The 64,477-nt window shown below is 43.7% G+C and overlaps 1 protein-coding gene across 1 annotated transcript; it reads left to right on the plus strand.

The window, feature by feature from the left end:
• The first annotated feature begins 1,963 nt into the window (after positions 1-1,963).
• Positions 1,964-46,946, plus strand: LOC117044188 (calpain-8-like). Its single transcript, XM_033144698.1, has 21 exons — positions 1,964-2,263; positions 7,873-7,942; positions 9,242-9,360; positions 9,739-9,872; positions 11,456-11,624; positions 12,472-12,555; positions 15,239-15,324; positions 18,165-18,239; positions 19,186-19,346; positions 22,448-22,623; positions 23,401-23,412; positions 26,603-26,814; positions 28,669-28,705; positions 29,112-29,177; positions 30,929-30,986; positions 31,664-31,728; positions 36,064-36,132; positions 38,142-38,220; positions 40,709-40,825; positions 43,225-43,283; positions 46,756-46,946. The coding sequence occupies exons 1-21, from the start codon at positions 2,027-2,029 to the stop codon at positions 46,777-46,779; spliced, it is 2,109 nt and encodes a 702-aa protein (XP_033000589.1). The 5' UTR covers positions 1,964-2,026; the 3' UTR covers positions 46,780-46,946.
• Positions 46,947-64,477: the final 17,531 nt, after the last annotated feature.

The raw sequence follows: 64,477 nt of genomic DNA on the forward strand, positions 1-64,477 counted from the left end.
GCACCACCACATCTTCTTGCAACTGCCATTTTCACCAGTCTCTGGGCTACTCAAAGGGAGAGCAGACTTTTCCCAGAAGGCTTCTCTGTCTACTGAATGCATGCTTTTAAAGAAATCTGAACTTCTTTTTTTTAAAAAAAGGTGAAAGTCCATTTGCAATTGAGCTCCCGTACCAAAGACCTTGTTTTGAGAGCACCTTCTTCGAAAACTGAGGTTTGGGGCTTTGATAGTTCCATTGTACTGCATGTTGTATAACTGGCAACGGTAGCAATTCAACAAATTGCAGGGGAAAGCTAATTGTGTGAATCATTTCTCAAAAGCATTATAGGATCATAATGCCAAGGTTGACCGTCTGAGAATTCAATTTCACATACTTATTTCCTGCTTTTAACTTCAATCGTTAAGCGTGTTTTCCTCACAGCACAGGATATAGTTGAAGGTGAGTCTGAACAAGGTACATTTGGGTGTTTCAACAAGAGACTCAATTTTTGCAGGTTATTTGCTTGTCTCTGAGATGCAGTCCTGGAGATAAATATCCCAAGTCTTTAGGAGTGGGAGAGCTAAACTGGTGCGAAACATATTGCTCTGCTTTCTTTTGGACCACATCAGCAAGGCAGATGGGGGGGGGGGACGGGTCTTGTCATTTGGGCAGCCCATACACACTGCCCAGGCTTGCACCTTATTCTCCATGAATTGGTCTGATCTTCTTCTAAAGCCATCCAGCGGGTTTGCTGCCATAATTACTTCTTTGAGTGAGAACATCCCACAGTTTAACTATGTGCTTTGTGAAGGAGCACTTTCCATGGGCTGTCCTGAATCGTCCAGCAAGCTTTACTCCCCTTCCCTGGTTTGGTTTGTTCCCCTACCTGCAAAAGTCTCAGTTCTCCTATACACATCTTAAAATTCAACAGCTGACTAGAAGGCTAGTATCTGCTCATCATACAAATGGAGGAAACTGAATAAATGCTACAACCACTGGAAGTACCGGTAAGTAAGTTTTATTTACCCCCTTTGGCCCAACACATAAAAATACAATTCCAAGCAACCTATAATATTTAAAACCTTCGCCAGAGGCTGGAACCCTCTGCTCGCTACTAAATAAAAGCACAGACTGTCCGACTATCTATTTTCGCATTTTGGCTCCTGGATTAGCGGGGTTCTCCTGACCATATCAGAGCCCTTTTTTCTTCTTTAGAGCTAAGACTCTGTTCAAGTATTTGGCAACAGTGCGTGATCTGGATGGATCTTCGTCGTTCAATAGAAATCTCAGTTTGGTTTCTTTGGCATCACCCGTGCATCCCATTAAATATGGAGAAAGAAACTTACTCCTGAGCGAGGAATAATGAGGACAGCTAAGGAGTATGTGGTGCAGCGATTCAGGTGATCCACAGTTACAGTCACATAAAAGAGATATCTGTCCATTAGAGATTCTATTTTCCATTACATTGGAAGGGAAGACGTTGAATCTTGCCTTTATAAAGGCATATCTGTGGGCTGGTACCGAAAGAGAATCCAAGTATTTGAGGAGTTTTTGCAAGGGTAATAAGCCAAGGTTTAAGGGGGAGCAAGTGCCATTACCCAGTGCCATCTTCTGCTGCAAATCTATCTCATCTAGTTTATAAATTACTGTTCTTTTGGCTGAAGCTAGATCCTGCTCTAGTAGATTTGATGGGGAAAGTCCCATAGCCATAATTCTCAGTTGCAGTGTCTTAACCCATGGGCTTTGAAAATCATCCCTCCACATACACTGTATCAAATACAGTTTTGAGAGATTATGCCAGAGCGATATCCAGTGGCAGAGAACAACCACTGGAATATTCTCTTTCTCTACCTTTCACTTCCATCATCCTGACCCTTTCCCTCTTAGGTTGTGTACATATTTACCTTTGAATGTTTCCTCCTTCTTCGAGGGTGTTGCATCGTGAAATGTGCTTGCTGATTCCACCCTCACCTGGCCACACTTTCCACCTTGCATTTAGGCTTTAAGACCTGCTGTGTCCTTTTGCCTTGCCCAGAGGCCAGAGCTATGGCAAACGTGGCAATTAAATTGGCCAGGGAGAAGGAAGCCCTGAAAGGTCTGGGCTCCAACCAGAATGCCGTGAAATACTTAAAACAGGATTTTGAAGCTCTGAAGAGGCAGTGCTTACAGTCTGGCACTCTCTTCAAAGACGAAGAATTTCCCGCCTGCCCTTCTGTTCTTGGCTACAGGGATCTGGGGCCTTATTCACCCAAAACTCAGGGCATTATCTGGAAAAGACCTCCGGTAAGATTTCTACATTGTGTTCATAATCGGTCAGGTTCAGATAACATTTCATTCATCCAAGTGTCATCTTCAGACTCACAAGGATTGTGATAGTATGCAAAAAAGCAAAGTTACTGTCCTGTAAGAAGAAATCCAAATTATTATATAGTAATTTTACTGTGAACCCTAGATAAAGTTTGTTTTAATGTTTCTCTAGTGGCCATCACCTTGATCTTGCAGATTTAAACAAGAATAGAAATGCTGAAGCTTCTTCTCTGATGGTTTGTCCTTTTGGGACTGATAAGGTTGTCAACCAGAGCATCTAAAATCAGGGATGCTTTTGGAGTGGCAATGTCTGGATTAAGGGACATTTAATATATTGCATGGAAATATAGTGTGTGAAAATTTATTATGCCATTTAGAGCCATTTATTATGTTCTTGAGGTTGTGGTGGTCTTGGAATTAGGGACATCTGGCAACATTCAGTGTTGAGAATGCCTGGAAATATATTCTTTGGGGATTTCCTTCTGCCAGTTTCTGAGGTTTTAATAAGCTTTAACTTCGCTGTGCAATTAGAGATACTGTTTCAAAGGCAGTACGGGGAGGGAAAACCTTTCTGCGTCTGTATCATTTTTGCAGGTTTTCAGATGTAATTCCATTCTGCTTGGTTTCCGCATTAGTCTTCAAATCCTCTGAAAATACTGTTTAAATATGTATTTAATGCATTTCCCCCCTCTTAAATTAGTATTTTCTCTCAAAATATTTATCCCCATTTTCTTTCAAAACATGTATTTAGACTGCAATCCTTTAGGCCTACCTATTTTAATGAGAGTAAGTCCCATTGAACTCAGTGAGACTTCTTTCTGAGTGGGCTTATCATCTTGTCCGGCTGATTTCTCCCACCCCCAGGGAAAGCCATACACTCAGAGCAAATGACAGTCGGTTTTTTTGTGTGGATTGCCATTTGTTAAAGAGCTGGTTTTCCCTGGGAAAGGAGTGGTGCGAGGGGGAAACAGATCAGACTCAAACTTTCTAGGCATGGGAGAAGCATAAGCCATGTATCAAAACTGCTGAGAACTGCACCTCAACATTGGGAGGAATGCAAAATCTGGTGGACAGCAAAGTTCTGATCCCATTAGTCCACGAGCTGCAGATCAGGCCATTTTGTTTGCGCATTTGCAAGACTGCATACTATTCATATTTCAAAGCCAAATTGCAAAATAGATGAAAGTAGCTTAAAAACCAAACTCTCTTTAACAAGTTACCTTTTTTTTTTTTTGCCAAGCACATTTTTAAAAAATGGTCTTTTCAATCGCTTTCCTTTGACTTCAATTTCATTGTCTTTTCCTTCTCCTGACTCTCTCGCGCAGTTTCATAGATCACATAAAGATAGGAAGCTGCCTTTTACTGAGTCAGACCATTGGTTCACTTGGCTCAGTACATACTGTACTAACTGGCAGCACTACGTTTCAGATGGAGAGTCACTGTTCTTCCTGGACATGCTGAGAATTGGGCCTGGGAACTTCTGCATGCAAAGCCACTGAGCCCTTCCTTCGAAGTTTCTTTATGTGTGCATGGCAATGTGAAATGTGATGAGGTCTGGCTGAAAGCCATTCCTAAACTTCTCTTTAGTTTTGGAAGCATTTTCAGATAGTGCTGAGGTCTTTTGTCAACAGCAGGGTGGATGGAACGGGGTGTGTGTCTTCAGTTGCCTTCATAAAGTTTACTGTTCAGTGAAATTGCATATGCACTTTTTACTACATTTTTTAATGAAACAATCAAGGAACAAACACCTCCTTAGAAAGGCTTTTACTCTCCAGGCACTTAAGAAAGATTCGAATGCAATGTGAAGAACAGAACAATAAAAAAACATTATAAAAAATAAATAAAAATCCTTCCAGTAGCACCTTAGAGACCAACATGCGACTGTTTCTCAGGAGAGCAGTTGCAGTTTATTTTCAATATCGTTGTGTGCCACCCCAATCTCTGAGTGGGATGGGGTTCCAAGCATTTATCCAGGCTTCGTAATTCCTGAGGCACAGTGGAAATAGGGGTGTCTTTGTGATATATAGGTTATTTACACATATATTCAACCTGAGCCTACGATGGAGGGGTTCGTGGCATTAACACCCCAAGACGGTCTTGTTTCTCTCATAGCTGCAGCCTTGCAGATGATGCCACTGGGCTGTTATCAGCGTAAAATCAGTATTCTAATGCTGGTTCTTACTGTGTTATGTTGTATTTTAACTACTATTGTTCTTAACTGCTTTGTTCTTACTACTTTGTATTTTATAACAATGTTGTTGTTTTTTATTAAATTGCAAGCCGCCTAAACTGATTTGCAAAAATGTTACATGGGGAAAAATATATATACTTTTGTACATGGGAAAAAAATATACTTTTTCACATACTTTTGTAAATCAAGAAAATCTTTAATAAAAATACATTTAAAAAGTATGCTTGTGATCAAGCACATCACCTTCAAGTATTGAGACTTATATTCTAATTGGGAATGAAGCCTTATTTGCCCCTACGGGTTCCTACGGTTGCGCCCGGTGAGAAAACATGGAAGCAGAAAAGACACCTGAGGCTGCTGGCTTCAGAGAGAGAAAGATTTATTTTCTGCATGCAGAGGCACTTGCGGTGTTCAGACATCCAAGCAAGTACAAAAGCTAGTCAATTTTCAGACAGTTCTTATAGACAGTTCCCTGGCTCATCTTCCCACCCCAGGAATCTTGTCCTTGTCCATCCTTGCCCATATAAGGAACATTTCCTGTTGTACATTTCCTGTTGTACATATAAGGCAAAAGGACATTTAGCCCTGAGTTGGTTCATGTGCACTTCAGCAAGGCCATCCTATCTCTGACCTAGACAGTTCCTCTCTGTGCAAGGTTGATCTTCTACAGTTATCTCCAGACTCTTAGTCATAGCTTACACAGTAAGGAGTGCAATGCAGATCAAAGTTCACAGCAAAATGAGGGATTTCATACAGAAAAGCCTCCACTCAAAGAGCCTCCATAAGAAAGAGTTCTTTTATACTTCTGGACTAACAGTACATTCAGGTAAATATATACAGGTTAGCTAATTAACCCCTTCAGGAACACTTCTTGTGAACTTTTTGCATTCTTTTTATGTTTGTCTGAATTCATGCATCTTCTGTATCGTATGTGATTCAGCTTCATCACAAACTGATACTGAACATATATATAAATAAATAAATTTGCAAGCCGCCTTGAATCCTAACTTGGGATATAAATACATTAAAATAAACAATTTTTGGGGGTAAAAACAATAAAAGATATCTCAAAGCAGCTATAGATTTTCTGAAAAAACAACATTCTTTCACCGAGCAATCTTGGATACCATATGAATAGTATGAAGTAATGCTGATATTTTGACATTTCTGGGTGGTATTATGATTATTATCACCATATTGGCCCGAATATAAGCCGCACCCGCAAATAAGCCACACCTTTAAAATTTGGTGGCTTGGGGGAAGCTTGGGAGCCGCAGACGGGATGGGTGCCATTGCCCTGCAATCCCGGGCTGCTCTTTGGGGGGGAGTCGCACCACTTTGTCAGTGGGCTCCCCCCCTTTACCCCTTCATTCCGGTGGCTTGGGGGAGGTTTGGGAGCGGCGGGCGGGCTGGGCACCGTTGCCCCATGCTCCTGGGCTGCTTTCTGGGGGGAGGGAGCTGCACCGCTTTGCCAGCGGCATAAGCTGGCGAATATGAGCCACACTTTAACTTTTCACAATCGGAATTTGGAAAAAAAGAAGTGCAGCTTATATTCGGGCCAATACAGTACAGTATTATTAAAATTTATGTACCACCCTTCACCCGAAGATTACAGCATAAAGATACAAAATGAAAACACAGAATACCTCTCATAATAATAACAACAACAGCAACTCATCTCAAGATCTGACAGTGTGACTAAGAGAGTCTTCCAGTTACGGCTACGTGGGAAATGAAAACTTCTCTCTCAAAAGCTGTGACACCTTGGCTTCTCCCCATTCCCAGAACAATCTACCCCCTGCAGTCTTTCACCTACATTTAGAACAGCATGCCATATGCCTGGTTCAAGAGCAGGTTTCTTTCTTTTCTTTTCTTTTAACAAACTCCTTTGGAGTGTCTGTGTGGATTTGACAAAAATTTCAACAGGCTGTTCGTGTTTTCTTTATATCTGCTCCTAAACATTTAGGTTTTTATGCAGCTTTTAGTGGTGCTGTTGGTAGTTTGTTCAATGAGCTGCACTTTTATCAATTGTTTTGTGTTTTTAATTTTGTATATTGCTTCAAACTTTTCCAGGAAAGAGAATAGTGTTGGTGACAGTCCTGGGAGTGAGGACCTTCGCAATTGTAGTGCAGAGAAATAGTCATTATTTTGCAACACTGCTGAGGATTCCAAATTTCAGTTTGGATATCATTTTTAGAATAAGACAGAATGGCACATGTTCATGAGCCCTTTTGTTTCTTAGAAAGTAAAATAATGAGAACTTACGCACCTGCCTACAATTATGTGAACCATTATGCTGAATAGTCAAAGAATGCAAGCTTATGCATGTTTCCTCAAATGTAATACCCACTGTGTACAGTGGAGCTGACTCCTAGGTAAGTATGCATAGAATTGCAATTTTAAGAATGTGTGCTGACTATTTTTTTTTAACATCAACAAATCAACCAGAGCTTAATTTTTCAGTTATCTCGATGTTTTAAGTGGTGTCATCAATGATGCTCTGGTCTCTGTGTTAGAGTGGCTCAGCAGAAATCCTGATCTGGAACTTACGTAGAAATAAATGAGCTTTCCACCCCAATAATGAATCTGAAAGCATTACTGCAGAACAGTCTTAAAACTAGTTAAAAGGTAAAGGGCCCCTGACAGTTAAGTCCAGTTGCGAACGGCTCTGGGGTTGCGGTGCTCATCTCGTTTTAGTGGCCGAGGGAGCTGACGTTTGTCCACAGACAGTTTTTCTGGGTCATGTGGCCAGCATGACTAAGCTGCTTCTGGCGAAACCAGAGCAGCACATGGAAACACTGTTTACAATTAAACATTACAAAGTAACAAAGTAACACATTGCACTCAAGTAGCAAGCAATGCAGTTCAGTCCTATAACACAGTCCAAGAACTTCTGTCTTTGAATCCAGAGAGAGACTCCATTAGGTTGGAAGCTCCTTCTCCCAATATGCTATAGAAACCAACTCCTAGGGGCTGTGGCGACTTCAGCCCCCACAATAAAATATTTGAGTGTGCTGGGCCCCCACAAAGTTGATGTGCATTCCCATTCAAATAGTGTGTGTGTGTGTGTGATGTGATCACATATGCAGGGCAGGGCTTACCTGGGCCCCCACAATATTTTATTTAAGTTGGTACCCCTGCAACACGCTGATTAGGTAGGTTCACATTTAAATGCAAACAGAATGGAATTTCCCTCCCAATCTTAGCAGAGGTAATTGAGATAATAATTTACTGCATTTGAGCAGCACTGAATTTGCAGGAAGAGCTCAGTTTCAGTGGAAATCTGCAGGTGAACAAGATGCTAAAACACCACAATTTAGGAATAATCTTTGGTGCAGGGTTTTGAGAAATGGTGTGCATGCAAATGTAATATTTAATTCATTTTTGTTTTCAGGAGCTACTTCCCAACCCTCAGTTCATTGTGGGAGGAGCCACTCGTACAGATATTTGTCAAGGGGAACTGGGTAAGTAACTGAATGGCACCCCCCCTCGCTGTCTTCTGGGGTGGGGGTGGGGAAGGAAGGAACCATCACAAACACCAAGCCGTACATGTTTTAATTAGATGTACAAAGGTGAGTGCTAAGAAGAAGCTCCAGATAAGTCAACTAAATAAATATCCAAGAAGCAATATGAATCCAGGATGTAAAACATGTCGCTTGAACCCGAACTTTATTGCTTGCTTCGCACATGCCCCCCAATGACTAGTCTAGGAAGCTGAGGCAGTTTTCACCCTCCTTTTCATCTTCTGTGTTAGGTTTTTTCTTTTTTCATTCATTCAGAACTAGCACACCCTGTCTAATTTAGAGGAATAATAGAAAGGCTGTCTCTAAGGGTTTCTTTCATTAAACTTTGTCTCTTTGTCAATAACAAAAATTAGAGGAAATATCAGCCTGGCAACTCTCAAGAGAACTTGAAATTCTCAGGATGCTTTCCATATATTGTACAAACAACCTGCTTTTTATTATTATTATAATAATAATTTAAAAAAAAAAACAGAACGCACCAGGAAAAGAAGAGCTTAGCTTTAAAATCTTTGCCTTAAATGCAGAATCACATCCATAATCTTTCAGAATAACATGGTTTAAAGTGGATCTTCGAAGGCTGTTTGCATCTGTACACATAGGTTAATACTCCTGCTAAAGCTTTCAAATGACAAGGGCCCTTTTTAAAATCATTATTTTACAGCGCATGGCATTTAAAATAAGTTTAAATTTCTATATCCTTGCCACATGTACTTGTTGAATGCCTTAAAGCATAACAAATCAGCAAACCCATTTGAAACGCAGGGCAAGTTCCTTATGGCGGTGACAGAAATGAGGCGTTTCCAAAATTTAACAGCAATGTGGCGCTGTGGGTTAAACCACAGAGTCTAGGGCTTGCTGATCAGAAGGTCGGCGGTTTGAATCCCTGCCACGGGGTGAGCTCCCGTTGCTCGGTCCCAGCTCCTGCCCATCTAGCAGTTCGAAAGCACGTCAAAGTGCAAGTAGATAAATAGGGACTGCTCCAGCGGGAAGGTAAACGGCGTTTCCGTGCGCTGCTCTGGTTCACCAGAAGCGGCTTTGTCATGCTGGCCACATGACCCGGAAGCTGTCTGCGGACAAACGCTGGCTCCCTCGGCCTATAGAGCGAGATGAGCGCCGCAACCCCAGAGTCGGACACGACTGGACCTGATGGTCAGGGGCCCCTTTACCTTTACCTTTTTAAACATTAATAGGTTCATATACTACAATGTCCAATTCTCCCATTGAATCTGATTCTTCCAGGAGACTGCTGGCTTTTGGCAGCTATTGCATCTCTCACGTTGGATCAAGAAATTTTAAGCCGAGTTGTTCCCAAAGACCAGAGCTTCCAAAAGAACTACGCTGGGATTTTTCACTTCCAGGTATCTCTTCCATATTATATACAGAGTAGGAGACACTTCAGCAGAAGTAGTCAACAATGTAAAACCAGGATCATGTCCTGGAAAAGGAAAAGGACTTTGCCCATCATGTGTTTGCATACTTTTCTGTGTGTATAGTATAGGCAAGATATAAACTAAGAAGAAACTGTTTCTTCTCTCCAGCCTCAGCCAGATATTCCAGCTCTCTGTATGACTTCACCCAGCAAACTTAAAAGTTATTTTCACAAGAAAAGATAAAGCATTGTGTAAAAAGTGGTTAGCTATGCCTCATGATTTTATATGTTGAATCCAGCTTGAAGTGCCTTTGATGGCCTGATATTCAATACATGAGCTTTCCCTCCCCCCCTTTTTTTTGGTCAGATCTGGCAGTACGGTGAGTGGGTAGACGTTGTTGTGGATGACCGGCTCCCCACCAAAAATGGGCAGCTCGTTTTCCTGCACTCTGAAGAAGGCAATGAGTTCTGGAGTGCCCTGTTGGAGAAGGCCTATGCCAAGTAAGCAAATGATTCTTAGATTTTGCTCAATGGAGGCAGCTGTCATGAGGCCTATCAGTCTAATGCTACCAGTGAATATACAGGGCTGTAGCCAACAGGTGTTGCTCAGCTGATGGTAAGGTTTTCATCACTTGAATGTCAATTTTCATTTCTTAGTGCAGAAAGTATTGATTTGATGTGTAGAGAACTTTCCTATTCTAATTAATTCAAGAGGGTTCTGGAAGCTTCTCTGTGTGAAAGAAACAAGCAGATGGTTCGTGATGTTTGGATTATACCTTCAGAGAAGCTGAGTACAGCTGGCTTAAACTGGTTCTGTTATCTCTTCTGTCAAGGTCATGCCGACTATAATAATAATATGGCCAGGAGGAGCCTGGGTTTCACTTTCTCTTTCTATCTCTCTTCCTTCTGGTGTGGTGTTCTGTACAGTGGTGCCCCGCTAGACGAAAAAAATTCGTTCTGCAAAAATTTTCGTCAAGCGGGTTTTTCGTCTTGCGGAGCGGCAATGACAGCCGCGCTCCGCAAAACGAAAAAAAAAAAACGAACATTTTTCGTCTTGCGAGGCAGCCCCATAGACTTTTTCGTCTAGCGGGGCAGCCTTCCGCTAGACGAATGCCTTCGTCTAGCGAGTTTTTCGTCTAGTGAGGCATTCGTCTAGCGGGGCACCACTGTATATAGTATGCTTAGTGTTAAGATTTAGTCTTATTACAGTATAAGTTATTGTAAGTTTAAGTTAAGTCTGCTGCAACTGGATTTCTTATGGACAGTGCTAATCCTGAATGTATTGGATTTGTGACCATTATGCTCATTTGCCTTCAGTAGCTCTGCTGAATGAAATACAATTGCCTCTGGTCTATTTTTTGGGAATCCTGCGTGTTTAAGTTTTTACTCTCCTAACTATACATTGGAATCTGCTCTGGATCAATATTGAGTAGAATTCCATGACCTTGAATAGGTAGGGAAGCTATTTCTATCCCCCACCCCTCTGCAACCCTTGTGTCCCCTCCAAATCTGCCCTGAGGGGTCCCTTCACCCCCTGTGGCAGATTTAGGGAGTGTGGTGGGAGGCAGAGAAATTGTCTTATTTAATCTGTATGATGTGTGCATGTGTGGAGACTGCCCTTACACTTTTCTTTTATTTCTGCTCTGCTCTTCTTATTGTTTCTTCACTGTAGGTTAGTAATTGGCAAGGCTGTTAGTTTTGGTTTCTTTTAATTCCTAACTTTTTCCAGTCTTAAGTGCCGTTTGCTCCATTTCCACATACATTGCAAGCTTGTTGGGGTTTTTTTTGACCCAGTTTGCATGAAAATTTCCAAGCACATTTCTCCTAATATACACAAAATTTGCCTAGGATATGGATTTTTGCAATGAATGTGCATCTAATAGAATTCATTTTTGCATGTTATCTCCTTTCGTATATACATTTTTTTTGCACATTTCCCCCCCCCCCCCCACTACACTAATGTGCACATTCTTGTACACATATTTTGATTGGAGAGCTGCATTTCAAAATTTAGAGAAGTGCAAAGTTTCAAAAACACTTAGAGAAGTGTGGATAGACAAATTTCTTCACTATCCATACTGCAGGCTGAATGGCTCATATGAGGCTCTCACTGGAGGATCTACTGTAGAAGGTTTTGAAGATTTCACTGGTGGCATCTCCGAAGCATATGATTTGAGAAAAGCTCCATCCAACCTGTATCAAATCATTCAGAAGGCCCTGAGAGCCGGTTCACTGCTGGGTTGCTCCATTGATGTGAGTTACTGGCATCATCATCATTGGTTTTCCCCAACCTACGTTGTAGTGAAACGATAGAACGCTAGCAGCAGATATTTGTGTTAGGAAGATCTGCATGAACTTGAAAAGCAATTGTCCCACTTTAGGGAAGCAGCATCGAGTCCTTCAGCTAGAAAAATGCACTTGGTGTCTTGACAAAGGTTGCATCCACACTTGGTCTGTAGTCAGGGGTTTGGAAGACAAGTCCCATGAGGAGAGAATGTTTAGCATGCAGATGACTGGTGGGTTCACAAAGAAGAGGAGAAAGACTTGTTCTCTCTGTTCCTGGGGCTGGTGAGGGGGCAGAAGTCAGGACTAGATCTAAAGTGTTTAAGTTATAGGATGGTGGAGCTTGGCTGAATATGAGAATAAATCTATCGATGGAAATGGAAGTTTGATAATGGAACCAATTATCTAAAGGGGCAGTGGGCTTTCCCTCGCTGGAGGCCTTCAAGCAAAGGCCAGACAGACATCTGTTGTAGATGTTCCAGCATGTACTGTACATTTGATTTCCTGCACTGAGCAGGAAGTGGGACTAGACATGGCCCCCTCTAACTCTATGATTCAGAAGGCGCTCACTGGGTGGAGCTAATGTGCTAGCTTCCTGGCTGTTGAGCTGGCGTTGCTTACTGCGAAAGGCAAATGCACTAGTGGGGCCGGTGTGTTTGCACTGTGCCAACCTCCACAGCTCCTTGCCCCTCCTGGTAAGCAGCAGAGACCCACCTCCTGGGAAGATAGCAAAGTAGCTCTGCCCCACCCCAGAGAATCACTTCTAGGATTTTAAAGCACCGTGTTGTGTGTTTTTACAATAATTTTATTGCCTTAGATAACCAGTGCAGCTGAAACAGAAGCAATCACAAGTCTGAAGCTGGTCAAAGGTCATGCTTACTCTGTTACTGGAGCAGAAGAGGTAAAAATATAGTGTGTGTGCATGTCTGGCTCTGTATGCGAGCTTTAACAAACTGAACTGTCATTAAATTAATACTGTTGCACAGCACCCCAAGTGTCTGAGCAGTGCAAGGTTCCAGGGTATTTGTTTGCTTTTGGAAAACGAGGCACAGTGGAGACTGAGGTATCTTTATGATATATGGTTTATTTACACATATATACAACCTGAGCCTATGATGGAGGAGTTCACAGGGTTATCACCCAAGAGGTCTTGCTCCTTCCATAGATCCAAACAGACACCAGCCATGGTTTGTTTGCAGCTTTTATTCAGTTCTGGCTCATATAAGTCCTCACTCTAACCTCTCTAAGCTCTGGGCTTATCTTCTAACTAACTCTGAGTGTAGTCTTAATTGCTCATCCCCCAAGCTATAACCCCTGTGAGGAATTTAGCTGTGCTTAATTAGCTATCAACACTTGTTGATTCCAGGGGATTAGCATTGTCTAGCACACAGCTGAAGCCACACACAGATCCGGCTTAATACAAATGAATCTGGCACCCAAATCTTAACATTCCAATAACTGATTAATTCTAACCTTTGGTTGATCTAGAGCGGGGGTCAGCAACCTGCGGCTCCGGAGCCGCATGCGGCTCTCTGACAGGTCTCCCGCGGCTCCGGCATGCCCCCTTTCAATGCCCTTTCAATAATAATTAAATGGTTATCGGCAAAAAAGGGCCAAAAAAAACCATGAATAATCCGCATCAACGTTGAACAGCTGGGCGGTCTTTCTCAGCCCTCTCGGGGTTCCCGAGGACAGACCCAAGATTGATGTCCACCTTGACCACTCCCAGAGAGAGGAAGCGACTTCTTCACGCCAATAGCGTGTGGGGAGGGCTGAGCTTTTACCACCTCGGCATGCCGATTGGCAGGACAGATCGCCCGCCTTGGCGCATAGGCTCGGAGCCGGGGCCTTACCGCCGAGGTAGCCACTGAGGATGAAGGCGGGAGGCGGGCACGGGAGAGCGATGCTTCGTCCGGCCAATGAGCCGCCGGGATGCCTGCTCCTGTTTGAGGGGAACATGCCAATGAGGGTGGCGTTAGGGTGGGGAGAAGAAGGAGCTGGGCTTTGTGAGTTATCGAGAGAGAGAGAGAGAAAAGAGTCGGGATAATAAAGGCGGCGGGAGGTGGCGGCGGCGATTGGAGCGGCCCCTGTTCTGAGCGGCCCCTGTCGGGCGGAATCCTTTTCAAAGCGGCCGCACGGAGGGCGGAGCAGGCGGGCCAGGCGTCGCCGTGACGGGAGGGCGGTGATGGTCGCCGACAGGATGAAGTAGAGCTGCTTTGGGGCGGCGGCGGCGAAAACGTCCGGGCTGCTTCTGAAACCTCCGCCAACCGGTGCTTCGCCAGCGTTCGCTGCGGGCGGTGTACATGCTCAAGACGGCCCCAAGGGCGGCTCGGGGGCCCGGAGCCCTGAGGCCGGCGCGCTGCAGTGCCTGGCGTGATTTCCCCCCCCCCAAAACCTGTTTTTTGCTTTTTGGCTTTTTGCCTTGCTCTCCCACCCCCCTCTCTTTTTCTTCCTCCCCTCCTTTTTTAATCCAAGGGGAGAAATCCCATTTTTAAAACAAACAAACAAACGAAAAACAAACAAACACCCCCCACAGCTGCTGCCACTCTATTTGAATTTTTATTATTACCCTTTTCTCCCTCTATCCCCCCTTTTTCTTTTCTCTTCCCCTTTTGTTTTTGTTTTCAAAAAAAGGAAAAAGAAGAAAAAGATTTTCCCCCTTTATTTTTATTTTTTAAACTACTACATATTTTTCATAGATATTCTCCCCACCCCACCCCACCCCACCCCACCCCACCCCCAATTTATATTTTTCCACCCCACTTTTCCATTCCCACCCCCCCTTTTTCTTTCTTTATTAGTTCGCTTGCCAACCTATCTTAGAGGGGGAAGCCCTCTCTCCCAAAAAAACAACTTTGAGCTTACAGCACACTTTAAGACTGAAGTTTGCAAAGCGGTTTCAAACACATAACATAACAATATGTAAAATCCATAACTTATCAGTAGAAATGCAGTGAAGGAGAAAAACCAGCATTTTAGGGCTAATGTTTAGGACAAAAGTTCCATCCACCCAGTGGATGAGCTGACTACATTTAAGAACAGCCAGTTAATGGAACAGGTTTCTGGGGACTGTGTGGAAGTCCCTGGAGGTTTTTCAGAAAATTTGTGTCTGGGGAAAACTTGCTGTTTCTGGGATTGTACAGCATGTCCCATAAAATCCAACTCATGAGTCCTTGAGTTTTGTGGTAGCTCTAACAAACTTGCCATAGGCTGCAGCTTTTGCTCGCATTGCTTTTGTTCTTAATGAATTTATTTATTTATTTATTTATTTATTATATTTATATACCACCTTTCCCTCCAAGTCACTTAAGCTGGTGCACATGGTTCTCCTCCCTCTCCCCATTTTATCCTCACAACAACCCTGTGAGGTAGGTGAGGCTGAGAGGTGGTGACTGGCCCAAGGTCCCCTTTGAGCTTCAGGGGCTGAGGGGGGATTTTAACCTTTGTCTCTAAGTATCCACACTCTAACCGTTACACCACACTGGCTCTCACAGGATGTTTTCTAAGCAGGACTGTCATCTAACAGGATGGCAACACTGAGGGGGATTATTAAGTCCTGATGTTCTGTTTGTCCTGATGTTCAGGTTAACTACCGCAGCCGTCCGGAGAAATTAGTCAGGTTGAGAAATCCATGGGGCGAAGTGGAGTGGACTGGGGCCTGGAGTGATAAGTATATTATTATCAGTATATATCAGTATTCACTGTTGCTATCACTACGCAAATGATGTGTAGTTGATTCTGTTCCCCCCATTTGCATTATGCATCCTTTGCACTGAAACGAATGGGGTAGAATAATGTAAATACAATGTAACTTGTCTAATTTTGCCACAGCAGAATAATGTATATTGGGGCAGAAGATGAACTGCAGCAGAATGGAAACAGTGCCGGTTGAGACAAACACAGGACGGAATGGAAAGCAATGCTTTCTTAAATCCTTAGTCCCGGTTCATCTTCAGATTGTCACACTCCCACCCCACCCCCAATGCTTGTATAGTAACTCCTGAAATGCCATTTATTCATCTACATCAGTGATGGGGAATCTGTGGCTGTCTAGATCTTGTTGGATTCAAACCCCCATCAGTCCCAGTCATCACGGCTAGTTCTCCTAGATGATAGGAGAGGGCCATAAGTTCCCTATCATTGATTTATTTATTTTTTGAATATGTATCCCACCTTTCTCCAAGGAGTTCAGGAGATTATCCCATGTTAGTTCCATAGCAGGTAAGTTAGAATGAGATATGGTGGTTGAGCCAAAGTCACTCAGAGGGCTTCAAGGCAGGGATTTGAACTCAAGTCTCCTTAGCACAATTACCACACACTAGCTGAATACTGTCCTCCACCTGTAAGATTAACAAATTCTATAAGCATTTGTAGTGGGGGCATCTGACTGGGAAGATGTTCGTGTTGATTTTTTGAACGTTGCCCTGGAAATGAGATGGGAAAAAAGGAGCCATCAATCTCTTTTACATTGTCACTGGCTCTGCCGTATAACATATGAAGTTCCTCTAAAATTACATCTGGCAAAGTTAATATATCAAATGACAGCCAAAAGGAAGAAAGTAATATTAATAAGTTAGGAGGGTTATCTATTAACTCACACCCATGGCTTTTCATGGCTGGATAGTAGAGCAGAAACATACAGGAAAGAAAGTATTTCTAAGTGGATTCTTCTCAAGCCCAGCTGAACATGGGGCCGAGCTAGACTGATAATTATCAGGATTATTGGAAGAGTTTAACCCTTGCAGCGATCCCAGTGAAAATTGCTCCCCTGGAGCCACTTGTGTTGAGAGGTCACCCTATTTTGAATTCTAAAAAATCTGCACATTAAATGGAGTTCTATACATTTGCAATTCTATATACTGTATGTATACTCAGAAGTTAGTCCCATTGAATTCAATAGGGCTTTCTTCCTGGTAGGCATATACAGTATAGGATTGCACTCTTAACACCATATGCTTATTTATTTGAATGACTGATTGATTGATTTGTATACTGCTCTTGCTCCCATCATCCATCGTTACAAAGTATTTCATACCACCATTAAAAATCTAAACACAAACTTCTAGAGCTACAGTCTTAACATTTCCATCTGTTGGGTCCCTGGGCACTTAACTCCCAAAGGCCTGGGCAGATCAATAGGTCATTAACTGGCATCTAAAGGCCAGCAGTGAGCAGGGGAAGCCTTATTGCCCCAGGGAGAGAGTTCCAGGGGTCAGCTCACCTTGCAAAGAAAGTTCCTACTCTGAAACAGAATTAACTGTACGTTAAACCATCTCTGGAAGTTTATTTTTATTTTTTTTACAGAAATTTAAAACGTTTTCATTTGAGAGGCATGTGATCAGGATCTCCCTAAAGCAGTGGAGGTTCCAAGAATATTTCTTTTCTTTTCAGCAGAGTGTTCTTTGTATCCCCAGAGTGAATAAGGAATTGTTTCTGCTTTATCCCCAACTCCAGATCTAATTTACTACTGTATCTCATGAATAATGCCATATCAGTAGATAAACAATCATATAAAAAACAGCCAAACAGCAGGCACATAAACAAGGATTAGATTTCAGGTATTAAACTCACATCAAAAAGGGCTCGGTTTAAAAAACAAATTGTACAATAAAAATGATTTAAGTCAGAAATTATAAAACGTTTAACACTTCTTTTTTGTCACTTTATATGACTTTTAATCCAGCAGCATGGAACCTGTGGTTCTCTAGATGTTGTGAGATTCTAACTCCCATCAGCTCCAGCCAGCATGGTTGATGGCGAGGACTGATGGGAGTTGTAGCCAGTGCTTTTTCCTGGCAGTCTTCTTTCTTCTTTGGCGATCACTCGTAGCCGAGTCAGATTGTCTTCCATAAACACGGTTTTAACAGTGAGTCTGTAAGTGACTGTGAAGGCTATTCTGGATGCATACGTGCTTCCACGGTGGGGACATAGGTTTCCGGGCAGGAGTTAATCACGGTGAGGGTTTGCCAAGCGCACCTTCCTGTTAGCGTGTTTCTTCCTTTTGTCCTGAGTTCGAGTGTCTTCAAAGCCCATGATACCTTTGGTAAAGGCTGTTCTCCAGTTGGAGCGCTCTCAGGCCAGCGTTTCCCAGTTGTCAGTATTTATACTACATTTTATTTAGATTTGCCTTGAGAGAGTCTTTAAACCTCTTTTGTTGACTACCAGCATTACGCTTTCCATTTTCTGGCAGTACTCCCTGGTACGCAGTACCGGCACCCTTCCCCTCCCCCACAGCTGTGAAGGGCCCTGTCCAGCCTTCCCATGGCTACACCGGGCCCTGTCTGGCCTTCTCGCAGCCGTGGCAGCCCTCCCAGCCTCCTGTGGTTGCGTGATGTCATGTGTGCACACCCCCGCCTCTGAGTTGGGCAGAACCCAGCGCCTGTAGTGGTGACACCCTTGAGGTCCCCCAGGGCTCAGAGACAGGACTGCGTTCGTACACATATGCAACTATTACCTGCTTAATTTGTACTGGCAAAATGTTTGGTTTGTAATGCTCTCCTATCCCCGCAGTGCTCCACAGTGGAATTATATTGACCCCAAGCAGAAAGCAGCTCTGGATAAGCAGGCAAATGATGGCGAATTTTGGTAAGAGCCTTTCAATCAATAGCAGAATGTAGATAAACATGCTGCAGTGTGAGGGTGACCCTAGATGTGATGTTAAATGCATCACTTGTGCTGTATCATTTGCCTTCCAATTGCTAGCAGCAGATGAAGGGAGGCCAGATTTTTGTCAGGACTATGGCACATAAGGAGAGACGTTTTCATGTTCTCCCTCCTCGCATAGTCCTGATGAAAATCCCCCCCCCTCGCAATGATGCCTTGTGGTTACAATTGGCTAATAGCAGTTGTGGTGGTGGTGATTTTTGTTGGACTTGCATTGGGGGGTGGGGAAGGGATGAACACCCACACCACACTCCTGGCAAAAAACCTCATAGGAACATAAGAAGCTGCCTTATTCTGAGTCAGACAACTGCTGCTTAGTGGTAAGATAAAAAAAAAACACCTCTGCGTGTGTTCAGAGACTGCTATGCAGCATCTTCCTTCTCAGGCGGCAGAAATATATGTGTGGAGTAGACCAGGCTGTTCTTTACAGTCATTTGGCAGTGTTCATTTGGTTGCTGTTCTTTACGGTCATTTGGCAGTGCTGTTGGCTCTTCTCTGTCATGACAACTGTCGGTAAGAGAGGGACTTTTATCATTTATTGCCCTGGGATCCCCAGCAACTTAGACCTGGCCCTTGAAATGTAATGTGGGAAGCAGTTCCCAGTGTGGGAATGGCAAATCCTAGACTCTAATTTGGTATGAGCTAAGGATAGCACGACTGACTGGACACAAGAAGACTAATCACTGAGAATTTGTAGGCCTTCCATTATTGATGGGGATTCCTAGAAGTTTCAGAGCTTTGTAACGCCAAATAATTCCCTCGTGCTATCGCTGCCTGCTGCCTCGGTAGAAGATAAATCAATGGCAAGTGGATAATGGCTTTGTTCCAGACTCACTAAGCACTCTTGTATGCTCTACTCGTATGGCAGGATGTCCTTCTCAGATTTTCAAAGGAACTTCACAAGGCTTGAGATCTGCAACTTGACTCCTGATACCCTGACAGGCGACCATGTCCACAAATGGGGTATGACTTTGTTCAACGGAAACTGGAGACGGGGCTCCACAGCCGGTGGGTGCCAAAATTACCCAGGTAATGTCCCCGTGGAGAAGCCAATCAATAGCTATAGCTATTGTTGACAGGGGAAGCTATCGTACTGTAGGACTGCCTGCAGATTATTTCAGCGGTCTCACTATTTGAGCCAATGGGGGCAATTGTAGATCAGGTTCTTTCCCAAGTGCTTGTTGGATGTGCAACGGCAGGGATCGTTCAGTTTGCAACTTAAGAGTTATTTCTGTTGTCAGTGAGTCAGCTAACTGAGGTGATGGTGGTGGAAGAGAAGAGTTTGGATTTGATATCCCGCTTTTCACTACCCGAAGGAGTCTCAAAGCGGCTGACATTCTCCTTTCCCTTCCTCCCCCACAACAAACACTCTGTGAGGTGAGTGAGGCTGAGAGACTTCAAATAAGTGTGACTAGCCCAAGGTCACCCAGCAGCTGCATGTGGAGGAGCGGAGACGCGAACCCGGTTCCCCAGATTACGAGTCTACTGCTCTTAAGCACTACACCACACTGGCTCTCAAGGAGGTGTTGCTTAGCAACCAGGCAGAGTGGCATGATCTCTAGTGAGGTAGCACCTGCTGTGTAGTTCTGAGGGAGTTTTCCTCTGTACAGTGGTACCCCGCAAGACGAATGCCTCGCTAGACGAAAAACTCGCTAGACGAAAGCCATTCGCTAACGAAAGGGTGACTCGCAAGACGAATTTCCCTATGGGCGTGACTCGCAAGACGAAAAATTTTCACGTTTTTTCCCCGTCAAACCGCGCTTCCCCCATTGGTGCTTCGCAAAACGAAATTTTTGCTAGACGACAGAACTCGCAGAACAAATTAATTTTGTCTTGCGAGGCACCACTGTATGTTTAGTTGTATGTCTTCCCTGCTATGTACAAGGCCCGGCATGAGAAAGACAAAAGCTCTCTGATCTTGTATTCTCAAATTATACACTGTTTTTGTTCAGTTTCCCTCAGCCAATGCTATCAGGATTTCTTGTGTTGTGGCGGATATAGGTTACCGGTAGATTCAAACCGAGCTGTGATGCATGATGTGCACATTTCCATCTAGTCTAAGTACAAGAGGTGGGACATTGCTGCTGTGCTGTCCTACATCCTGTGGCAGTGCTGCTGTTTGCGAAGATTGGGATGGAACATGGCAGAGCACCTGCAAGGCTGGGCTGCACCCAGGTGGCGGCAGGCACACCTGTACCTGCCACTGCTAACTTGCTGCTCCCCACTGCTCACTGCTGCTCTGCTCCACTCCATCTTAGTCCTGCTGAGAACCAACATTGCTGCCGCTGGGAAAACAGCACGGCAGGAACATGAAAATTCAAGTGTTAAACTCTGCTTTGCAGTGTTCATGTTAGTATTTTCATTGCTTTTCATTTTTGTTTTCATATATTACTGTTGTGTGTGTGTGTGTGTTCTAGTTATACATCTCATTCATTTTTCAGTATGGCACAACTGTGATAAAAAGGACCAAACTGCAATGTTTACCATAAAATTGCATATATTAATAGTCTAGAAATAACTGTTTTGTTTTTATGTGTTGAATGCTAAATTAATTCCTAAACCCATTGCTGTTTGGGGCTCCAGCCTGAATATGTAATTAAAACGAATAGCAGTATGGCGTACGTTAATTAAGCATTTAAAAAAATGTCTTCAAGTGGGAAAACATTTTTTTCCTGCAGAATAATCAAAAAACAACATGATTTTACTTGTAAGAGCCATTCCTTGGTAAGTTCAGTGCTGTAATCTGGGTATAATAATGAAAGCATTCAAACTCAAACATTACAGATCACGAACAGTTGTTTGAATAGAAGCGACGCCACATTTCACTGTGGGCTGGTGTAAGTGGAATGCCGCTTTGAAATTGCTTGGGAAAGAGATGAAGAGAGGAGAAAAATATCAGCATGTTATGAAATCTCTCTTGACTGGGAAATTAATGGCTTCAGACATATTCAGACACCAACCATAACACAAACATGCCATAGTGGGCCTTAGGATCACCACTCCCCCTCTTCACATGTGTGGGGAGGATTATTTTGAAACTGCTTTTTCTCCTTTCATTTTTGGTAACAAAACACCTTTTTCTGTTTTGTCTAAATGCAGGAAATGATTTGTGCAGACCACAGTTAAGAAACTGGGTTACCCTGGTTTGATACCCTGTTTTTTTTTATATATCTAACAACGGTTTGCACAAACCATAATCTTATCCATGTGGACAAGACAGGAAACAGGTTTGTTTTAAACTGTGAGTGAAGGTTTCACCTTTCTTGCCCTCATATGTGAAGAAGGGAAGGCTGCACAATCCCAAGCCCCACCATGGTGTGCTTTCTTATCACAACAAGCCTATGGTCTGCTGTTATGTCTGAATGCAGCCTGTTCTCATTATATCCCTGGGTATGTGTCATTCCGAGTTTTGGGGTCACCAATCAAACCCAGTCATTTCTCAATCTCAATTATTTCAAGAGACGCTGAGGTTTTAGAGAAGAAAGTGAGAAAGAAAAGTGGCCACCTTAAAAAAGTGGGAGTGAAAGAGACCCAGGATGCAATTTTGGGATGGTTTTATTGATAGGATACATCTTCCTTAACATTTTGGTCTAAGATACGGGGAAGGGCCATAACTCACTAGAGTTAAGCTTAGTACCTTTTAAGTCACTGTGTACTTAAAAGTAGTGTGGGACCATGAAGAAGCGGCAATGTAAGGGCCTGAAAATACTTGCAATTGAATAACTCATAACTGGTTTTTTTATTATTTTTAAAAATTCATTTTCAAGCCAAACATGAGAGTTGTATCTTATATGAAATGGCCCAGTAACAGTCTCCTGAGGATAAATGAAGGGTTTGTGTTAATGACTGCAGTCTCTTTGAGCTGGTCACCGCTCCCCCGAGGGAATGTCTCTTAGTAGCTTGATTCATTATAACTGCAATAAATATATAGCATACTTGGGCAGGGGTGGTGAAGGAAGCGTAGAATATATAAATATAATGGGAAATCCAGGCTGGAATCCAAAGTACAGTTCATTCTTAAGGACAATTCCCTGCAGCTCAACCTGGTTGCATTAGCAGCAAAGAAACCCCTCTCTCGTTTCTCTGGTGATTTTTTACATATACAGGTATTTCTACCTTTGCCTTTACAGCAACATACTGGACCAATCCCCAGTTTAAAATTAGGCTGGATGAGCCAGATGATGACCACACAGGAAGTGGGAGTGAACCATGTTGTAGCATCCTGGTGGGCTTGATGCAGAAGAACCGTAGGAGGCAGAAGAAGATGGGGGAAGGGATGCTCAGTATTGGCTACTCCCTTTATCAGGTATATTACTCATTGCTCTTTGATACTTTCTGCCCCGCTCCACTTTCCATCAACCTCAAGCAGCATGGCCTGTGACTAGGTGAATGGGAGATGGAGTCCATCAACATTTGGTGTGCCATCAGTTCTCCACACCTGCCTGAGTGCCTGTCAATAACAGCATTGCTTCTCTCTGTGCATTTATTCTGTGGAGCCATAAAATAGCGGTGGAACACATGCCGTGCTCAAACAAGGTTCCAGATTCAACCCACAGTAGCTGGTTGGAAATACTGCTCTTGGTCTGAATAAATAGCATTCAGCTAGCTGGATAGGTGCCTTGCCTTGCCATAAAGCAGCTTTCTGCATTCAGCAAGATTCTTCAGAGTTCCATCCTGAAAGCTCAGCTGTGAAATACCTTGAAAAGGCTCAAATCTCGTGAATGCAAAGCCAAGGCAGGCTGGTGTACACGAATCCATTCCTGGTGGGGGAGACTAGTGCAGTGCACAACCAGATTGTATAACAAAAATCCTCTTAAAATACTCTTAAATTGGCATTGGCCTCAGATTACCAAACCAGGCAAAAATGACTGAATGTTCAAGTTGGAGCAGAGGATATTGCTGAGAAAAGTTCATCTTTGGCTGAGTGTGCAGGAAAGGGTGGTGACCAGGCATAACAGACCAGCTGTTCAAATCCATTAAATATTCTTTTGGTTGACTTTTCATCCAGCTGCTTGTGAAAAATATAGAGCCACCATCTTTCATCAGGCCTTTATGTCTCTTCCCCTTTATATGTCTCTTGCAGGTGCCAAAAGAGGTACATAAACTGTGCATCCTCCAAAATAAAAAGATCATCTACTGTTCCTTCAAGGCTGATGTGTCCAAAACTGACAATTGCCCTGCTGACATATGAGGGACATTTGGTTTCTAAGGGTGTATGCTGACTATTTTTGGAAGGAAGGAAGGAAGGAAAGAAAACTTTTAACTTAAGGGCTTATTTGCGGGGAAAGTGGTCCCAAGATGGCAGTTCAGAGGTGTTTAATGTGCTTTTCATTTCCCATTACATTGCTTCTTTGAAAGGAGGCTTTCCTGAATGTCAGATTTGTTGGTTCAGCACAGCACACCTCAACCATGTGTGGACTGACCACGGGTGAGGGTTATATGTAACCCAAATAATTGATCATAAATGATTTATTTATTTAGGTTTGCTGGGGGCGGGGCAGGAGGAGAAAAGAACACAGAATTTAAAAAAACAAATAAATCATGTGGTACAGAAATAGGAACTGGGAGAGAATTTTCACATTTTATCATAATATTAGAAGCCAAGGTCGCCCAATTAAATTGACTTGTCCTAGATTCAGGATGGATAAAAGAATTATTTCCCACAACACACTTATGGTGCTTAACTGCTACAAGTGATGGCTATGAGTTTACACCAGGCATAGGCAAACTCGACCCTCCAGATGTTTTGGGACTACAACTCCCATCATCCCTGACCACTGGTCCTGTTAGCTAGGGATAATGGGAGTTGCAGTCCCAAAACATCTGGAGGGTCGAGTTTGCCTACGCCTGGTTTAGACAAAGAAAAGAAAAAAGGAGGAGGCCACTCAGTGGCTATTAGCCATAGTGGTTGAATAGAGCCCCCCCCCCTTTCCTTAAGTTAGTATACCTCCAGATATCAGTTGCTGGAGGCAACACACATCCCCCCATCCTGCAGAGGGCTATTGCTTTTATTTTCTGTGCTTGTGGGCTTCTTGAAGGCACCTGGTTGGCCATTGTCAGAAACAGGATGGTAGGCTAGGCATGTTTTCTTACAAAGGAATAATAACAAGTAATAATAATAATAAAACTTTTATTTATATCCCGCCCTCCCTGGCTGAAGTCAGGCTCAGGGTGGCTAACATCAGATACATAACATTGGTATAAAATCAAACAATAATTAAATTACCTCCTAAAAACATCTCAAAATCAAATTAAAGTCTAATTAGATGGCTTTCCACAGGGTTAGGGTTGGGAACAGTAAGTGCTCCACTGAAGTGAAATTTCAGCCTTCACGACATAGGAAAACAGCCAAGTAAACACCTATTTTGGTGGAGGAGGGTCAAGATATTAACCGATATGCATGAAATTTCATATATAGCTATATAATCCCTAGTATAGTAAGACAAGACCTTTGGAGCAGGCTTTTTTTTTTTTTTTTTTAAAAAGTTTTTTTTATGAACCGCCCTAGTAGGGCAGTAATTGTTCCTTGATAATTTGTCACCCCCTCCATCATGGAACATGGGGCGGACCACCCCCTATGCCCCCCTTGCTACGCCCCTGAGGCTAGGTAGACATTTGGTCTGGTCCAGCAAGGAACTTCTTTCAGAGTGGTGGTTGTATAAAACCATGCATGCCACGCTGCTGCTGCTGCTGCTGCTGTGTGTGTGTGTGTGTGTGTTTAGAAGTAGTAGTGCTTCCCCACACTTCCAGTTTGCTACTGCATTGCACAAACCACACTGCAGGAAGAGAAGCTTAGAGTTAAGTGAGCAAGTTAAGGGAAAGGTGACAGCATCCTGCTGGAACGCAGATGCTCTAAACCAATTAAGCTGTTGCTTTCTACAACAGTGCCTAAGAATCACAGCAATGCATATTCTAGGCTATAATTCTGCATCAGACCAGCATGGGAAGTTGCACCTGATTCCAGCTGCTAATGTATGAGTGTGTTTTCTGTTTGACATTTCTAGTTAAGAGATATATGCTATCAGTAGACAATGGGGTACACCCTGTTTCAAACAAACTCCACCTTGCCTTAATGAGTCACATTTTGAAAGGCAAGCTCATGCTGCAAAGGCACTGTTTAAACATTTATTGTTTTGCTTTTGTTCAATTTAAGGCACCCGATTTCCTCTTATAACTCATGCAGAGCTTCGGAACATATTTGTATTATCAGTTATAATATAAAGATGCTTGTGTGTTGCAAGCTCAGATAGTAGATTAGCATTTGGTGGAAGGTGCAGAAGAAAATGAGCTGTTGAAAAGCTGCTTCCTTGAGATTTATACAGGCTGAAGGCATGTCTACACTCTGTGGAAAGCACCTCATGTTTTTGAAAAACTTAATATGCCAGCTCATCAGTTTGTAGGAAAAATGTAGGAAGAAGATTATGGTGATGGCAAGAGACTGGTGAAGCAGAGATTAAATCTCATTTAGAGAGCAACTGTGTGCCACATGCTAGTTATGGCTGTCTCAAAACAGCAGCCCCAGTTGTTTGAAACACTTAACTTAGGCTGTGTGCACACCATAAATGAAAAGTGTATTTAAAGCACATAGCTTCCTTTAAAGAATCCTGGGTGTAGTTTAACCCTCAAAGAGCTACAATTCCCAGCACCCTCAAGAAACAACAGTTCCCAGGATTATTTGGGGGAAGCCACATGCTGTAAATGCCCTGCTGGATCACATCAGAGACTTATCTAGTTCAGTATCCTGCTCTCTCAATGGCCAGTCAGATGCCTATGGGAAGCCCATAAGAGGACATGAACACAGCAGCAGCATCTTGCTTGTGTTCCCCGGTAACTGGCATTCTGAGCTCTAAATGCCTGTAGAACTGGAGGCAATATATAGTCATCCCAGTTACTGGGCATTGATAGACTTCTCCACTAATCTGTCTAATTTATTGGTTTGTTTTAGTGTTTGTTTTATGCATTTTGTGTTCTCATTTGGTATTTTTATGTTGCAAACCACCCTGTGATCTTCGGATGAAGGGCGGTATACAAATTTAATAAATAACATAAACAAATAATAAATGAATAATCCCGTTTTGCTGTTGGTGGCCATCACAACATCCTAGCAGGTGAACCTTGGTGTCTCCAGCACAGAATATGTGCAGGACAAAGCTGAGAGGAGACCCAACATGTTGACTGGGGAAAGGTTACCTGGTTTATGCTCCCACTTGGATGGAATTGTTTCTTGTGTTCTATGTCTTGCTAGCTGTTTTAACCTGATTTGTCATTCTTACTGTTCTCACTAGCTGAGAAATCAAACCGATGTTCATCTAAGCAGAGATTTCTTTTTGACGAACCGACCTGTCGTTCGCTCCGACACATACGTCAACCTGCGTGAAGTCTCAAACCGCTTCCATCTAGCTCAGGGAGAATACCTCATTGTACCTTCTACCTTTGAGCCTTTCAAAGATGGAGACTTCTGCCTTAGAGTCTTCACTGAGAAACAGGCTAAAGCTCAGTATGTATCTTTTACCACAACGTGCCAAAAGGCATTGTCCCTTTGCAGTCAGTACATTAAAGCTGTGGCTTGATCAGGTGTCTAATCCGGTTTATAGTTCATGACTCCCCCCTCCCTTTTTTTGCTCTCTGGGTTCTCATTAGGGAGTAATGACTATTCAACCATGTTCCATTGTGCCTCTGCTGGCATAGTGACTGAAGTGATACAATAAAAGGCAAATGAAAAGATAGTTGGGGTGGATCTTGGAGTTTGGTGAAGAAAACTTTTAACTTATATGCATAGACATTTTGTGTTTGTTTGTTTGTTTGCTACCCTTCACCATAAGGTCCAGGGTGGATTACATCATTAAACGCAGCATTAAAAACAGTTTAAAACAACTCGCAATCATAACAACAAACAGGTTACAAGGAAAATGGTGATGGTGAGAACACCTCCACTCACGGATTTCCCCATTCCTTTTTAAATCCCCTTTCCTTCACCAGAAGCATGTCTTTCTTTGGATGACAATCAAATCTTCAATTAGTTAGAAAACGTTCCTTTTTAGGACCAGGGTGGACGTTAAGTCCATGTCAGATAGAAACAGCATAAGCAAGTGTACACAATCTGGTTCTGGAGTATTAAGGTGAATGAACCATTTTATCCATAGTAGGTAAATGATCTTGCATGGTTACCTTAAGGCAGGAATAGCCAATGCGGCGCCCTCCAGATATTACAGTGGTACCTCAGGTTACATATATCCTGTATACCTGAAGGAGCGTCTCCACCCCCATCATTCAGCCTGGACACTGAGGTCCAGCGCCGAGGGCCTTCTGGCGGTTCCCTCACTGCGAGAAGCTAAGCTACAGGGAACCAGGCAGAGGGCCTTCTCGGTAGTGGCGCCCGCCCTGTGGAACGCCCTCCCATCACAGGTCAAGGAGATAACCAACTACCTGACATTCAGAAAATACATGAAGGCAGCCCTTTTCAGGGAAGTTTTTAATGTGCGATATTTTTGTATCTGATTTTTGTTGGAAGCCGCCCAGAGTGTGTACAAATAATAAATATTATTATTATTATTATTATTATTATTATTATTATTATTATTATTATTCAGGTTACAGACTCCGCTAACCCAGAAATAACGCTTCAGGTTAAGAACTTTGCTTCAGGATAAGAGCAGAAATTGTGCTCTGGCGGCGCAGCGGCAGTGGGAGGCCCCATTAGCTAAAGTGGTGCTTCAGGTTAAGAACAGTTTCAGGTTAAGAACGGACCTCCAGAACGAATTAAGTACTTAACCTGAGGTACCACTGTATTATAATTCCTTGAGTCTATGTCTAATGATAATGGGTGATGGGAGTTGTAGTCCAGCAATGTCTGGAGGGTGCTACGTGGGCTAGCCCTCATCTGCTCCCATACAGACAATCTCAAGCTTTAAGGTCTGCCTCAGATTCGCCACTCTCTATACCTTCATCTTGGATCATCAGGCAAGTAAGCATGAGTGTCAGGGCCTTCTCAGTGGTGGTACTGCACCTCTGGAGTAACCTTCCACTGCAGATGCATCAGAATATCTCTTTACTGTCTTTTTAGAGAGAGACCAAAAACATTTCTGTTTCAAAGGAGTTTAATGTTTGATCGTGTTACTGTTTTAAACTTTTCTTTAAAAAAAATTATTGTAAAATTATTATAATTTTATGCTTATATCTTTGTAGTTTGATTTTACTTAATTGTATTGGGTTGCAATTTATTTTAATGGGACCACTCTAAGCAAGATTCGGCTCACTGAAATTTTTGATGTAAGCTATTTCTGAGTGTTTCTATGATAAGAAGAACAGGGTAGTTAATTATATTCTTCTTCTTATTTTTTTTTCCTCACAGGGAAGTGGGTGATACTGTGGCTGCAAATCCATATGAGGTAAGCAAACCAAGTTGGGTCAAATTCACAGATTCAGCTTTGGGATACAGTGTCTTATTACTGCAAAAGATGAGGACCTCTTTGTTGTAGCCCAGAAAGTGTTGCAGACTAAAGAAAATAGTGCTTTCTTTGCATCCATAAGGCTTAATTCACTGACTTCTTTGCACAACTCGTTTCTGGAGAAGCAAACTCTGCACCATAAAGCCTAAGATCAATCACAATGTTTGACAAACGTAGCAGAGATGACAGGCTTCCGCTTAGCAAATGCAACCTTTTAAGTTTCTGAGCTTACTGAGCCAGCTTCTCAGGTTTCTTTTCCTTTCAGAGCTTATTTTGACTCAGGAGCCCTTTGGAGGAAGCCTCAGACCTCTGTGTAAAATGTAACATTATTCATGATTTCTTTTAGCCTCATGTTGCAGGCAAGGACATAGACAGCGAGTTCAAGAGCCTGTTTCAAAAACTTTCTGGGGAGGTAAGAGGGTTTCTGTGCTATGATAAATATTCAGAATTAGGCAAATGCTTCAAAGACTTCCCAGTGCATTGGTTCCTTCTTTTTACTAACACAATTGGCAGTAAACGGCTCCAGCTTGATACACTGGCTTTGTTCACACAACGCAGTGGCTCACTAGGATAGCACAAATGTGTAGACTCCTGGAGAGCCGCTTTTCTCCTTCTCAGTCTTTTTTAATTCCTGCACTTGATGAGGGAACTGACAGAGAGGATGCTCTCCCCTCCTCAGGAAAGAGGTGGGGCCCAAGAGAGGTGTTCTGGGCTGAGAAGCACAAAAGGCCTTATTTGAACTTTAGACTTATCTGTCCCCAGGCACCTTAATATGAGGAAACAGTGCGTTGTAGACCCCAATTGCCACCTTTTTAACCTATTCTACATACCAATATGCTGCAGAGGAAAATCAGGATGCATGTCTTTCGGGGCTGCGTTCCTGCATGAGTCATGTGATTCGCAGAAGAACGTGAACCCCAAAACACATGTCTTTCGGAGCCATGCTCTTGCAGCAGCCAGGTGACTTGTGAGAGAGCATGGTCCCCCCAAAAGGGCACGGGGGGCCTGCACTCTTGCTGGAGCCAAAACAGGAAATCTTGGACAGGGGTGTAGCGAGCTGCTTTGCCGCCCGGAGCGGCAAAGCGGGGGCACCCCCTTGGGGGCAGGGTGCTGCTCCCTAGCCGCGCTGTGACACGACAGCGCGTGTGCTGCAGCCTTAAAACTTGTCGCGCCGCCACCGCATAGTTGGAAAGGGTCCACCCAAGACGCGCATGTCCACCCAAGATGGCGGGCACGAGCGGCCAGCACCCCTTCCGTGCGGCGGCACGGCAAGTTTTAAGGCTGCAGTGCGCGAACAGCAGCATAGTCGCTATGCTGCTGTTCACGCGCTGCAGCCTTAAAACTTGCCATGCGCCAGCGGCACTGATCGCGGGGGCAGGGCGCTGCCCTGAGTGTCACCCCCCAGGTCAGTACCCGGGGCAGCCCGCCCCCTTGCTCCGCCCCTGATCTTGGAATCCAGTCAGAAGCTGGGATGGTTTTTGTAATTCCAGGATGTCCTGCTTAAAGTGGGACAGTTGATAGACATGATTCTAAACACTGCCCTCCAAATCTAGCTGTAACGTGCATATAGGACATGACTGTGCATACCAATCTACAGTAAGCCAGGGCCTTGTCCCATTTACTTCTATGGGAGAGGGAGCCCTTCCCTGGAGTGGGAGTGTGCTTATGGAGCTATTCTGACATTTGAATTGAATATGGTTATCTGCCCTATATACAAGGGATGCGGAACTTGTGACCCTCCAGATGTTGCTAGATTCCGACCCTCATCAGCCCCAGACAGCATGGACACTGGCAAAGATGATGGGATTCGTAGTCCAGCAACATCTGGAGTGCCACAAGTTCGCCATCCCTGCTATATACTATGCACCAGCTTCATTGTGTAGTTACATTCCTTATCAACAGTGTGAGCATCCATTTGTCTTCTTAGAGCTCTGTCTACTCCTTGTGGAACCCTTTGTCCCTGGACTTTTATCATTAACTCACACAACCAACAACTATCATCCACTAAAAATAAATTTAAATTGAATTTGGAGAGCTAGGGCAGAGAAGTCTCTCTTGGGTTTTTGTTTGACATTAGATCTAGGATACAGGCTAGGTTTAGCCAGAAGGTAAGAGTTTGGTTTCCACGTTTGTTAAATCTTGGATTTGTCTCCTTTTCTGCAGAACAGTGAAATGACTGCTGAGGAACTTCAGACTGTTCTGAACAGAGTTGTGTCAAAGAGTAAGTTGCTGTCACTGCTTCATAATTGTGGGGGGAGACTCAAATACACACTCAAATACTTATATCCAGAATTATATTCAAAACCAGTCTGAATAATTCCTTAACCGTAGCTGCCATTATGCTTTTCTTAAATTGCTTGTTATTGTTGCAACTGATTGCTATACAACTTTCAGAATGATAGCTATATTATTTTACCTAATAAAGCCAGATATACAAAAAAATGCATATTTCTGCAGTTCCTCAGAGAATGCACTAGAATTTTGCAGTGGTCACATTTATTTAAGTTCATTTCTACTACGAATTGCAGGGTTGTAGTGTGGGTAAAAGTTTAGGTGAAGCATTGATCCAGCTTAGATTAGTTTGTGCGTGTTTATATTTTCTTTTTGAAAAAGTTTAAAATAAAGTTGTTGGGTTTTTTTGGGGGGGGGGAAACACCACAAAGAGAACTGATTTGCCACAGAATCAGCTCTTGCCTCGTAATCACATCTTTCTGCTGATGTTCTTGTGAATTAGAATCTTCCCTCTGTGAGATGTTCAGCTGTCTTCAAGATGATCTAGCATATTTTTCCTTAACTGCAAAGGCTAACCATGCACAAAGATAAGTCCCTAGTGTTTCCAAGGAATGCAGATAAATATTTGTCTAACATTTTTTTTTTTTTGCCTTTTTCATTGTATAGGAAGAGACATTAACAGTGATGGATTCAGCATAAACACCTGCCGGGAGATGATCAGCCTCTTAGATGTATCCTTTAAATGTCACTTTTCTCTACTGGATTTCCCTTGTGAACCTTTTGACTGGATAAGGCAGGGCTTAACGTGTCTCATTTTCCTGGCACATCTGTCTTCACTTGCTGTAGGCATAAAATGCAGAGCGTTGATCTAAACAGCTTAGTATAGCAAGGTTATTAACCCTTTGTTTCTAGTTGCATGCATGGTTTCCCATTGTATTGTGTTCAAGCTCTGCTGGGATGTATGAGAGTTTGTCAACGATCCCTGCCTGGATTTAGCCGTGGTTGTGTTATTATGAACAACCTAGATGCAATTCTAGTCTGATCATCAGATCATAGGTTGCTCTCCTTTTATACACAAGGAAGGTGTACAATCAGATTTGGAGAGCTGTGGGGAGAGTAGGCCAAATGGTTAAACCGGCCCCTCCTATCCACATGGCTCGGCAAATATGGAGGAAATAAAAGCTGGAGCAACTGCCAATCTCCACAGCATGCCCTTTTCTCATAGGAGAGTAATTAACAATGCAAATGATTTAACATGCTAGAATGAATTTAATATAGCTGTGTAGCCAGGTGGCTGGTAGAGAAGGCAAGCTGTAATCTAGAGGGATGAGCTGTGCTGCTTCAGCAGAAAGTCTGCATAGGGAAAAATAATGGTAGAACTGGACTCAGGTGCACTTCTAGGGTCTTCAGAACCATCCACTTACAAAGAAGCTTTTGGTATCTCAGTCTCCACACCTACATGGAGGCTCAACTCCTCTGTTCTATTTTATTTTTATTCTTCTCTACTATGGCCTGGTCTAAACATGCAGTGGAATGTGGGGGCAGGGAGTAAAGACAGGAGAATAGACTCAGCCCACTTCAGGTTGCAGGTGGGAGAAAAGCAGTGCTCCTTTCCTCCCTTAAAACAAACAAACAAACAAACAAACAAATGTCACAGGAACCTCTGAAGTAGGGAACTGGCATAGCAGAGAGAGGGGCCTGTTCTATTCCATGTGGCAGCCTCTGCAATGCAGGGGTTCTGACCCAAGACAAAAGTTCAGGTTTCAGCACACAGAACAAGGTGAGGCAAAGTGGGGGTAAGGTCTAGGTCAGGCAGTGGTGTGCAGTGAAATTTTTCATAGGGGATCAGTTAGGCTCAGAGGTGCCAGCTTGTGAGGGCACACGGGGGTGAAGGCTGCCACCAGGATTTCCTGATGTTGCATCGCGTGAGCATCATGCCTAAGCTGGACAGAAGCTTCCTGGGCTTTGGGAAGAAGGCGCTAGGGTTTAATACTTTAATACTCTTAATTTACCAGGAACATTTAGGGGACTAGCCTAGTCCCTGAAGTCCACTAACTGCACACCACTGAGGTCAGGTGTGGTGAACCACTAGCCTTCCAGATGTTTCTGAACCACAAAGTTTCCCCACACCTGGTTTAATTTTCGGCGAGGCAAGATGAGGCCAGAGTACAGGATTCAGTGGCTCTGGAGAGTCCATAAGATCAGAACTTGAATGTTGTTGCCTATTTCAGGCTCAAAATGAGGTTTAAAGAAGAGCTGCTGCTCTAGCTCCACCTTCAGTAAAAGGAGCCTCCTCACTTAAGAGGCCCAGCCTATTTTACAGTCATCACTTTCATAGAGTGAGGGGCATATTGAGCTTCTGAGTGTGAGTTCTCAGAGTCAGAGGTGGGCAGTGTGACCTTCTTCAGCCAGAGAAGTACTGGTACCATGGAATCCTCTTGTGTTAGGGCTTCCAGGTTGGTATAAGCATCAGGCTCTGACTCTGAAGGCTGTTCCCTCTCCTACTCTGAATCCCTAGCTTGACCCTCCAAAGTTGAGGATTCTGGCCTTAGCATCATGATAGGGTCATCATGTGGTCCCTAATGTGCTCTCCCCCAAGGGAGTTTTCTAATTCAGAAATAGGTAACCTCCACCTGCAGCAAGTGGTATGGTTTATTCTGCACTAGGGATTCTGCTACATAAGTCAATGCCTGTGGAGACCAGGCCTGTCTCTCCTTTTGTCAAGCCCTTCCCCTCCTCAATCCCTTCTCACTCCTTACACTGCACAAACAGCCTATTGTCTTCTCCTTCATATTTTTCTCTGGTCTTCATTTCATTCTGTTCTGCCTGCATATCTCCCACTAACTCTTCATCTAGCCATGAACCCTCTCCACTTTCAAATCTCTCTTTAAATTTCTTTCATGCCAGAGACAGAGAGTGGATTTTAATAACTATTGAAAGTGGTTAAGATGGGGGACCTTTTGTCTCTGGTTTGAAAACACATTTCTTTGTTGCGCGTGGTCTTCTCTGGAACAGCACAAGTACCTCTCACTAGACCAAATAATGGGGTGACTGTACACACCAAAGTCAAACATGCTTTTCTCTACATTTGGAAACAGTAATTCTTCTGCTTCAAGAAGCAAATGAAGTCTTTCCTCAGGCACCTTGGCCTCACTTTACCTGCTCTTCCACTGTCTCTGACTCCCCCCACCCCAATCTCTGTTTGATGTACATTATAACCCTCTGGGCAGAGATCAGATCATGCCTACAGCATAACTGCCTTGTGGGTAAGAAGGACCATGGGCAGTTGTAGGGATACCTAATCTCTAAACAGAAACAACTAGCTTCATGGCTAGGTTGTGAGAATGAGCACGGGGACCACAAAGTTCTTTGCACAATTAAAGAGCTGTAGACTTAAGAAACATTTCTTTGGAGTAATGCAGTGCTTCGTCACTTACCTCTGCTGCCAGCTTCCCTTCACTCATTGTTAAGTGAGGCAGAAGCCTGCTTATAGCAAGATGGCTGTGAGGTCAATTCTCTGCTCTAATGATGGTTCTAAGAGGCTACGGGTCATTTGCTGGCTTATGTGATGCCAGAACTGGACACAATGTTTTGCTTATTATGCCAGATCGTTTAACGCAATTTCTTTCAGCAAAAAAGGGAAGAGAGAGATGATGTGCTTGGGACAGACCCGCCTCTTTTGTCTAGAAGGTTAAGGATACTGGATGCAACTCAGCTTTGCTGTAATCACTGGGGTCTGGATTGTACCTATGTTGCCTGCTCCTGTGCAAGCTGACTCATAAATAAGCATACACGCAGAACTGGCACCTTTTTACAAGTGCCATATCATGTTCATTTTGTACTTGCAAGGAGTTGATCTCTCAGTGTGACAGCACAAAAGCTCTGGAACTCCCTACCCATTAATATTAAGCAGGTCGCCATATTGTTTTCAGCACCTGCAAAACTTTTTTTATTTTATTTAGGCAAGTCTGAGTAGATGTGCAATTTTGACAGGCATTTTAACATGCAGTTTTATTTTATTATGTGTTTCGGGGTGGAGAAAGTAATGGCCGATCAGATATAGTTGGTCTCCAACTCCCATCAGCCCCAGCAAACATAATTACCAGTAGGCAGGATGAGAGTTGGGAGCTGAACAGCATCTGAAGGGCCACAGCTTCCTCATCTCCGTTTTTACTTACATTTTTTTAAATTTTATTTTTTTAATGTTGATTTAATCAGTATTTTAAATGTCTATTTTATACAAACCACTTGGAGGTCTTGACAATTAAGTGGCATATAAATATCCTGTTAAACAAACAAACAAACAAACAAACAAATGTCTTACTCACGGGTAAGTGTGCATATAATCACAGCCTAACAGTGGAGGACTTGGACTTTAAAATTTCAGCGGCGCCTTGTGTGGTGCCAAAATTTGGTTCCAGCCCCACCTTCAGTTGTTCATCATTGTTACGGTACCCCCTGCGGTCCCCTCTCGGCTGAACCGGTCACACTCCCCATAATCCGCTTCTGAGGCTAATTTGTACTTCAGCAATTAATGTCCTAGTAAATATTCTGGGAGCACCTGATATTGTGGCATTGTTAAAGTTAAGAAGGTGTGGGCCTTATCTGTGCTTCGATGGGATAACCAGGAGGAGTTGCGGAGGAGTTGCTGATAAGTCATTGTGTTCTTTCCAAAGGAAGAATGCAGCAGAAGTGTAGCAAATGGAACTTGGGCTGCTTGAAATGTGTGCAGGTTTTTAAAACAAAAGAATTTCCTAAAAACGACTTCAAGCAGGTGGCTACTTCTTGTAGTCCAAAGCATGATCTATGTGGCCCTACGAAAATATAATAAATCACTCTGCAAAAGAGAGCCCAGGAATCTTCATTACACCCTTATCTAAGCAAACTGAAAACAGCAGGTGTGCCTCCTCTGGGTGGGTTGAAAGTGCAGGTTCATGCATCACGTAAAGTGGCACATTTTAATGAGTCATTCATTTTTATCTAGGCCAGAAGTCCTTACTGGCTGAGAGAGAGGGGGGGAGGGGGGAGTTATTTGCTTCAACAAATTAGACCTTAACTTTCTGCAGAACCATGGAACTGGTACATTGGATCTTTTGGAATTCAAGATACTTTGGATGAAGATTCAGAAATATCTGGTAAAATAGCTCTTTTCTAAATGTATTCTTTCTCTTTGATCCATAAATGGATGAGAAGTGGAGCCCTGAATGCCAGAAATACAGGTGGGTTTTTTTTGAGGGGGGTATGGAATGCAGGGGTGTAGGAAGGGAGGGGCGGCTGTAGAGCGGCCAAGGGCGCTCGTTCACGCGGCATCTGTATGGGATGCCGCTCGCGCGGCAGCCTGTACGGTCGCCATGCAAGCAGCAGCTCATACGCACTGCACATGTGTGGCATCCCGTACGGAGTGCGCACGTGCATGTCCAGCCCATACGCACTGCACATGTGCAGTCCGTACGGGCTGCGCCGCCCCAGGTGCCGGAGAGGGTTCCTCCGCCACTGATGGAATGTACATGCAAGAGTTCCAAGGGTAGGAAATAGTCTTGTATCCCACGGACAGCTACTCATATTTTTAAATGCCTCCTCCCTAATTAAACTACTAGCATGGGCATCCACTGGCATTTTAATGGGTGTGTTTATGTGAAAAATGAAAAACACTGAAACCATGGAGCAGGCTAGTTTTTCGTAAAGAGTGAGAAGAATCGGCTCTGTACATTTTGCCTTGTATCTCAGGTTCTACAAATGCTAAAGGTCACGTCTGCACTATACATTTAAAACATGACTAAGGATTCATGGGGTATATTGGGAACTGTAGTTACAGGTAGGTAGCCGTGTTGGTCTGCCATAGTCAAAACAAAATAATTTTTTAAAAAAACCTTCCAGTAGCACCTTAGAGACCAACTAAGTTTGTTCTTGGTATGAGCTTTCATGTGCATGCACACTTCTTCAGATACCTTGGTGAGGTTGATGGACTTCCATTTCATGCGGCTCAATGTGGTGCCTTCCATAGTTCCAGTTACGGGAACTGTAGTTTGTTAAAGATTCTGGGAATTGTAGCTGTGTGAGGTTAGCACCCTTAATGAACTACAGTCATGTGACCTGATTTCCTTTTTTTAAATGGAAGCTGGGAGTCATGAGAACATGAATAATATTAATAATTTTATTTGTACCGTGCCCATCTGACTGGGTTGCCCCAGCCACTTTGAGTGGCTTACAACATAAATAAAACATAATAAAAACCTCCCTATACAGGGCTGCCTTCGAGTGTCTTCTAAAGGCTGTATAGTTACATATCTCCTTGATGGGAAGGCGTTCCACAGGATGGACGCCACTACCGAGAAGGCCCCCTGCCTGGTTCTCTGTGTCTGCAGGCTACCTCACTTGTCAGAGGCAGATTGCCTCTGAATACCACTTGCCGGGCAACAAAAGTAGGGGAAATGCTGTTGCCTCCAGGTTCGAAATGCAAGCTTCCTTCCCCATGGCCTCTGGTCACTGTGATAACAGGATACTGGACTCAGTTAGGCCTTGGGCCTAATTCCTCACATCCTTGATAATTGAGAGTAGGATGGGAGAATGCTAAAATGTCTTCCCACTGTTAGTTTGGCACCTGCCACACACATGAAAATGACATGAAAATTATGCTACTTATATGCAACTACTGTATAGGCTATTTCTTATTGGGCCCTTGGTGCTCAACATTTTGATTACTTTTGCAGCAGTGGATGAAAGTGTGAAAGAACAACTGTGGCAGAACTTCCTACTGAGTTACAGGCCAGAATAGCTTCTAATTACACAGCTAGAGCTGGATAAGAAGCCATTTGGCACCGAGAACTGTCTGTTGTTCTTTTAAAGTATTAATCTCAATAGAGTTTTATATTACAGCCTTTGCCAGAGGAAGGGGGTTATTTCTCAAAGGCCCGTTTGCCATGTGGGTGGGCAAGTTGCCAGCCCTGTGGGAGCCATTTCCCAGGGCACACAGCTTGCCATTAGTTAATTGAATTCCTCCCTCTCCTTCAGTCATTAACGCTTTCAGAGAGAGGAGGCTCCCTTGCCAGGCATGAGCAGCAGTGAATATCCTAGCCAAACTGATAGGTCTTCTAAAATTAGCTGAAAATGACAACCAACAGCCTTCCCTATTTCTTTGGCTTAGGAAATCTACAAGAAAGTGGATACTGACTCTTCTGGGACGATAGATGCACATGAAATGAGAAACGCTCTCACGGAAGCAGGTCAGTATCCTGCATGGAGAGATGGTGGAGAAATCTAACTTTTTTTTGGAACTGGAATGAGAAACCACCTAATCTGCATTTCTTGAATCAATATATGGTGCAAAACACATTTCTCCTTTGAACTTTGCACTTCTCTGAATTTTGCAATGTATTTGCCCAACCAATCTCTATGTACAAAATGCATATTTTCAGGGAAAGTGTGCATAAATATACATACCTTGGTGAAAACAACATAGAAAGGTGTATTATATTAGGGGAAATAGCTTGCAAAAATGTGTACATTAGTCAAAACTATGTACAAGAATGCAGCGGCACCCAGGGTGGGGCAAGTTTTCCACCCCCTGGTGGGCTGGGCAGCTGAGGTGCCTCCTTGCCCATTGCCCCCATCTACCAGTCCATTAGTTCAACCCACCTGCCACTGTTCCTCAGCTGCTTGTCATGGTGCCCCCTGATTGCTCCACCTCAAAAATGTGTCTGGGGCCACCCCCATGCTATGCCTCTGCAAGTAGGTGTATATGCGGAGAAATTTGCATTAACATGCATTTCCATGAGTTGTTTTTTTTTAAAGACTCAAATAGGGGAATTTAGAGAAATAAATTTAAGATGGGAAACAGAAAAATTGAAACTGACTGATTTTTCCATCCCTACTGTGTGCCAGTGGTCTTTTGTTTGACTTCTAGGGTACCCAATCCTCCATGTCAAGGAATCTTTTACATCTGTCAGAGTTCAAGAGTATTGCAAATAATTTTGGGACGTGTTCTTGGATGCCCATTCATATGAGGCACAGACTGGGCTTGTTGGGCCTCATGTTTACCCTGCTTGAATTGAGAATATGACTCAGAACATCCCCAGCAGCAGACTCCTGCAGCTGTGCTTTGACAGAGATGCTGGACAGCGTGCTGGTGATGGGGAGTCTATATTTCAGGGAAACTTTAAGGAATTAGGGCTTTGCAACAAAATGTTGCCAAATGGAATGCTCTTGTTTGGCACTCCTGCCACTCTATTCCACCCCCATCTTTTTCCTTGATTCTCTCTCCAGCCATTGGTCAGCTTTCTATGCACCCTGCACATGCTCAGCCCTCATTGGACCCCACTTGGGATATTTCCCCTCCATTTCTGGGTTTTTGGAAGGGGGAGTAGACACGCAGGTGCCAATCCCAGCTACATTAAAACCTTAATTTTTCTCTATTGATCTCTATGGACATCTCTCATTTAAGTCCCTGAGGACATATGAAAATTAGAACCATTGTGTGGCCCATCGAAACAGCGGCATAGCTCTCTCTACCTTTTTTAATGTCCAGCTGTTTCTTCCTCCATCCTCTTTTTCCAGCTACGACATTGCCAGCGCAAAGACTGCAGTGGTTTCTGCAGGGGTGAGAAGTAGGCATCAGATTCACCCTCTCCAAGGTTGTACTTCTCCCTGTGCCCTTGGAAAGGAACATTCCATGCTTCATGTGACCACTGGGGCATCCTCCCAGGGCCCATAGTGGGACCAGTGTCTCTTCTCATATAGGTCATATGCATCAGCCTCATTTGGCTCCAGTCCTCCCCTCTCCCCTCACAATACCCTCTGCAAACTGAGGATAATACTTCAAGCATTTGGTGAAGTGGACTGTAGTCTACAAAAGCTTATGCTACAAAGCATCTAGTAATCTTTAAAGTGCCACAAGGATCTTTGTTGTTTCTATAGGGGGGTGGATGGGGATCATCTGGTCTTTCTGGGGTGGGGTTGGGGGGGAGAAAATTATCGCTACAATATGGGGAATTGCTGACTTTCCAGCAAATGTGTTCCTCCATTCAGGCCAGCAAACAGTGGCTTCAGCCTCAGCTTAAATGAAGCTATAAGAAATGGATAGGAAGTATATCCTGTGCATGAAACTGACTCCCTGCAATGGATTTCCTTTGGCTGGAGCCCCAGGAGTGCATTAAGGCTTCACTAATTAGGTGCTTCTCTTCTGAATACAGGACAAGGGAATTCCCACGAATTGGCATTAAAATGTGTCATTTTAGAAAACATGAGGGAGTGTTAGGTCTGTTACCTCTTGAGAACAATGGGGACTGGGAAGGAGAACACAATAGACCAACAAACCTGCCAGGATGGAATAGCTGATAATACTTCATCACTGTCTGTCTGCAGCTGTTGTTGTTGTTGTTGTTGTTGTTGTTGTTGTTGTTGTTGTTGTTGTTGTTGATTTCATCTCTATACTGCTTTATATTTTAAAGAAAAAGATCTCAAAGTGGTTTACAACAAATCAAAACATTGTATAAAACAATCCAGAATGAAACAAATGCAAGCTTCAAGGAAAATATTTCAATTCCTTCTCCAAGTGACATTTTGCTTTTGCCATATTTATTTACCTACTTAATTTATATATCTGCCCCATAGCAGAAGTACTATAAACTGCACAAAACAGGTGTAATGAAACAGAACAGTGTGGATCAACACCAAACATTGTGTTACTCATGCCTGGCTCTCCTTTCCACATAGGCTTCACTCTCAACAACAAAATCCAGCACAGTATAGCTCTCCGCTATGGCGGCAGCAAGATGACCATTGACTTTGATGGCTTCGTGGCCTGCATGATTCGCCTAGAGACTCTCTTCAGTAAGTCTTCCTGAAGTAAAAGGAGGCAGAGTGATAGAAAATACCCTTACCACCACCCCTGGCTTTTCTCTAACAAGCAAAAGAGTTATCTCTGTTTTTAACCTGAGTACAAACAACTATGTGTCAAGGAAAGAGGGACCAGAATGTCTGTAATTTGCCAAATTAGATAAGTAACTAAATACTCCCAAGCTAGTGTAAGATCCTAAAACTTGTCAGACTCTGCTTTTGACAAAGCAAATACAGGGACTCAGGTGCAGAAGACATTCTATCCCCCACAAGGTCTAATAGGATCTGCCTAAGGGATTGATTTGCAAACCTCACCAGAGGCCCACAGTGTCTGACTGCCATCTTGCTATGCAGAGAATGGTGTAACTGCCCAAATATGCCAGTTTAGGTGCTTTCCAGACAAGGATTGCACAAGAATATACAATGACCAGATCATCTTAATTGCATTCCTCCCCACACCCCATCTAGTGTCCCTGCTACAGGGAAACCACTTTTCCAATCTCATTTTCATTCAAGATAGTGCAGGTGCTCCATTGTGAATGGAATAGGCAATGTGACTGTGAGAATCTATAGGCATCTGCTGGATGCTATCTGTGACATCCCCAGTGACCAGCAGCTCATTTCTCCCAACTTTCATGCCTTCACTGTTTTGCCATTTTAGAAGTATTTAAAATACTAACCTCCCCCCCCCAAAAAAAATAGTCTTCGGAAACTGAGCACTCTCTTATATACCACCACAGCTGGAAGTACTAAGTCAACCCTTTAAAGTTACCAACACCATAGGAAGATGTCTCATACCAGACCACTGGCCCATCTAGCTTAGTGTTGTCTACACTGATTGGCAGTGGACCTCCAGGGTTTCAGGTGGGACATTTTCTCAGTCATACCTGAGGATAGTAGAGATTCAGTCTGGGATCTGGGACAAAGCAAACCCTTTGTCCCACAACTGATTCATGCAAGACGACATTCTCTTCTCTCACTACACAATGAACAATGCTCTGCCATTTCATGACCCCTTTTGTCTTGCTATTATATTAGTATCGATGTTTGACTCTCCAGTGTTAAGAGTACACATCCCCAGCCTTGTTTTCAAAGAAAAAGAAAGTGATTTTCTATTTTGCAGAAAGGTACTTGCTAACCATTAACACGAAGCTGGGAAATTGCGTTGATGATGCTGGAGCGTGGCCAAGTCATATGCTTAGAGTAAAAGACAAATGTTCTTAATGACCTGCAGATGCAATTTGTCTGTGTATAACTATATCATGACCTCTGAAAAAAAATCACAAAATCAAAAACACTGATCAATATTTTGCTTTGTGTTTAATTTGAATGCCCATTCAAATTAAGCTGAAGACGAATCTAGCAATCATTTCCTAGAAATGCTTCTCAAAGCTAGTTTGGAAAAGTTTGGCTTGAGATGTAATGTTATGAATACACACACAACCTCATGTATGAAATAGTTTCAGATTTGAAAGCTTCTCACTTGGGCGAATCACTGGGTCAGTTTTTATTAATGCTTGAGGTCTGCTTGACTGCTGAATTTGAAGTTAGGAATAAATCCACCCCCATCTGCGACAGGCCAGTTTGGCTAGAGCATAAGAGGTAGCTAGCATAGTACCGGTACTCTCCAAATGTTTTGGACCACAACTCTCACCATCTTTGACCAGGGGCTGGGGCTGATGGGCAGTTGCAGTGAAAAACATCTGGAGGATACCATGTTGCCATCCCCTGAGTCAGAGACATTGGAAGACATTACAAAAGCAGAGCTTGACCACCTTGTAGGCTGGCTCTCTTGGTTGGCCCAGCTGAACTGATTTGCTCTTGCGGTACACCTCTGCAGCAAACATGCTCTCTGGTTACGGCATGCTGGATTGTACAAGTTGATATTGGGAGGGCATGTGTGCATAGCTAATATTGGGTGTGGGCTGGAGAATTGGGTTAGATGTCCTTTGGCTCTTCTAATACTTTTGCCCTCCGTGAAAGGGAAGTGCTTTGTGTGTGCAATGGAAAATGCCTGTAGACATCCAGAATGCTTAGAACATAGCAACGTAGGAATCTGCCTTATAATGAATCATATGACCATCAGTCCATCTAGGTCCATATGGTCTACTCAGTGGCTCTCCAAGCTTTCAGTCAGAGGTATCTGCTTGCTCTACCTGGAGATGCCAGGGGTTGAACCGGTGACTTCTTGATGCAGATGCTCTACCACTGAGCTACAGTTCTTCTCTCAAGGGCAAAAATTAGATTGTGGCCCATGTGTAAACTGTGCACTGAAGTAACCTGATTTGAAGAAGCCGGGTTCTCGGAATTGTGCCCCATCCCCAGGTTTTGTATTTCTCATGTACCAAATGCTACTGTTTAAGTATAACACCTGCTCTTTTTTTGCCACTCAGAAATGTTTCAGATGTTAGACAAGGATAAGCATGGAGTTGTCCAGCTCTCTCTGGCTGAGGTAATGATGATTGAATTAAGCTTCTGCACAGTTGCATTATGACAGATTGGTGGTAATAAGATGCCCGAATAAAATCACCACTACTTTTAAATCACACCTATTTATTATTATTTCTAGTAATATTGATGCAGCTAGGATACCTGTTAAAACCACAGCTCGGCATGTTAAAACAGAGAACACATCTTAGTGGATAAGCTCACACATTATAATTCACTGACTGGAATATATTTGGATGCATGAGGTAGAATCCTGGGTAGTCTTTAGCCCCAGTAGATATTAAGATCAAGGTGGCAATACATGGCCAAGTTGTAGCCCTTTCAACCATGCATTCATCTGCTTTCTGCTTTGGGAGCAATGTGTGCTTTCATTGCCACTCAACTGACAGGCACTAGCAGCACACATTCAAATGCTTTGTACTAATGAAGCAAGCCTCATTGAAGGGGCGCTTCCAAAACCAACCAGCTGATTGGAGCTGGGATGCACCTTCAGTGGAGGTCATTGTGACAACCCACCAGCTTATTGGCAGTCACACCAATCCCTTTGAAATTTGATGGGTCACATGATGTCAGGTGATTGACAGGGGTTCTGTCCCACCCACCTGGCAAAGTTGGGCTGTACTGGTCTGCTCCATCTGCTAGCTCAAAGATGGGGAATCTTCTTCTGTATTCCGTTGGTGATAATTTCCCAGGGCTTCATGCAACTTGTGGGCAGGCCCCAAACCATAAATGGACAGAACAACTATTTTATCTCTCTACCTTTTTTTGTCTCTCCCTTTTCCTTTCCACCCAACGGGCTGCCAGAATTGGGACATTTGATTGCTTCCAAGAGTTTTCTCCCCTTATCCTTCCATTGCTTGATCTGTTCCAGCTTCTCCATCTCCTGCCCTCCTTTCTCTCTCCAGTTCCCCCTTTCCTGGCATGAAATGAGGTCAAAGGCTGCAGGTTGCCCATACCTGTACTGGTTGAACAAGCCAGGTGCTCTAAACAAGGATGAGTAGGTGAGCGATGGTCGTAGCAACAGCGATGAGAGTCTGGAATGGGATTCTCTGGCTCCAGCAGCTGACAAAACCCAAAACTGGAGGCATCCATTCGCAGATGCATGAGCCAGCTCATAAGCTTCAGCATGAATTACTGCTTTCTTCTGAGCAAAAATGGCTAGAATTGGGCTCCGAGTTTTTAAAGCCAAAAACAATAATGCTGTCAGAGCTAGTACTGTATTGTCAAATTCATCAGGAAAACGTAGGTTATATATGGACAGCAATCCATTTTGTCACATTGGGAGCAGGATATAAATATATTTCTGTTATGATCACCCTGTGCTCATCTTTGTGATCCTCCTTCAAAGGGAATGAGACAAAACAACTGAAAACATGCATGAGGGAAGCAGTTCTTGCCCAGAATGAGGTGGAAATAAGTGACCTGATAGGTCTTAGCAATGATCTAGATGTTATGAGTGACTATTCTCCCCCCCCCCCCGCCCTTATTTTGGCTAGAATACAAAAGATATCAGGGCCTGCTGCTGCAGTCAGAGAAAGGAACCTTGCTGTGAAACTATAATGAAAGCCACATCCACCAGAGATGTTAGGAGCATTCAGTTTTATTTAATGGCACTTGGGAAGCAGACTCTGACCTACCTTTTCCTCTGTCAGCCAGCAAGAAATCCGATGCATTTTCATGCAATATGTCTCTTACCCAGCTCCCAATCTAGTGGGATTATTCACCCTAGGTGAAATGCCAGCAACTGTCACTGCTCTGTAGCTCAGAAATTTCCAGGCTTGCTAATCGATTTTGGACCCTCACTGCCGTTGCCACCCCGTTCCTGTAATTTCCTGGGTCTGCGGGTGTGCAGAAGGTTGATTCTGGGCCAGAAAAATGTAGAAGGAGGCTTTGGGTGATCCTTCCAAGTGCCGTGCATGAAACTTGGGGGAATTGTGGAAAAGATCTAAGCTACACTGGCAGGAGGCAGAATCACATGGGTCGGTAGGTACCAATGAGGCCTGTTACACACCTCCCAATATGGACTCAACTGCAACTGCAATGATCAAAGCAACATAAGAAGTTCCCATATATCAAACCAGACCTGTTCCATCTTGCTCAATATTGTCTGCATTGACTAATGGCAGTTTCCCCAGGGTTTTGGACGGAGGGGTTTACCAGCCCTACCTGGAGATCCTAGGGATTGAGTTTGGGGCCTTCTGTATGCAAAGCGTTCTGTTCTAATGAAGGCTAATTCATTGGGGCAAATGGGGCAATGCCCCCTCCCAACCTCAGTTTGCCTGTAGCCAGCCCACACCTGCCTGCCTTCTTATTTAAAACCAGCCTAGGGCAGGGCTGGATTTAGGTTTGATGAGGCCCTAAGCTACTGAAGGTAATGGGGCCCTTTATATGTCCAGCTGTCCTTTGTCAACAACAAATTGTCACTGTTTTTTGTGTTGAATATATGGTAATTCTAGGGAGCAGGCTAGCAGGCGGGGCCCATTACTTACATCATAGGAGCCTACACAACACAAAACACTGTTGTTTTATGTAGGTTTTATTTGTTTTTTTATCTTATATTTTGGAAATATAAATCCAGTTTTTTTCCCCTTTAATTTTTTTGTGCCCCCCAAGAGAGTGGGGCCCTAAGATATAGCTTGTTTAGCTTATATGTAAATCCAGCACTGGTCTAGGGACTGGCACTGGGTTCACTGGTGGAGGAAGAGGGGTGCGGGGGGAGCACACCGCCCCCAGCAGCGCAATCCCGGTGGGGTGCTATTGCGGCTGCCCCCCCGCGCTGGGCGCCACACCCCCACAGCCGGCGTGCCACACCCCCAGGATGCACACCAGCCCCGTCCCCGCCTGCTCTCCGCCCCCCAGTGCCGGAGCATGAAGCTCCGCCACTGACTGAGTGTCAGCTTCTTCTTCCATAGCCTGAGTTTTGCCATTACAGAACTCAGTAGGGAGGAAGACGGGGAGAAAACCAGAATTACCGTATTTTCCGGCGTATAAGACGACTAGGTGTATAAGACGACCCCCAACTTTTCCAGTTAAAATATAGAGTTAAGAGATATACTCGACCACAGATTCTCCACCCTGCGTATAAGACGACCCCTGACTTTTGAGAAGATTTTCCTGGATTAAAAAGTAGTCTTATATACCAGAATATACAGTAGTTGGCTGTGCTTGTCATTGGCTCTTACTCCACCTGCTGTTGTCTCCCTGCCTTACACATCACCACCAGTCTCGATGGCCATCAGTGAGTATTCATCTGCTTTGTCCCTGAGCAATGACCTTTCCACAGATTAAGTGGCACAGCCAAAATGGTTCCCCTCAGAATCAGGACTACTGACTCTCGTTTATAGACTCTTAGATCCCATGATGCAGCAGCTCCTCTAACAAGATGGAACCGTAGAAAACTTTGGTGAAGCTTTGAACATGTCCAAACAGATGCCCTAAGTAAGTTCTAACAGTTATGTTTTCTCTTTCTCTGCCAGTGGCTGTGTTGCACATTGGTTTAAGACGGCGTTTTGCAAGTCATTTGAGAGCTCCACAGCTAGCACTTCTACAAATAAGCTCCTACAAAGCAGTTGAAAGATATGAAGAAGGAAATCGATTTCTGAGCCTGGCAATACTTTTTAATGTAAACAGATCATTCAGAAAAATAAACACATCTATTTGGAAACAATGAATTGCTATCATTCCTTTTGTTTCTGGTGTTCAGATTGTGGGTGCCATTGCTTAGGTAGCCAAAATGGCCTCACCCTCACACAAGAGGGAGTTAGCCTAATGAACAGAAGGGCTGGCTTACTATAAGTACAGTGGTACCTCAGGTTACATATGCTTCAGGTTACATACTCCGCTAACCCAGAAATAACGCTTCAGGTTAGGAACTTTGCTTCAGGATAAGAACAGAAATCGTGCTCTGGTGGCGCAGCGGCAGCAGGAGGCCGCATTAGCTAAAGTGGTGCTTCAGGTTAAGAACAGTTTCAGGTTAAGAACGGACCTCCAGAACGAATTAAGTTCTTAACCTGAGGTACCACTGTAACTGAATAAATGCACATGACCCATTTAAGGAGCCCCTACCATAAGACCCAAGTCTGAAATTTCCGTACTTCCCCACAGCTTGTGAAAACCTCAAAGTTTGTAGAAGTAGAAAGAATCTTTTGGGGATAAGCTCTAATCCCCACCCCCCAAAGTAAAAGGACTGGGATGGACTAGCTTGATCTCATTTTGGGGTCTTCTGCAATCCTGGCCAGAATCAAGGAACGGATCCATCCTATGCACCACATATGGATAGCTCCTTTTAGAACAGGAAATTAAAAGTTATATATGGAACTGTTGCACCGTAGGAAGGATGCATGACTTGACTCTCCCAGCTTCACTTCTCCTTCTTGGTTGATTAAAAAATTGCTGCGAGTTCACATTGTTTGTTTCCTTCATTTGTTGGGGAATGAGGACATCGCCATGCCTCCTTTCATCATAAATATTTCAGGGCACTATGCACATCAAATTTCCTTAGCGACATAAAGTGCAATAAAATACAATCAGCACAAAAGCATCAATCACAGGGAAATAATAAAACTGATACACCATTTGGATCAGATTCTCAAGCTTTCGTTTAGTTATTGGACTTTGGTTCAACGTTATTGCTAACCCATTAAACAGCCTCGTGCACTCTGTTTTACTTACATATTCACAATCTTACATTCTCAATCATCCCTTTTCTCCCTTGTCACCTTCCATCTTAAAAATAAATACGACTGAAAAACCCAATCAGGATGCGGTGGATCTTCCTCAAAGGGACTGTGCAATCAGCTTGTTTGATTTGTGGCTGTTGTATTTGGGTAGGGATGACGTAACGGGAAAGATGATAAAATGTGACAGCAAATCTGCAAGCAAATATGGGCTGGTGCAATCTAATCAAAAGAAACAATAACTTGTTCAATGCGAATCTGATAATTAAATGCTGAGGAGGAGGTGCAAGAACAAGCACAGGCAGTTTAACCATACGTCAGCGTTGCTGACAGGTCAGGACTGTGCTCCTCCAGCACACCGGAGAGTGGCAAAGCTAGTTTAGGAGGCCAAGCTATGCAGCACAAAAAACTCTGTCCTCCAACACCTTACCAACACCCCCAGCATCTGCCCCCTGGTGCAGTTGCTTCACTTTGCCTAATGCACGCATGCAAACACGGACACAGGGTATGCTGTAAACAGTGATAGCAGAAGGAAATGAGACAGAATCTACCTGATTTGCGCTTCCCCAAACAATACGTGAACCAAGACATAGCCAACCTTCAAAATTTCTTCTTCTCTAAATTTGCAATGCAGTTTTCCAACCAAATAATACTTACAAAAATGCTTATATCAGGGGAAAGTGTGCATAAAGGCATTATGGGTGAAAATAACATACAGAAATACTGTACACCGTGTTGCATATGAAAATGTGGCTACTAGGCAAGATTGCATACAAATATTTGCAGAGACTGTCTGCTATTTCCAGGAACTCTTCTCATTGGGAGACTTTTGTGGGTGTGCTGAGAGTTTGTTTGGACCCTGGGTGAGAACCTAGAGGCTGAGAGGGAGGGTGTGTCAGAAGGAAAATGAATTGAGATTGATTTTTATATATTAGTAATTTTGTTTTAATGTAACATATTTATATGCTGTGTATTTTTTGTAATATTTTAGGTTGTTGCTTCTTTTTTGTACACTGCTTAGAGATTTTTTTTTAACATATTAAGAGGTATAGAAATTAAATAATCCACAATCAATCCATCCAATCTGGAGCCTGACGCTGACTGACTCAAGCTAATTGACCTTCAGGTTAGTCCCTGCCTGTCTGGCTTTGTGTGCCTTGGATAAACAGTTTTGCCTGATGAAGAGAGGACGCTGGCTCCTCTCACACACACAGCCCAACAAGACAATGACAAAAATCTACCGGCGGCATACAAATCAATATGGCTAACCTGATCCAAAACACCCACCAACCCCACTCACACAGGAAACCAAAGATCACCACAGCCAACCACAAACGAACAATCACATCCTACGCCAACCCCAACCTCTCTCATCGCCAAAGGAGCACAAGCAAACAACAGAGAACCTACATAAACAACGCTGACACCAAACCCTACTCATATCAAGTAAAAAAGAAACATAGTCACCCCACCCCACCTATCTCCCCGTCCCACCCACCTCTCTCTCCCCTTTTCTTCTAATGTCTCAACAACACTTATTTGTAAAAATGTTATATGGAAAAATACGAGAGAGACATTGCACTACCTTTGAAAATCTTTAATAAAAATATTTTTAAAAAAGAGAGGACGCTGGCATACGGCTGAGTTGGGTTTCATTATGACTGGGTAATAATCACCCTGCCCCAAGCACCTTATCATTGTTACCTCCACAAAGCAGGTATACAGGGTTAATGGGACTAAGGATCTGTTTTAGGCCGAGAACTCAAATCCAGGAACGTGTGTGTCATCAGCGGATGAGAGCAGCTCAACTCCAAAGGGGCCTGCAATTCCCCCATCAAGCCCTGCTTACCCCCAGGAGTCTAATGATCTCCTTCCAGCTTTGCGCCAGCTCCAGGCATTTCCTTCTCTCCCCCCCCCCCAAAAAAAACTCTGTAGCATAGTGAGCCACCAGCAGGCAGTTCCGCATTCTTTTTCTGTCCACACCTGCTGTTTGTAAAAGCTTATTCTCAGTCACGAAGGCACCTCGTAGCAAGTCTGAGAAGAGTCAAACACATGCAAAATGGATGTTCCCATTCCTTTTCTCTTCATCAGGCAAGATATCCTAATTGCATTATTGCTAACAAGAATCTCAGTAGCATCCTCTCCCCCACCTATTCCGGCAGAGCAGCATGTTGTACTCCATCGTCCTTTATCTTTGGAAGACAGGCCCTTCTGGAGGAAGCACAGCTCCTTTTGTCTGTGCTTTGAGCACAGAACTTAGGTAGCTTGTGTCAGACAGCTGCTGAAAAGCAAGGACTCCTCATGGCATCTGCTTTCCCTTTCCTCTCGAGGCTGCATCTGCGAGGAGCTGATTGAGACTGTCGTGCGTCTCTTCATCGCACTACAAACTGAACAAGTCGGTGCTCGTCAATCCCTCTTCTCTTCATAGTATGAATAACTTGCTTTCCCAAATGCCCTACAAGCCACTTCAACATGACATCCAACAGAATGGGGCAAGCTTGGGTGAAGGAGCCAAAGATCTCCTAGGCCAGAGGTGGGGAACTTTAAGCCTGAGGGCCAAATGTGGTTGTAGAAACCTCTGCTGTTTGCATATCTGAAATGTGGCCTACTGTACAAAGGTAAGAAGCGCATCCATTGCCCAACCCACTTTTGCCTCTGGCTATGCCCACCACTGCCCTGTGGCTCCTGGAAGGTTGCCTTTGAGGGAATGCGGCCCCCAGGCTTTAAAAATCACCCCACCTCTTGATCTTTCTTCTAGGATTGGGGCAGGGAGCTAGCAGCCGGGGGATTCAGCCTGGCCCCCAAGTTCTTCCTACACTCCATATTCCACTCATTATTATGCCACTTATAGCAACTTAACCAATACAAGATGGCCTCTGTTTTCTGTTGCTCCAGAGGGTAGGACTGAACCCGTTGGTTCAAATTACAAGATGGGATTTCGACTAAACCATTGTAGGAACTTCCTGGTGGTACAACCATTGTTAGCAAAACCAAACTGCTTTGGAAGAGAGTGGACTCTTCTTCCCTAGAGGTTTGGAAGCAGAGGTTGGCTGGCCATCAGCCTGGGATGCTATAGCAGCCAATTTCCTGCAATGGCAGCAAGTTGGACTAGACCTTTGAGGTACCTCCCAACCGTATGATTGTAAGGTAAACAGCATGATCAACAAAGGCTTTAGCATTAAGTTCTCCCTTGATGACCCCAGTTGCTCTCCCTTGGTGGTAGTGTTAGCTCTCTGTTGTTATTTCCTTAGTGGGATTTTAAGAACCCTGGGTCTCCATGTTGCTGCATCGCAAAGGAGTGAGTCAGAAGGCAGAACCAATGCGGCAGGCCTTCCTTTCAACCTTACTTCATTCAAAATAATGGTTAGTAGTGGCTCACCAAGTACATGAGAATTTGGCCTAATTTTCAAGGATACATAACAGCTAGCTTTTCCTTTGAATTTCTATTTGATTCTTCTCTTCAGTATCTCTTTGCTAGGTTCTCATTGGTTCAGTCAAACATAATACAGGATTATCTGCTTGAGTGAGGTCTTCTGGCTGTTGCATGCCTCACAAAAGCACATAATTATACATTGTCAAAAACTAAGGCATGATTCTGGGATTGCACAAATGTTGCACTGGCATTACAAGCAGAATAACCAGCATGACTGTTTAGGATAAGGGATTATCCTAGGGATAAAAGAGTCAGTGATGAGATACAAGGTTAACTTGCCATGCTGTGGTAAGGCCTGAAAACACACACACACACACACACACACACACACACACTTTAGATTCCACTATTTTGGTTAATTATTGTGTAGTCCATATGCCAGCAGTACTCTTAAACTGCTAATCTGATTCTTCAACGTGTATGTAGCCCTGTCCAAAAATTCACCCACTGAGGAATCAGGTTAGCATTTTGAGAGTACTCCTGAGCAGCTGTAGCCCGGAGTATTCTTGCTCATTTTAGGCTGATGCTAGCTGTGCCCTTTCCTGGAGAAAGCGAATCTGGCCACTGTCACTTAGATACACCCAGAGTGAAATACTGCAATGCACTCTTCATGGGACTCCATTTCAAATGTTTTGAAAATGCTTGAAAATTCAGCCGGGGCAAAATGAAGCTATGAGAGTTCTAACCAGATTAAGTCTTTCAGATCACTTGACCACTGCTGCACCAACTTAGTTGGTTTATGTTCGTTTCTAAGCCCATATCAAAGTGTTGGTTATTACCTTCAAAGCCTTAAATTAGCCACCTCCAACAACCTCAGATATGCTGATGACACAACCTTGATGGCAGAAAGTGAGGAGGAATTAAAGAACCTTTTAATGAGGGTGAAAGAGGAAAGCGCAAAATATGGTCTGAAGCTCAACATCAAAAAAACTAAGATCATGGCCACTGGTCCCATCACCTCCTGGCAAATAGAAGGGGAAGAAATGGAGGCAGTGAGAGATTTTACTTTCTTGGGCTCCATGATCACTGCAGATGGTGACAGCAGTCACAAAATTAAAAGACGCCTGCTTCTTGGGAGGAAAGCAATGACAAACCTAGACAGCATCTTAAAAAGCAGAGACATCATCTTCCCGACAAAGGTCCGTATAGTTAAAGCTATGGTTTTTCCAGTAGTGATGTATGGAAGTGAGAGCTGGACCATAAAGAAGGCTGATTGCCGAAGAATGGATGCTTTTGAATTATGGTGCTGGAGGAGACTCTTGAGAGTCCCATGGACTGCAAAAAGATCAAACTTATCCATCCTTAAAGAAATCAGCCCTGAGTGCCCACTGGAAGGACAAATCCTGAAGTTGAGGCTCCAGTACTTTGGCCACCTCATGAGAAGAGAAGACTCCCTAGAAAAGACCCTGATGTTGGGAAAGATGGAGGGCACAAGGAGAAGGGGATGACAAAGGATGAGATGGTTTGACAGTGTTCTCAAAGCGACTAGCACAGGGGTCTGCAACCTTTAAGACACAAAGAGCCACTTGGACCCATTTCCAAAGGAAAAAACAACAACTGGGAGCCGCAAAACCATTGCGACATTTAAAACAAATATAACGCTGCATATATTGTTTCTTACCTTAATGCAATAATAATAAATAACGTATAGGAGCCAATGCAAAGTATAATTAGTAAAAACAACAAGAATAAGTTCTTACTTTTTTGCATTGACTCAGGGGCGTACCCAGGATCAAAACTGGGGGGGGGGGCAAGCCATGGTCGTTCAGGTTGTGACATTTCAGCACGGAAAGGTGAATGAAACCAAAATTTTAGGGAAATTATATATAATTATAGCAGTGCTTTATTACAGTAGTTATTACAATTATTTGCTTGGTTTTTTTAAATTTTTATTCTAGTTACATGTCTTATACCAGGGGTGGCCAACTCCCAAGAAACTGTGATCTACCGGTACTTTCAGCAGTGATCTACCCCCGTTTTGGGGGGTTCAGCTCAAAGTTGTTTGGGGGGGTGTGGTGGGTGGGAGAGAGGGCTTCCCCCTCTAAGATAGGTTGGCAAGCGAACTAATAAAGAAAGAAAAGGGGGTGGAAATGGAAAAGTGGGGTGGAAAAATATAAATTGGGGGTGGGGTGGGGAGGATATCTATTAAAAATATGTAGTAGTTTAAAAAATAAAAATAAAGGGGGGAAATCTTTTTCTTCTTTTTCCTTTTTTTGAAAACAAAAACAAAAGGGGAAGAGAAAAGAAAAAGGGGAGATAGAGGGAGAAAAGGGTAATAATAAAAATTCAAATAGAGTGGCTGCAGCAGCTGTGGGGGTGTTTGTTTGTTTTTCGTTTGTTTGTTTGTTTTAAAAATGGGATTTCTCCCCTTGGATTAAAAAAGGAGGGGAGGAAGAAAAAGAGAGGGGGGTGGGAGAGCAAGGCAAAAAGCCAAAAAGCAAAAAACAGGTTTTTTGGGGGGGGAATCACGCCAGGCACTGCAGCGCGCCGGCCTCGGGGCTCCGGGCCCCCGAGCCACCCTTGGGGCTGTCGTTGAGCATGTACACCGCCCGCAGCGAGCGCTGGCGAAGCACCGGTTGGCGGAGGTTTCAGAAGCAGCCCGAACGTTTTCGCCGCCGCCGCTCCAAAGCAGCTCTACTTCATCCTGTTGGCGACCATCACCGCCCTCCCGTCACGGCGACGCCTGGCCCGCCTGCTCCGCCCTCTGCGCAGCCGCTTTGAAAAGGATTCCGCCCGACAGGGGCCGCTCAGAACAGGGGCTGCTCCAATCGCCGCCACCACCTCCCGCTGCCTTTATTATCCCGACTCTTCTCTCTCTCTCTCTCTCTCTCTCTCTCTCTCTCTCTCGATAACTCGCAAAGCCCAGCTCCTTCTTCTCGCCGCCCTAACGCCACCCTCATTGGCACGTTCCCCTCAAACAGGAACAGGCATCCCGGCGGCTCATTGGCCGGACGAAGCGTCGCTCTCCCGTGCCCGCATCCCGCCTTCATCCTCAGTGGCTACCTCGGCGGTAAGGCCCCGGCTCCGAGCCTATGCACCAAGGCGGGCGATCTGTCCTGCCAATCGGCACGCCGAGGTGGTAAAAGCTCAGCCCTCCCCACACGCTTATTGGTGTGAAGAAGTGTGCATGCACACGAAAGCTCATACCAGGAACAAACTCAGTTGGTCTCTAAGGTGCTACTAGAAAGAATTTTCGATTTTGTTTTGGTGTGAAGAAGTCGCTTCCTCTCTCTGGGAGTGGTCAAGGTGGACATCAATCTTGGGTCTGTCTTCGGGAACCCCGAGAGGGCTGAGAAAGACCGCCCAGCTCTTCAACGTTGATGCGGATTATTCATGGTTTTTTGGCCCTTTTTGTTTTTGCCGATAACCATTTAATTATTATTGAAAGGGCATTGAAAGGGGGCATGCCGGAGCTGCGGGAGACCTGTCAGAGAGCCGCATGCGGCTCCGGAGCCGCAGGTTGCTGACCCCCGGACTAGCATGAGTTTGGCCAAACTGCGAGAGGCAGTGAAAGATAGGGGTGCCTGGCGTGCTCTGGTCCATGGGGTCACTAAGAGTCGGATACGACTGAATGACTGAACAACAACAACCTGGTACCCGCCTGATGTTTTGGAGTTCAACTTTGGTAAACAAGTCCCCATCCCTTTTGTAGAGGAAGCTGTAGCCCATCGTGGCTTCCTGTAGTATGTTTCTGTAGTGCACATTGGGTGGATAAATGTTTCTATCTCCCACACTATGGCCTCCCACACTATGGCACACAAATGGGTATCTGTTCTGCGTTTGATGTATACCTGCTAAATCTGTAATGTGTGAAGCATCTCTGCCCCATCTTGATTTCCTTTGAAACTGCAGTTATGACACAACAACTAGAGGGCAGATCAGCCAGAGAGAGAGAGATCTCTCTCCACTCTGCTTGCTTTACTTATTCCGTTTTCAAGAATTAATTCCTTATCTGCAGCAATTGGAGAGAATAGGGTGGTACATTGGCAACAGAGCTGTTCGTGGGGGATTAAAGATACGGCAACAAGCTGTGCACAGTGTTGCTCACAGCACATTCCCTTTTGGTTATTATTTAATTACACATAATACTTGCATTCTACTTCTTTGCAGCTCTTAATTTTCAGGGGAGCCAAGCAAGAATGATTAGAATTAAAGCTTGGGGATTATTCAGGCAAGAGTGTTATGCTGTGCTTTTATTTAGCTTTACATAATTGTGCACCAGCCCTGAAGCCACTCATTGAATTTTTACACATGCTCTCACTAGAGGGCAGTGATAACAATTCGGTTCAACCAAGTGGACCAGCTGTTACACTGTATGTCTTGTAGGGTGAATACAAGCACAGGGCCCTTCAGATATTGCACTGTTCATGAGGTGACACATTTTGGCTGCTCAGAGAGAATCAAAGTGTCAATGCAAATGGAGGAGATTAATGGGGAAATATCTGTTTTAGAAGGAACAGGACTAGAGTAGATTAAGCCAAGAAAAGGAGACGAAAAGTGAAGAACTTGAGGAAATGATAAAGTACCAGCTTTCACTTTAATTTGTAAACACCATCCATCAAAGTATCTTTGAACAGGTGTCCCAGAGAGATGTGCCCAAGAAACAGAACATGGGCACACCATTTAAATTAATAGTGTGAATTCAGGAAGCCTGAATATTTAATTAAGCAGTTGCTTTCCTAAAATGCAGTTTTCAAAAGCAGTTGGTTTCCTTGGGCATTAACTCTTGCCTACCTCGCTGAATTGTTAGAATTCGGCTGAAATTCTAGCCATGCTTATGCCAAAAAATGTCCCAGGTAAGTGGGGATAGGTAAATTGGGATATGCACGCATGATAACTCACCTTTGGGATAAAAAAGTAAAACAACAACAACAACATTTTAGTTTGCTTTCCTCATTTTTCATCAGTGGCACCAGTGCTATTTTTCTACAATAAAGGTGCCGAAACTCACCACGAACACCTCCCTTGTTCTCTTATAATGGCAATGGCGCCCACCTGAGAGGTGCCAGAACTGAGGTCCAGTAACTTCCTGATGAAAAAATGCCCTGAGTAGAACTAATTTTATTTGGAGCTTGCTTCTGAGCACAATAGAAGCCCAAACACAGAGGTTTAGTGCTTGCCACGTGCAACTCATATAGGCACAGCTTAACCCTCATATACTTGTTTTTAAATTTTGCTTATTTTGATTTGTATATTCTGTGCTGACTGATCTGAGCTTTCTGCCTCTGAGCTTTCTGTTCTACTACTCTCAATGCACTCCTGGTCCTGGGAGAGGGTGGTCATGGTCGGGAATGCTTTCTAAACACACTGAGTCTGTTAGTTGTCTCTCCCCTGGTGCGTCTTCTTCCTGCTGCTCCTCTGCCAATATCACCCAGCTTCTCCCCTCTGCAGCCTCTGAACTATGACAAACCACTGTTGTAAATCTATACTGTCCTCCTCTTCTCGGGAAGGTTCCAGTCCCCAAAACTAGTAGCCATTCGTAGAGCTATCGTCAATGAATTTATCCAATCCCCTTTTAAAGTGATTCTAGTTGGTGACCATTGCTACATCGAAGGCAGCAATCCTCTACACACATTCTGGGAAGCAAGCTCCATTTTACAGAGGAGCATAAGAACCTAAGAGGACCCTGCTGGATCAGTCCAATGTCCTGTCTAGTCCAGCATCCCGGTCTCACAGCAGCTAACCAGATGCCTGTGGGAAGCCTGCAAGCTGGGCATGAGTGAATCCTGCCCACCTGGGATTCTTAGCAATTGGGATTCAGAAGCATGATGTCTCTGACAGTGGCAGCAGTACACAGCCATCATGGTTGTAGCTATTGATAGCTTTGTCCTTCGTGATTTTGCTAGTCCTCTTTTAAAGCAACCCACCACTGCCTTCTGCGGGAGTGAGTTCCATACTTCAGGGGTGGCCAACTTCCAAGAGACTGTGATCTACTCACAGAGTTAAAAACTGGCAGTGATCTACCCACTTTTTTGGGGGGGGGGGTTCATGTAAAAGTTGTTGCGCTTCTTTTGGGAAGAGGAAAGCGACATTGAGCTTTTTTTAGGAAGGAAGGCCCTATTTTTGGTGGTTCAGGTCATTTTAGGGGTGCAGGGCAAAGATGTTGAGCTTTTTTTAGGGGAGCCAAAGTTTTTTTAGCTTCTTTGTGGGCAGCCACTGATCTACCGGTGATCTACCACAGACGTCCAGTGATCTACCAGTAGATCACAATCTACCTGTTGGACATGCCTGCCATACTTGAATGATAGGAAGTGTAAGTGCCCTGAATGTTCCAACAGCAATTATACTAAATAAACTGCACCAATCTTTTCTTCTGAATATACCTTACATAGCATAGGATCGGGTTTCTTGTTTAGTTAAACACTGACAAACCATTTCTTAATAAAGGTTTCTGAAGGAATACACAAGAAAATTACAAGAAAACAAAATCTATGGTAGAAATGAATGTATGCAGAGCAATTTAAAAACATGCCTTTAGAAAACATTAAATCACACCAATTCAGTATATTTTTACAATATACTGAATTGGTGTAATTTAATGTTTTCAAGGCATGCTTTTAAATTGCTCTGTATTTATACCAAAGATTTTGTTTTCTGGTATTTCACAGCTGAGTCTTACTTCAGGGAAGACCCACTTGAAAATATAAGTTTTCAGTAGCATCCTAAAAGCACGTGCCCATTTTCAATCAGAAGATGACTCCAGAGAACTGATTCTACTGACTATAATGGCATAGGATTGGGCTTTAGCAGTGCAATCCTATATGTGCATACTGAGAAGTTAGTCCCATTGTAAGTCCCAGTTAAGTGAGGATAGGCCTTGAATTACTAATCCTATTTATGAAGGCTATTTTATTTTTCAAGAAGAGCTGCATCTTGCCTATATACCTTTTCAGGAATTCATAGGTCTGGTCCAAACTCACATGCATTTCTAGTGCTTCAACTCCAACGGATGCTGCCAAGAATAGATTGTGAGGTTGAAAAGCAATTCTCAGTTGAGTGCATGTCTTGCATTCTTGGATATCTGCTGCATCAAAGTGCAAAATGAGAAGTGGTAACTGATGGTGGGGGTGGCGGGAGGGAATGAAGGAGATGGCAGACAAGATTGCATTGTAGCATGACTTCAGCATCTACTCCCTAAATGTTCTATTAATTGATTTCCTTAATTATACCACAATGCCCTTGCTAATTACAAGGAAAATCACTCTAGTCTATTAAAAGGTCTTTATCTATGATGTGTATTACCACATACCTTTTAGTAGTAGATATTGCTGGCTCTACCCTAATACCATTCACACGGTGGTTTTTCAAAATTCTATCTGTAAAGATATGTGGATGGAAAACTTGATTCAAGCAGTGTTGCTATCAATAGTAACAGTGACGCAGATACCTTCCTCCATATGACTAGAACTGGCCCAAGCCAGCCCAAGCTAAAGTCCAGTCTGATATTAATTTTAACACATATTATGTATACTTCCATGAACTTTCCTAGGCAAGAGTCTACTGAGTGGATAGTTCATCCCAGGGTGATTCCTCACAGCAAATCCCAACTTTCGCCCACGTGTTTATAGAATGCACAAAGCATTGTCCTTAGGCTGTCCTGTTGGGTTACCCTGGAATAAATTTTGATGTTTCAAAGTTTCCTCTGTCAGATCACTTGTTTTTCATAGGCCCATTGTTTCAATGAAGCTCCCTTTCAAAATGGTTGACTCCATGATTCTGCCTTAGCATCCATCATAGCATAGCTGCTGCCCATTTAGAGATGCTTGTGTGGTCTAACCCAATGCTTTTTTTCTGGGAGTACTTAAGGGTACGCAGTACCGGGATCTTTTTTTTTTCCCTAGAAGAAAAGCACTGGTCTCATTTGAGTCTTTTATTTCCTGGTTTTCTATTACATTCATCTGTGTACTGCATGGTTAATTAATCAGCAATTTTAAATTGTACATATTTAAATGAATGAACATATACAAGTGAGGAACACCCCCGGGCAGTTGGAGAGGAGGCCATTCATTTTTCCATTTTGCAAATTTCAAGCCACTTAAATTCATCCCTGCTTTGATAATACCAAAGTAAGATAATGGAATTGCCATGCAGCACTGGGTGCTACTTACTATGGCAAGCAGAACTAATTTTCTTGAATCCCAATATTCAATGCAGCCCAGTTACAGCTCAGTTAATATAAAATCATTCAGATCTTGCTGTCTGGAGAAAAAAGTCTAATTGGTATTGAGAAGAGTAAATATAGAATGAAAGATACAGAGGCTCAGTTCAGACATTTCCCCTAACTACACTTTAGAACTGAGAACTGAAATGTATAAACCATAGTTTAGAACTTCTAGTCTACTTCCATTTTCATCTGCTTGGCACTCTAGTTGCTAGAGACACAGCAACAAGCCTATGTTTATAATAATAACTATAATAGCAGTAATAATTTCTCTCAATACAGATATGATGCCAAATCGGTCACCACAAACTGGTTTGCAGGCCCGGTTCAAAGCTGTTGTTTGTGATTCCAGTCTGGTGACCAATCATGAAACATGGCCTGGCAATACAGGCATCACACTGAACCATACGTAAGATTCCTTAACCATTGTTTGGTGTGAAACTATGGTTTTTTTTAGCTGGTTTAGACATCACAGTAAACCATAGTTAATCATGACAAACATGAACCACATTGAACCTCGAGCTCAAGGAGTTTCCCCCTCTCCATGCTACATCCAGACCTTTAATCTTAACTGGTTTGTTGAAACAATACAGCTTCATAGCCCATGATTTGAAGTTGGCATGTTCCTGTAAATCATAGTTAGGTTTAACCACAATTTAGTGCCATACATAAACCAAGACAACTTAACTATGGTTTACTGGAATGCCAGCCTCAAACCATAGTTTATGAAGTTGACTCATTTCAACAAACCATAAAGGTAAAGGTAAAGGGACCCCTGACCGTTAGGTCCAGTCGCTGACAACTCTGGGGTTGTGCGCTCATCTCACTCTATAGGCCGAGGGAGCTGGCGTTTGTCCGCAGACAGCTTCTGGGTCATGTGGCCAGCATGAGTAAGCCGTTTCTGGTGAACCAGAGCAGCGCACAGAAACGCCATTTACCTTCCCACTGGAGCGGTACCTATTTATCTACTTGCACTGACATGCTTTCAAACTGCTAGGTGGGCAGGAGCTGGGACCGAGCAATGGGAGCTCACCCTGTTGTAGGGATTCGAACCGCCAACCTTCCGATCGGCAATCCCTAGGCTTACAATTTGACTGGTTTCAAACATAATGCTAAACTGCAGTTAGTTAAAAACAGAAGCCAAAGCTTCCAATCATCTCCTTGTGGCTGTACCAGAAAGTCTGTGTGTGGTGGTAAGTGGGGGAGCACATGAACTCAAGGCTCATTCACACAATAATAAACTAATAATAAACCAACATCAGAGTGCAGTTTGTTACTTGCCTTGGGCATCTTTCTGCAAAGGAAAGGGGGAATATAGAACAATGTTCACAGTCACCCAGTGAAATTTCCAGCCCCCTCCCCTGCATAGTATCATATCAATATATTCTTACATTAGCAAGGCTCTCATTTGTCTCTGTTCTAATTATCCAAATACCTTTACTATCTCCAAGCCATTTGTATAAAGGATATTGCACTACAGTATCATTACAGATTACACATCTGTTGCTGTCTAAAATCTCCTCCTCTGGCATGACGTTTTCTGCAATAAAATTTAATTGTTGGGGAAATGGTCTAAATTTGAAGAGCTAATGCCAAATCCTGATGTATGCTTGCATACAGTTGGGATCGATAAATACATTTTCTGATATCGTCAAGGGATCAATCATAGCCAATATAGCAAGCACCCTTTCTTAATCTAGTGCCCTCCAGACATTGTTGGACTACATCTCCCATCAGCCCCAGGCAGCATGGCTGGTGGTTGGGGATGATGAGAGTTGTAGTCCAACAGCACCACATTGGCTACCCCTTTCCTAGAGGCTCTAAAGCGAGAGAGCAATACCTGAGTCACATAGCTAAGTGACTAGGAGGGAGCTCAGTGCTGCTGAAGCTTAACTGGCTGAGTTGTTAACATGTTATTTGTGTAGTTACATATATATTCCATCCCTCCTTGAAAGAACACAGGGTGGACACACAATTCTCTTCACCTTCTTTAGCCCTCACAACTACCCTGTGAGGTAGGCTGAGGAAGACTGATTGAATCATAGAATCATAGAGTTGGAAGAGACCACAAGGAGACTCCACCACACTCCTTGGCAGCAAATTCCACTGTCGAACAGCTCTTACTGTCAGGAAGTTCTTCCTAATGTTTAGGTGGAATCTTCTTTCTTGTAGTTTGAATCCATTGCTCCGTGTCCGCTTCTCTGGAGCAGCAGAAAACAACCTTTCTCCCTCCTCTATATGACATCCTTTTATATATTTGAACATGGCTATCATATCACCCCTTAACCTTTTCTTGGCCCAGGTTTATCCACTGAGTTTCATAACTGAGACGGGATTTAAACCCTAGTCTCGCTGGTCTTAGTCTGGCGCAGTAGCCATTGTACCACACTGGTTTTAATGTTAGGTAGTTTGTTGTGTCTCTGCTAATAAATGCATTTAGTACCGGTAGTAGTCTTGTCTCCACCACTGCCGCCTGATCTAAAGGAAAGACCGTAGCCCTCCAAAAAGGTGGAAGTATATAAGTCTTCCAAATTGAAATGGATTTCCAGGGCAAAGCTTGGGAGCAGCAAAGGACGCTAGCAATGTGATGATATGGCTCACATCATTTCTGTCTCTTCAAATGGTGAAGAGCCTTTCTCGAAGGCTTTTCTTCCGACGTGCCCTCAGAGAGTCCGGCTCAGCGAGGTTCCTTTTATGTAAGCGCAAAGCCTCGTGATGATAATGATGCCTAAAGCCTTCGGTTTGTTCAAACACTACCAGAGTAATTTTTCTTCTCCTAGCGTGAAATGCCTTAAAACTTCTGAGGTGAAGAGAGAGAGAGAGAGAGAGAGAGAGAGAGAGAGAGAGAGAGAGAGAGAGAGAATGAGTGCACTGTGTTTAACAAAAAGGTCCTCTGGGATTTCATCGTATGCTGCAGCCTTAGTGCAGAAGATGGAAATGTGTGTTTGAGCCAGGCTTGAGGGAGCACTCGGCAAAAATACCAACTGGTGCTCTCAGTCCTTGGAATGAGGTAGCTCATTTGAACCTAACTCACAGAACTAGTTCAGAAATCCCAGGACTACACCTGGAATTTGTTCCTGTAACTGCCCTTCCCACAGCTTCTAAATCTGCTCCAGAGGGTGGGATGGGAGGCATGCAGGTCACCAAAAAGGAATCGGAACTTCCATTGTACCTTTAAATTGTTCCAGATGTTTGTCCAAGAACTTTTGCTTTTCCGCCAAGGACTTTATTCTTATCTTTTTTCCTTCAAACGTAAATGCAAGGCCTTCTGGGAATTCCCAACTGAAGGAGATCTTTCTTCTTCTTAGCTCAGTAACCAAGTCGTTGTAAGGAGCTCTTTTGTCCAGGAAAAATTTGGGGATGTCCTTATAAAAAATTACTTTATTCTGCTGTACCACCAGGTTGTTTCTATAATGTAGGTCCAGAAAGTAGTCTCTGTCGTGTCTATCATGTAGCACAATCAAACAGTCACTGACTGTTTTGGTGCTTTTCTTTCCTCTGGAACCTCTAGGTCCGAATCTGAAGGCCTTCACTATGCGTGCTGAGACGTTTACCTCTTCTAACTCCCAGTATGTTGAGAATTGCTCCACAATATAGGCTTTTAGGTCTTCCCCTTCCCGGAACTTCCATTGTATAAACTGTTGTCTGTTGCATGAATGGAACTGCAGCATTAGCTACAACCCACTGTGGCTCATCTGTTGCATTATAGTGTTTTTTTATATTATAGTGATGTCCTCCCATTTTTCAGATGTGACTTCTTTATTTTTAACAGTTCTTTTAAAACAGAAATTGCACAGAAAGCTTTCCCAGTATGGGCTCACAAGCACTACTGTGCCTGTAATTAGGAGCTTACGTCTCTAATTTCTTCCTCCTCATTAAGATCCCTCAGCTGGTCAACTTCTAGTTTCTTCCATTTTTCTTTTCTTTTGAATTTGTGAAATAATGCTAACTGGATAAATAAAAAGGCAGCAATTAAAGCTTTCACACATCCTTCCCCCTGTAGGGTATAGAAGCAAAATCTAATTGCCTTCTTGTGAGAGTCAGAGGGGGCTTTGTTGAATGGGACTTACTTCTAAGTAAACTTTATAGAGGCATCATTCTTCACTATGGCTTTGAGCACTGCTGGATAATACAGCAATGAAATGAACTCTACGGCCACTCGACTGCATACCACGTGGAACCACTTTCCCCTCACCTTTGCAGTTCCAGGAAATTGTAGGAAAACAAGTGTGTCGCCATGCCAAAGGACCCTCTTGGAAGCTTTCTTGGTTTGCCTGGAGTTGTGTCCTCAGTAAAATTACCCTGGAAGCCGTTCAAATGATGTTCAAAAAGCCAACATAAACAGGCCTCTCCTCTCAGTTTCACAGAGGACACTGTAACTTCATATATAAAACAGCTTCCTCCTTGAAGGGAGTGTACAACTATTGCAAGGTGGGGTTTCCAAGGTGGGAACCCCATTTCCCCATCACCCAGGGCTGTCTTAACCATAGGTGTTAGGGGTGTGGGACACCCGGGCACCGGGCTCTCAGAGCGCTGCGGAGCGCTGCGGCGGGCTGTTCTGCTGCGGGTGGCTAACCGCCACGAGTTCGGGGGCAAGCGAGCCAGTGAGGGGCTGAGGCGGCTGGCCGGCTCCGCCCTCCTGAGTGCCTGGGATTGGCATAGGGCCCAGAGCGTGCTGCCCACCTGATGAGGTGCCCGGCCTAGCACTGCCTCACACTCCTCTGTGCCCTGTTCTGCCCTGCCTGTGTGCCGGCCCAGAGCATGCTGCCCCCCCAAATGGTCGACAACCAGTGGGCCAGTGTGGTGTAGTGGTTAAGAGCGGTAGACTCGTTATCTGGGGAACCGGGTTCGTGTCTCTGCTCCTCCACATGCAGCTGCTGGGTGACCTTGGGCTAGTCACACTTCTTTGAAGTCTCTCAGCCTCACTC

Source organism: Lacerta agilis, chromosome 3 (genome assembly GCF_009819535.1).
Source record: "Lacerta agilis isolate rLacAgi1 chromosome 3, rLacAgi1.pri, whole genome shotgun sequence".
Taxonomy (NCBI): domain Eukaryota; kingdom Metazoa; phylum Chordata; class Lepidosauria; order Squamata; family Lacertidae; genus Lacerta; species Lacerta agilis.

What these genes read in the sequence shown, in the direction of transcription:
- LOC117044188 (XM_033144698.1), top strand. Translation starts at nt 2,027, where the DNA reads ATGGCAAACGTGGCAATTAAATTGGCCAGGGAGAAGGAAGCCCTGAAA. An exon ending in CTGGGATTTTTCACTTCCAG is followed by an intron (nt 9,361 to 9,738) that starts GTATCTCTTCCA and finishes TTTTTTGGTCAG; the next exon opens with ATCTGGCAGTACGGTGAGTG. An exon ending in TTCAAAAACTTTCTGGGGAG is followed by an intron (nt 29,178 to 30,928) that starts GTAAGAGGGTTT and finishes CCTTTTCTGCAG; the next exon opens with AACAGTGAAATGACTGCTGA.